Genomic DNA, 53264 nt, shown 5'->3' on the forward strand with positions numbered 1-53264 from the left:
TATGGTTTCGTGGATTAAATGTGAAATGCGAACCCATTCCCTTGCCCTCGTGTGATTGGCCAGAATCGCGCTTGCCTCAGCAAAAAAGCGGTTCGGACCAATCGAATGAGGGCAAGCGACCGGTTCGCTTTCCAAACCGCTGCAGGATGGCGCAACGGTTCGGAACCATCGTTTATCGCAACGCAAGTAAGCAATGTGGTTGCAGTCTTGACGAGTTTTGTTGAGTCTACCCCATTCTAGTACACTAGTTGAGTCTATGGCAATGATGATGGTCAACGGTCGGCGTAGGAAGATGTAAAAACGTCAATATCAAACATCGCCGCATTTTAGACCGTACAGATTAACGCGCCATCTGTTGCATAAACAAACAGGCGTTTTTAGAAAATGTTTGTGAGTTTAAGCCAGTCAGCTTTCATTATAAGGCGAGCATAGTTAGCGCAAAAATCGGTGATCTCATAACGATGAATATTAACCATGCTAGTTTCTGAGACTGCCAAGTGGTGTGTTACAACTGTGTTTAAACCGCGCTGGCGTTCGTGCGCCGTGCGCTCGCGGATTTCGGCGGTGGGGTTGTGTAGGTTTCGTGATCGGCTTTCGCTTGCGCCGTCAGCGCTGCTGGGGGTGGACTCGGCGCACCGCGCCTGCTGTTTGCATATCTTCGGTGCAGAGGGACCCTGTACTAAGTAGCTGCGACGTCGAGTTTCGCGTCGAGCGTGTATATCAGTTGACACACAGGAATCTCCGCGCGCCGCAGCGGCAGATCACAGCGATCTTGTGTGAATGCGTACGACGTCACCACCAGCAGTAGAGGCGGCGGAAACAGCGAACTGCAGAGGCGCTCACCACCTAATTTAGGCTTAAATTACTCGTATCGCCTCGTTATTTGACGGTGAACGTTCTTTATTGTGTCGTTTGCCCCACGTCTCGTCGAACCAGCGCGAGTCCGTGACCCTGCCCAGACACAACCGACGGCAGGAAAAATGCGCAGGAAAAGTGACCTCGTGAATCACAGCGCGTTCCGCTGCTGTTTCTGCTGTCATGTTCGCACTGGCACGGTGATTCTGGGCATCTGGCATTTGGTGAGTGCTTGCAACCACCCGCGATTGCAAATGTGTCGCTTGCATCAGCTTTTGGAAGGTTGTACTACTCTCCAATAGCGCTGCCGCGCGACCATGTTGTGACGAACGGGGAAATTTTGTGCGCCCGGTTGTGTAGAGGCGCAGGTCGATATTCGTGGGTTGAGACGAGCTATTGCTTTTTTGTCGTTGTTAATGGCTGCCTTTTGTTTTGCTTGGCTGGCAGTTCGGCTGTCGTGTGTTCCTTTGTACTTCAGTACCCCAAAGTGACGCACGCTTGTGTGACGTAAATAGAAAGCGCAGCGCGAAACCACTTCACGCTCCGCAGTCGCTAGTTTAAATGGCACCTGCTGCCTGTACGCGCGCGCCAGGTGCTGTGTCACCAGCGGAAGCACTTTTTTTGTGCGTTCTTGAAAGCCGTGAAAGTTCATTTAATACCGCATGTCTGTGTGCACGCAGAGCAGATGTAACGTAATAACGGATGTTAGTTTGAGCTTGCGATGGGAAATGGCGCTAGACGCTTATCGAAAGGAAATTGGTCGTTCAATCGCTACCGGTTAGCGATAACGCAAACAGCGCTATGTATCCAGGCCTCCAGGAAAAAGAATTTAAAAAAAAAAGAGAAAAAGAACCGCCAGTTCAGTCACACTTGATTATTGATTACAACTGAAAAAGAGCGAAAGCCGGGGAAACAGCTGTAGATTAGTTTTTGTGCGTGTTACGGAAGGGGTTGATAACTTTTATACAGCGTGATATTTAAGGGGGAAAACTTAAGTGCTTAGTTCAGAGGTATTCACGGAAAACTTTTGAAGAATGTCTTTCCTCCTTCATGGATCAGCTTTTGTAGTTGTAACATATATCAACACATGCTTTTAAAGTTCACAAGTAAGCCATGTATATATTCCAGTGCACATTTAATTTTGCTCTTATGCAGGCGTCATATTGTTATTATGCAGCATGTAAATATGTCTTACTGGTCAAATTGGGCATGTATACATTTATAGTATATGGCATAGAATAGTGAAGTTGTAATCGAAAAAAAAAAAACAGCACGGACCAAGGTAAACGAATTTTTTCTTGGACGTTTCAGCTCCCATGGAGGTGGTAGCTATGTCCCCGAGCCTCCTGTGTGGGAACTGAAATGGCCTTTAAATGAAAATTTTGTTTTACCTTAGTTTTGGCTGTGTCTTTTTCGTTTGTATCTTGGTATTTTGTCCAGCTCTTGATTTTAACAGTGAAGTTCCGCACATCAGCCGATTGCAAGAGCAAGATTGTGATTTATTTGGCACAAGCATTCCGTCTCGCCTGACCTAATGAGTTATCACGTGACAGCAAGTGGAGGTTATGTATGTTGCAATCGCAGCGCATCTAGTGAATGCAACACGGAGCATGGATATCAAGCCTGACGTAGTGCGCTCCCCCACGATTGATTGAATATGAATGCTGATTGTGAATAAGTGTCAAATTCAAATACCTACAGACTGGCTGGAATAAATTATACATTATTAAAGCTATGTTAGGAGTGCCAGGCAAATCTGCTTGTAAGAAAACTGGACGCTTCCCACATGCAGGACAGCACCGATCAAGTAAAAACGTTGGGTCTGGTGCCATCAACATTGTCGTAAAAACATAACACTGCAAAAATTGCTGATATTTCAGTGTAATAGTAAATAATCGTACATACGTAAATAGTATGTTAATATTAAATGTTAATTAATAATGGTCTAAATAATCAAAGTATTAAATTTTAATCAATAGCATTAAATACTGTGGTGTTGCTCAATGCTGGGTACATGTTTTCTGGCTACATTCGCATGTGGCTGCAGCAGCAATTACAGGAACAGAACAAGCCAATGTACCGTAATGTTATGACGAATCCACTGCCTTAGTACCAGGGTCAAGGCCAATTACGTAAATATCTAACACAGTATATTAGAAGGGTTTGCATCTGGGCCAGTTGGTGATCTTGCATGTTATATGTATGTATATATATTACAGTATATTATTAAGGCAACAAAATGGTATCCTTTCTAGGAGCAATGTGTGAGAGCGGGCTAGTTGGTATTTCATACTTAAACAGCAACACAGGCGAGACAAGGACACCTGTATTGCATTTGTAGGGATCTGAGGGCTGCGGCCTTGATTTATCACGAAAAAAAATGCCACGTCTGTACGTAATGTAAAAACACACTTGTACAGTGTACGTATATAACAGAGGAACGTTCGTACCATGTCCGTACGTAACAGAAAAAAAAAGTTCGTACAGTGTCCCTACGTAACAGGAAAATGTCCGTACGTAACAAAAAATGTGTCCGTACATCACAGAAAAATGTTTTCGTAAAGAATATCATGCCCATACTCTCCCAAGACTGTGAGGCTTGTATGGTGAATTACCATTGCGTCCATACCCTGCTGCATCTCGTGACCACTTTTGGAACACTCGTACACCATCACAGATTCTCCATGTCCTCGCCTTGGCAATTCTCGTCAGCATGATGCTGCGGCCGGAGCTGGTTGAAAAGCTGTACGGAAACAACGGATCAGCGACACAGCTTTCGGGCAGCTTCATCACCCGCTTTCGTCCCTCCGTCTACAACCACGAACTCTCAGACATGGCCAGTGACCCCAAGCTGGCAAGCATTCGGAACGGTAAGTTGTGTGTTTCAAGGGCATACCCATCCTGAGCTGTGTTTGCAACAGTGTTTTTATAACTTTCTTTTTTTTAACACATTCGTAACCTCACTGGATAAGATTAAGCGAAAATCTGTTCGTTTTATTTTCCATAACTCCAGCTGCAGCTTCTCACTGACATCAGCCCTACAATCATTGAACATTAAACCACTACTCACAGTCTCAAATTGAAGCAACTATTAACTCCTCCCTCTGGCCCATCTGATGTAACCTCGTCACATTTACTTAACGAAAGTTGTACCCGTAGCTCCCAAGCCTTGAACGTGGCATCTTTCTTTGGTGGTATTAATACATTTAAATACAATTTTGTAATTCTGTCCCCATAATATTCGGTCTTTACCACTAAGAGATTTTTTAGTTGCAATTGAAGAGCATCTGACTAACGCGTAAACTACTTCATTTTTTATTATTGTTCTCTTGTGTCTGTATTTGTTTTACCATTAGTAGTATTGTCTTCCATTTTTTGTTTGTCTTACTAGCATTATATAAAGTTTTCATTCCTGCTATACCCCTAAATAGGGCTCCATTAATATGTAAATAAATAAATAAATAACTCACCTGAATCACCTCAACGTTTAGTGAAAAATTGCTAAGTCAGGATCATTATCGTGTCTTGGTCAGAATTGTTTCTGGGCACCTTCCATATTCTAAATTACCTCCTGCGGTGGCTGTAGGCAATGGTGAGGGTTTGCAACTGTTAACTAGCCTCTTGAATCTTATATCAAGCACAAGATTGTGATTTGCCCAACCCTTCCTTAAAAGTAGCAGCAAGTGATGTGTCATTTAACCACTTTAGAATGAAATAGGGTTATATAGGCAAGAAAGGTACGAATTAAGCTGGAACATACTCAATAAACATTTTGTCGTATTTTTCATTGAGGTTTTCATTGTCGTAGTGTTCGACTGTGTAAAATTTAATTTTCTATAATCATGCTAGTTATCCATTTTATTTCTCCATCGTGTCATTGCAGTACTTCTAGAGTGCACTACATTTTTTTTCCTATTTATGTCATTTGAAGCGCAACTTCCACATATCTATAAATGTGCTGCACGTGTAGTAGTTGCTTAAGTTTTTCTATCAGACACGTCATCTTCTGGAGGCAATAGAGAATCATTGTACATAATTATTTCACGATAGCATCTACCTCTCATCATATACTGGATAGTGTAAGGCTTCTCTTGCGGTATCACTTCGAAGCACTGCCTTGTGTCAACTGCAGAGGCTCTAGATGTTTGTTTTTTTCTTTTCTCTCTCTTTCTCTCCTCACTTTTCTTGACATACAGGACAGCAGCAAGGTACTCATTTCACTTTTGCATCTCTCTGCATGACTGCATAGTTGTTTGTTGTGCTAATGCATATTATGTTGTGTCAGACTACGTTTGGCCGCGCTTGTCCAGTGACGGATCTACTATGTACCATTTTATGTTACAAACTCGTAACTTGTGCATGTGCGAAGCTGGGGCATCATTCTAGGGCACTCACCATGGGAGATGCCATCACTTTCACGGGATTCTGTATGGCTAGCACTGAACATCTCGGTACCCTTGGACGACAGTGTTTGTGGTGGCGTTACGTTGAGATGTAATGCTTTCCTTTGTTGGCTGACACCACTTGTGGCAGTGCATGGAGTTGTTGATATGGAGTGTAGCTGTGTGGGCTTTCATTTTGTATCTTGTATTTTCTTTCGTTCCCATTGTTCAGAGGACCTTCACGTGGCTCTAGCCATCACCGTCTGCACAGGAGTCGTGACCCTGTTGCTACTGTATGGAACTATATGGGTGAGGATGCGCACAGGAGTGCATTTGCTACTTCTCAAGACTTTGCTTTTAACTTCGGGTAGCACCAGTAACAAGGCCCTGCCAACTGCTGCTTTTTTTTTCTTCTTCTTTATGCGGTGTATGTATCATGACCTGGGTGTCAGGTTGATCGAGAGCAACAAAGGAGCGGTGGCAGGACTCGCAAGACATGTCATTCTGGTGACAATAACGCACAGCAATTGTAGAAAAAAGGGCTCAGTACTGGCAGCACGTGTAGGCACTCGCACCACATTTTCCCCCTGGTCATTTTGGTATGAAACTAGGGTGTGATGGAGGTAGGCACCGTTCCAGGACTTGCCATGCTTGCTACATCCAGCCAATGTCACTGGCTTGCTATAACTAAATCTAATTGCACTAGGTTAGTTCGTCGTTCCAGTTTACTATTGTCTAAAGTTCGCTTTCATTAAGGTAAAATAATAGCCCTCGTAAGTGCCATAAAAGGTTGGAATAGTCTGCCATATTCTCTCAAAAGTTGTTTGTTTTTGTATTCACGTAAACTTGAGCTTGAGCACAACTACCTGCACAACTATATACATGCACTTAGCTTTTTGTGTTTTTTAACACGAAAGTGTTTTATGCAGGGGTCCACCACGGCTCCACTGCCGCATTTCCGTCACGGATATGACGTCGTAAAATATAAAGACTAACATATGGCAAAGAAAAAACTATAAGAAAGAGTTCCATCACTGGGAGTCGAACTTACGACCTCTCAATCGCCAGCGCGTAGCGCGAAACGACTCCGCCACAGACGGCATGTTCTCTGCAATGCTAACGGCGAGCTATTAGAGTCTTTTAGCAAGTTACGGAAATACGGTACACAGATACGGTAAGGCAGTACGGTACCGCTCCTCCTTTCCCGGTCGTTGAGCGGCCAAAGCACAACCAGCGGGAAAGGAAGAACGATACCGTACTGCCTTACCGTATCTGCGTACCGTATTTCCGTAACTTGATAAAAGACTCTATTTATGTACACCATTTGCCAGTGGCGGTACTCAGAGATCGGCGGTACAGCGTGTTTTTGTTATCACTAGTGAGATGGCGCGAAGGGCTCGAAGAGCGCGCTTTAAAAGTCGTCCCCCACGCAGATTAGCGCGCGCCTCGACAGGGCGCGGTCGCTCGTGCGGGCACTTATCTCGTGATCTCGGTGGTTTGTACGTCTCGCTCACTGCAGCGGCCGCTTTTGCAAAAGGAGCGTGCTGCTCACACAGAAATAAGTTACAACTGTGGCAGTTCGCACTCATCCCGTGTATGTTTGTTCCGCACGTCCTTTCTGCTTGAGCAGCGCATTGCAAGTTTCGAGCGGCTTGCCGTTCTTCGCGTAACATTACAATTTGATGCTGTAGCATTCATTCCTTCGCGCTTGGGGCGAAAGAATGCACAACAAACGCTCAACTACGTCTGTGAAGACACTTTTCACTTTCGTGTTATGCCGATTCCTATGACAGAGGGATCAGCAATGTTTTTTACTTATGTAGGCACTAATTATTTTGTTAGCTTTGTATTGCAGCATTGAGTTGCATTGCACATATTGTTGCTGCTTTTAGCTTCAGCATGATTGCATAAAAAAGAAGTAAAGTAAAATAAGTTTAAGAAAAAGATGGACGACACAGAAAAAGACTCATCTAGCGCAAATGCACTGGGTGTGTGTTTTTCTCTGTTGTCTACTTCTTTCTTTTTTTTTCTTTTTCTTGTTATGCACAATTGTATTGAAGTAATGGATTACCAACTTGCCCAGAATGCTGCTCTCATTAAGTTCACAGCTTTTTACATTTTGTGCATGTTCTTTTTTTCTTGCTCAGTATGCCCGTTTCAGTCCATAAATTTTGGACCCTCGTCTGCATATTTTGGGCAATTTACTGACTGTTGTTTGAATAATAAACTGAAACTGATACGCACGAACTCTTGCTTCCCCCCAACAACTGTTGCCATGCAGGGTCAGCCCACGTACCTGATGCCGTTCTTCTGCCTGCAAGTGTTCGACTTTGTGCTGTCGGCACTGACGGTGGTGGGCTACTTCTCGTACATGCCGGATGTGCGCCGCCTGGTGGCATCGTCGCGAGAGCTGCCACTGCAAAAGGAACTGCTGCGTCTTGACCCCCAGTGGCTCTGCACCGTCGTCATGGTCGGCTTCGTCGCCTGCATGATGATCAAGGTCGGTTGTGTTGCCGGCCCTTCATTGAGCTTCTTTGATTGACATGTCCTGGACGCCAGCGCTGCATTAGTTCTTCTTAGCGACCACCCGGAAGCTCTGCCCACTGGTCCATCACCGCTCAGATGCATGTTTCTTTTTCACGCACCTGGCAGCCCGTGGAAGGCCCGGGACTGTCCGAACGATTTCGCTCTTGCAGCTAGCAGGTGACGGTGCAGTGTGTGACGCTTGCGGCCATGTTAAGCTAGACACGGCAAATTTTCGACGTGCTCTTGCTCTCTCGTTGCTTTTCTGTCCACATCTCGTGCGTTTCTGGATTTCGCGTTGTTTGCTTCCCACGTCGAGCATGTGCGTATTTCTGAAGGCCGGGGAAACGTACGGTGCTCACTGGAAAAAAACAGCAATGGAACGCCCACGCGCATCTTCGATGCATGTGTGCACCAGTAGTTGACTTATAGTAAGTTGTATCGCAATGGAAATAGATATTTGGCGATCTAACCACAGTTGGGGTCAGGATTGGGTCAGTGTTGTAGCCGGTGTTGCAGCCATAGACGGAGCAGATGATTGGGCAGATGCCATAGCAGACGCGGCCAGTTTCAAGCTTACAGACGGTCCAAGACCGCTCGGGACTTTTGGATCACGTGGTAATGGCGTCGTGTGACATCGTTAAGTATGAGCCAAGGCGTCCACGGGCCACCGGCGACTGGTTAGGGACTTAGGACGCTTATTGACACAGCTGTCAAATATCCCGTCACGTCACCATTGTGTCACAAAAGCACACAGCAGATGTGACTAAGCGGTGCTCGCATAGGTGACGGCACTGCTTCAAGTGATGATTTCAACAGCAGCGCGCTTTTGTACTCTGCTGACTAAGCGGTCATGTGTTTGCCTAAAGCCAGAGAAATATAATTTGCATTTTTTATTCTTTTTCTTTTTGGTTCGGTGATTTCTCTCGGTGTGACATTTGCATGAGTTAAGAACAAATCATGGAGTTGTACAGCACTCACGAATTGAAAGGTAGCACTGTCTTATGTTTTTTTTTTTTTTTAATAGCAACTGTTATGAGCAATGGCTCGTGATAACCGCATCATGTCGCTGCAAATCTGACTGCTAAAAGTAATGTTGGCTCTGATGTTAGAGTCAAAATTATGCCAATATGACATGAAATGTAGATGCTGGAAACAAAAGTATGTGCATTACTTACTTTTAGTTATCGCCTTTCAACCCGTGAGTACTGTGCATTACTGACACAACACCTACAGAATTGTGATGCAACAACAAATTGACTACTCCATATTTAACATGCCACATGTAAAACACAGATGTAAAGAAAGTGGTGGATTTGGATATGACTGTGACGCTTGATAGGCTGATGCTGATGCTACTGAGGCTGTGCTCTTTTTAATGGGTTTCCAAAGGGTTTTCCATGGTTGCCAGCTCCTGCTTTGTAAAATGACCGTGTTTAGAGATGGATTCTTGATTTCGGATTGGTACATATAGTAGGGAAAAATTTAACTCGTTTACTTGTAGGAATTGGAGCAATTTTGATTCTAGCTGTCTGTATCTCTTACAGGCCTACGTGATGGGCATTGTCTGGTCCTGCTACAAATATCTGCGGCTCAGGCAAGAAGCCAGCCTTCCTGATGTTGAATCCGATTCTGAGGTAAGAGCTCCATCCTTAAACCAAAAATGTTGCTTCTTGTGCGGTCGTTTTCTAGGAGAGTCCATTGTTGGTTATCAAGCAACCGCCATCCATTCCATTAAAAAGGGGGCTTAGGGGGTATTTTGGTACAATAAGTTTGAAGGGTGTCTTTACAAATACATAAGGCAAGAACCTTAGTTGGTTCTACGTGAAGCTCATGAAAACGACGCTGAAACATTAATATAAAAATAATTACCTAAACAACTACTGCTAGGTTCAGAACACCATGTTGTGTACTTTTGACTTGCATGTACGGATGACTCTAGTTTCTCGCGAGCGTTAGGAGTTGTACGGATTGCCGTGACTCAGAATGGTGTGAATTCTCTGCTTTCAGGTGTTGCCGTACGGCCAGGTAGGCGTTGGTTTTTATTTTGTTTTGCTTTGCTTTCTCCTCCACGCAACCGTAGCTCATTTGTAGTGATACGTAGCATAGTTTTTTAGTGCTAAAGGCATGCTGGGGTACTGATGGCATGACTTATTGTAGTGCACAGTCTCTAGAATTAGTCGTACAAACAGTGTCTTGCACTCGCAGTGTAAACCACTGCGATGGTGTTGGAGCTACGATGTCGCGCTGCTATGCACGAGACCATGCGTCCGATCCCAGGCCACGCTGGCCACAGTTTGATGGGGCCAAAGTTAGATTTATGCACTTGTTAAACACTTCAGGTTGTCAATATTGACGTGGCGTTCCCCCATTATGAATTGCCTCGTAATCATACTGTTATGTGGCGTGCGAAGAAAGTATAGCTCTAGTGGCACATGTCAATAACGGCATCTGGGGAGAAACGGAAGACGATTCACTTGTTTGGATACGCCGAGGCTTCCTTCTTGGCTGGTGCAATGTATATCAAACGTAAAGAGTTTCTTTTTGTATTATTTTGCCCGAAAGAATATCATGCTTTTGGCATGTAAACCATGAGAATTTAAGTATACCTTTGCGGTACAAAAAATGTCATTTAACCTCAAAGATGAATACTCACTTAGTGGCATCTGTACGATAGTTAGAAAGAAAAATGGAAAGTTTCCTAGTGTCTCTGCAAATATGGTACTGCTGTTTTGTTTGTCTTATTAGACGACAAGAGTTGTTAATGGTGAGATACCAGAAAGGGAGCTAAATATGCTTCGAAAAATTCATTGAAATATTAACTCTCTACCACGCCTTAGAAATTATATTTCGTTTTTTCCACTGTGTTATGTACAGTGAAAGTGAATGTTATCTACTTCTTGGTAGATGAAGCGATTTCCAGCCGAGGTTGGCGAGCTAAACCCAAGCCAACGAAATCACCAATCCCGCTTCGTTATCCTAAACACTGACTTACACTAAAGCTAATTAAGTGATGAAATCACTGCAAAAATACTCTGCAGAAATGTAGAACTCCTTTACTATTAATATGATAAGAATAAAATGGTTTATTGAGATTACTTTACGGGTGCATTTAAGTGCCACTGCAAGTGGCCAAAGTGGCAGTGCCCATGAATAAAAAATAGTCTTCTTAAAAAGCTTGGGACTACAGAGCGAGCAATGAAACGGAATGCAATAAATAGGCGTAACATTAAAGGGGCCCTATAACAACACTTTTCAAGCCCCCCCCCCTCCTAAGAACATAATTTGCACATTATCACTGCCGCGAAATCTGGCTTGAAATTTATTTTTGTTTTGTGCGCTGTGGTTTCTATATTGACGCATACAGATACGGTCATAAAAAAATAGAACCTCTGCAACTACAAAACATGACAGGGGTGGGGCGCTGGCTGTTTTTTAGCCTGTGGCCTCCAAGCATAGAGAAATGCGCAAGCAAAGTTTGTTTCTATGCAAAAGCTTCTGATACCACTTGTGTACCCCCGTAAACATCCTCGTCTCGTACATGTTGTGCACTCACAAGTGTTATTCAAGCGGTGAATGTTTCTCGCCTTGGCGCATCATTCTCGTCTTGCCTTTTTTCTTGTGGTGTGGGGCCACATTGCCTATTACTATAGCAACAGCGCAGTTGTGCTCTGGATGGAACAAGCAACCATGTAATGCCAACTTCGCCACACTGCACGGTGGGCAAGAGAAGCAAGGGCACATAACCCCATGAAACTTGAGTTGAGGGCAGTCATATTTTTTTCTTGTTTTGAATTTTCAATGCTCAATAACATCGGACTGCCCGGCCCTATTGGTGCCGTTCTTGCTGTATGTATCCATCATACCTTCAGTCGACGCAATCCGCAAATAAATAATGGGGGTTTGAAAAGTGTTAAAGGGCTCCTTTAAGAGGTCAGAAGATGGCAGGACTGGTCAGACAACAAGCAAAAGTAGCTGATGTTAGTCGATATTAAGCGAAAATAAATGGACCTGGGCTGGCCATGTAACACTCAGGACAGACAACTTGTGGTCAGCTAAAGCAACGGAATGGATACGAAGGGAAGGGAAAAGAAGATGGCAGTGAGTTAGATGGAGGGACGAAATTAAGAATTTCGCGGGTATGGAATGGAATCTGCTCGCACCAGGTAGGGTAAATTGGAGATCATTGAAAGAGGTCTTCGTCTTGCAGTGGTCTCCTCCTTATTCATAAGATGGTGAGTGGTAGACAGATAACAGACTGATAACAGTTCACCGCCTTTCGATTTCAGGCTCTGTTGCCACCCGACTACGAGACAGCGACCAAGATGCCCGCATTTGTGCCCGTCTACGCACCTCCGCCGTACCCAAGCCACAGCACCTGAATTTTGGGTGATGCGGCAGACGGCGCGGGGATGTAGGTCGCCGCCAGCCACCCGAAGCAGCTTCCAGCTGTTGAATGGCGCTTGTGGTCTCTAAAACGGCCCGTTTCTGTGCAAATCTTGACGTCCCGCGTTACATTTTGATGTATTTTCTTCCTTGTTTGCCCGTCATTTCAGGAATGCACCCCCCCTCCCCCCTACGACATAGTCCAAATTGAGGATTGCATGTCACTGACATGAAGATGGTGATGCCTTTTCTTTCAGTTCTTTGTTTTTCTCACAATGGCAAAGGAAGTCACAACAAGCCACTTCTGTGCCGGCTGTATCCAGGGTTCACAGAGTGCTGTGCTTTGTGACAACACTTTGGCACATGGCAAAAAAAAAGGAAAATGAAATTTGACAATGTTGTGAAGATGTGAGGATTATGGATTGCTGTAAAAATGCGCAGCTCAGCTTGTAGGTGAGGTATGTTTCACTCGTTCTGGTACTTGCAGAACAAGCTTCAGAATTTGCCTATTATGCGAGCTAGTTGCTAAACAAAACACTAAAAGCTCAATGCCGGAGTATCGCCACAATGCGGGCAGACGTTATACGTTAGTTTCGGCATTTGCTTCTTTGCAGACTTTCTCAATTGTCATCCTTCAATTAGGGAAACTGCAACCCAGTATGTCAACTGACGTTAATGAATGTGACTATGCGTGTTAGTGTCACTTGTTATGAAAAAAAATTACAACCTCAGCTTTTAGTGTGCGGCCCACGTATTATATGCTGAAGGCAGCGATGCGTCTGCAGCGCTCCAAGTGATCCCTCATTCCAGCGACTATGGAGCTAAATGGCACACGTGTGTCGCTTGTTTCTCAATGAATATATGTGCTTTGTCAAAAATGTACAGGCCGCATTATAAACAGCCAGGGTCAACTGCTCTGCATCCATCGAGGAGAATTCACCAGCTTCCAAGCTTGAAATCCCATGGCGATGCAAGATCATCGGGCCTAGTAACCGCCGTTAGCTTAGCGTGCAACACCCCACATTCTTTCGGGAGAGGCTGAATGGAAGTTTTTCCAAGCCGATTCTTCGTCATTTTTCTATCTCAGCCTACTCGTTCCTCTTGCATGCTTTACAACCTCGTGCGTTCCGTTATGACGGTGGTCTGCAAAAGAAAACACCGTTCTTTTATGCTGTCTACTTGTCTGTGGGAACACCCTCGTCCTAGTCACATGTTTTGTTTTTTGTGCTCACACAAGCACCGAGAGTGTGTTTTTCATCGCGTCGTATAATTTTTGCGGCCAGTTCTGTGGAATCCGAGGCTGGCGTTGCTCTTGGCACTTGTGTGACGGGCACTCGATAACGCTGCTGAAAAGTCTTTTATTTGGTGCCTGTCCAGTCGTAGTGATGAGCGTCAGCAGCAAACCTGACACGTTGTGGGAAAAGGGAGATGACTTTAGGAGATTTAGGGTTATACATTTGCGTTGTACATAGGTGGCAGCCGACACGGCGTGCATGTTGTCTGTTGCGAGTGCAGTGTTCTAGAGTTTGCCTGCTTGTTTCGGATTATCGTGGGTGCTACTCGATTTAGTGCAGTCTTCTTTTACGTCGTTCCTTGTTTTGTGGCTAAGTTGCACAGATTTCTAGTAGTATTCCCACTTCCCCTCCGTGTGTGTAATGAAAAAAAAAAAAACTTGTTTTCTTGCCAGGGAGGGAAAAGTATCTTTGCAATGTAGCGTGCAATCAAATAAAACTTGAAAAATGGACTTTCTGGCAGCCTTCATCTAGCGAAGCAGTTTGAAAGCCTTGGTACATACGAGTCTACCTGCTAAAAACATTTTGTCAAGTTCACCAAAAGCGATGTGCCAAAATCATGTTTTTTTTTGCTGATATCTGCCGTTGTGTTCTCAAGAGAATGCAGTAGTCTGCTTTTCTTTTTTTTTTCTCTTTAAAACTGAACAAAAGAACGCTGAACAGTTTGCACAGCGAGAAAAATGAATATTGTTCCTGGTGCTTGAATGCAGGTTTACTGGTAAAAAAAAATTTATTTATTCATCACTACATGAAAATTTCAGTGAAAGACACTCTAGCTACAAGACTAGCCCCTAGTGTAGGAATACATGCACAGAGTACTGCATGGTTAAAAAAAGAACTTCGCTGTACTATGCTTGGACTTGGTTTTATGACTTTGCAGCAAAATGCAGTTGTCACTCTTCAAATTGAAACGCTGCCGAAGCAGGAAAGGGGAGTTGCCACTATTTCTACACTCGGGATTTTGTACAAGAATTTCCCAGGGACCTGACTCTACAATCAGTCGCGTAATATAGGAATGAGGCGCAATTCTGCACGGATTTTTCTAATTGCGCTTGCAGCTTCAAAAGCCTTTCGTGGCATTGTCTCGTGCTTTGTTGGATTTTTAATGAAACTTCTTTCTCTGAGCACGCAAAGGCAACAAGTCTGTCTCCAAACATAATCATTGCCCAGTATTGCATGTATAATGCAATGCATTTTATCGAAAATGATATGCAAAGCCACAAAGTCGAATGAAGCCAGAAGGACAAAACCAATTCTATCTGCTGGTGTCTGTGATTCCTGTGCCGGCTTAATAGTCATGCTGGCAACTTCTGCAAGGCCAGTGTTTTCTGATACTTTAGAGTGTAGTGTGGCATCTGTACACTACAGTGAAACCTCGGTGATACGATCACAGCTCATACGAATTTCGGAGTGATACGTATTTTTCGTTGGTCCCAGCCAAGGCCCATTGGCCTGCAATGTAGTGGAGTACGGATGTTACGAACCGATTTTCACCCAGTGACGTTTGATACGAACGTTCGCTACCATACATGTACGAAGAGGTGCTGTCGCGGAAGACTCGCCAAGCACGTGCGAGCGCGGGAACGCAAGCGTGGGCATGCGCGCCGCACCGCCAAATCATCAGAATCGCGGTGTAAGAAAAACACTTTTCTTACGGTCTTCTCTTACCTTCAGAAAGAGAAGACCGAATGGAAGTTTTTCCAAGCCGATTCTTCGTCATTTTTCTATCTCAGCCTACTCGTTCCTCTTGCATGCTTTACAACCTCGTGCGTTCCGTTATGACGGTGGTCTGCAAAAGAAAACACCGTTCTTTTATGCTGTCTACTTGTCTGTGGGAACACCCTCGTCCTAGTCACGTGTTTTGTTTTTTGTGCTCACACAAGCACCGAGAGTGTGTTTTTCATCGCGTCGTATAATTTTTGCGGCCAGTTCTGTGGAATCCGAGGCTGGCGTTGCTTTTGGCACTTGTGTGACGGGCACTCGATAACGCTGCTGAAAAGTCTTTTATTTGGTGCCTGTCCAGTCGTAGTGATGAGCGTCAGCAGCAAACATGACACGTTGTGGGAAAAGGGAGATGACTTTAGGAGATTTAGGGTTATACATTTGCGTTGTACATAGGTGGCAGCCGACACGGCGTGCATGTTGTCTGTTGCGAGTGCAGTGTTCTAGAGTTTGCCTGCTTGTTTCGGATTATCGTGGGTGCTACTCGATTTAGTGCAGTCTTCTTTTACGTCGTTCCTTGTTTTGTGGCTAAGTTGCACAGATTTCTAGTAGTATTCCCACTTCCCCTCCGTAAGAAAAACACTTTTCTTACGGTCTTCTCTTACCTTCAGAAACGCGTCACGGCCTCCGAGTGTCGTGGGTCGCAACGCACCTGGTTCATTAATTAAATGCGCGCGTACGGGCCGTATATTTATGAGTGCTGGTATGATTACCGACATCTAAAAACTTAGCTGACAATCATTCAGGATTCTTCCTGACGCTACCGCAGCCCTGACAAACAATATATGAAAATGTACGCCAGCTTTTTTGTTTTGTCGCATGCTAATTTTCCATGCTTTCTAGTGATACGAATTTCGGGTGATACGAATAATTTTGGTGGCCCCGTGATATTCGTATCACCGAGGTTTCACTGTATTTGTCGTGCAGCATTTGCCAATTGCTAGCGCAGTCAGGGCCTCAAAACGATGTCCACCTGGAAGAAGGCTGAAAACGTTGATGTGCACCACCCGTTAATCTTCTTGTTTATCTTCTACTGCATTCACACGACACGTGCCGATTTGTCCGGCATGGGATACAGTAACTCTGATGGGCGCGAGAACAAGTACAGAGAGAGAGAAACAGAAGAAAGACAAAAAAATAGAAAGACTAAGGACTACACAGAGAGAGAGATAGAAACAGACTCAGAAAAGAGAGAGAAGAAACGTAGAGCAAGACTCAAAGAAAAAGGGAGAGAAAGCACATTGCAGCCTCATATAGCATAGTATAGCAAGGAGGTGCGAAAGGAAAGCGAGTGAGGAGGAGGGGAATGCCACCAGCACCACTGATTCCTCAGTCTTCGCGCCACTAGTGTGTAGCTACCCCGATTATTTTTTGAAGTTGAAACACCTAAGTTGGATAAACAAAACGTGCATTTATTAAGTTATAGATACACCAAAGTTAGATCAATAAAACATGCATTTATAAGTTAAAGATGTCTAACAGTCGGCAACAGTCGTAACCACAGGCACACTCACAACAGTGACTGCAGGATTGTCTCACTGCCAATGGCTGGTGACAAATGTTCGAGGCAGAAGGCGAGAAAATGGGCAGGGCTGTCGCAACTTTGGCGAGCATTCGACAGAGGGTACGAAATGTCGTGCCACACAAGAAACGGAAGTGCGGCTGCAGGCACATTGGGCCCGTTCTTCACGTACGTCTGCACAGCCGCGCACAGCACCTCCTTGGGGAGGACGTCGTCGACAGCGGCCGCAATGCGTGCCCGCAGGGTGAGGGCAAAAGACTTGTCGATGAGTTGTTGCTTCGGACCTCTGCAGTGGTCGTAGTAGGCCAGCACGATCCTGGCCTGCCACAGCGGTAACGTAGATTGCATGAAGTCGTGCCTGGCAGTCTGGAACAGATCGAAGAGCGTAGAAAGCATGTCTACCCTCTCGCGCATGGTGCACTCCAAAAGTATGGTGCCAAAGGCATGCTGCAAAGCCTGCTCTGAATCGCCAAATGCACGCACTCTGAGGAAGAACTCTGTGAACTTCGAAATCACGGTGTTCTCGGAGAAGCAGGCAGACACCTTGGGCCTCAGTGACCATCCGCGTAGTAGGTCCTTTATGGCACTTTGCTCAAAAGCCGTCTTGCAACCCGTAGGATCCACGGCATATGGCAGGCAACCAGCCTTGTGCTTGACGCACAGCCGGCCCCGGTTCGAGAGCACAGATTTGAGGAGGTCCCAGTTTTTGTCGCGCCGGAAGGTGATTGGCCAGTAGCGGGGGTCGTTCAAGCCGATGCTGTCCAAGAGGTCAAGTTCGGGAAGGTGACAAGGTGCCTTCAGCACATACTCGCAGGGGCCATAGGCATTCGTTGGCCTGAAGGAGATGGTTATGTGGCTGTAGACAACGTTCCCGGTTATGGAGTCTACCGGCAGTAAGTGGCGAGGTTCCACGGCAAGAACATAGAGATGCCTGAAGGCCTGCAAGTGGTAGCGGTTGTCACTGCTGTGGATGGGAAAACATGGGAAGAGGGAACACAGCAAAGCCGCAACGGCCATGGGACGTGTGCTTAGGGTAAGTTCCGTACCGCCGAGGAATAAAAAGCCCAACGCCATGTGCGTTGCCAGGTAAGAACCGTACAGGACGTGGCTCGAAGCGTGAGTGGAGCGCAGCCGGAGGTGGCGGCAGATGCGCATGACTTCAAGGTCGCCAGTGCCAGCCATGACGAGGGACAGGCTCAACACCGTGACGAGAAGGCAGGTCTCCAGCGTGTTTCGTCCAGCTTGCTCGGCCACAGCCTGCTTCTGCAGGTCCAGAAAGTACATGGTGTAATGACGGAGGATATCGAATGCCTCATAGTTTGCAGAGCCTGCAAATTTGAGACCAACGCAGAGGCAAGCTCCGGCCAATATGTTGCAGTATGCTTGGCTCATGGTCTCGTGGTCAATATCCACGTCTTCGGATGTCCTCTGAAATGCATAGGTGGCCACCACTTCAGGTATGTGACTCTGAATCCAAGCTTTTGTGGGACAGACGTCGGACCATAGAATGAGCCCTGAGGCCAGCGTCCGGAGAAGAAGAAAGTCCGGCCGGACCATGTCCAGGAGATACTGTGTTTCCGGAGCAGCCATCCAGCCAGCAACTGCCTTATCGCCGCTGTTGAAGAACATCATGCCAAGGGCAAGGGTAGCTGCTGGGCTGGTGACGTGAACATTGACAGCGTTGCCTTCTCTAATTTGGTAGCTGGGAGAACGGAATCTCTCCCGCTGGCTCCCCGCCGACCGCACGCGTCCACCGACCATGTAATGGTGAAGCTGCTCGGCCATGCGCAAGTCGGAATGGTGGGAATGAGAGCCACCCTTTCCAAGCATGATCAAGCCCAAGGCAAGCCCGGCTGCCAGCGCATAACTTTCCCTGTCGATGCAGTGATCCATCTCTGGACCTGGAGGCCGACCGATCTCTCCAAGGAGTATGTCTGCCATCTGGCTATGACCAGACTCTGCGTAGAGCAGTCCCAGGCCCATGACAGATGCCACGCATACTAGCGGGTGCACGTCCAATTCCGTAGAGGTAGGCGGCAGAAGGGTTTCAACATGAATGCTCATCAGTTTCGTGCCCGCAAGATCCATGCTCCCCAGCTTCGAGGCAGCCAAGCCAAGCAGCAGCCCGACGCTAGTCAGCTCATGGTTCTTTAGCATGTAATCGTGGATGGCTGTGGTAGTGAGAGCAGACAGGTGGCCGTTGAGACCTAGCCCGAGGAGGAAGCCAGCATGCTCAATGGTGGCATCTGTCGCAGTGCTGGCTCGGGGCTTGTTGAAGGTAATCCAACTCGAGTCTACATCACTCGCGTCGGGTGCAACACGCAGCCCAGCTGCAACGCCGTTGTGAAATAAGGGCCACGTGTTCATATTTGGAGGCACTTCAATGTGAGACATGTCAACCGTGGCATTTCTCAGGGGAACCCGACCCGTAAGGCAGAGCTTTGGAATTGGCAGCGGGTCAGCAAGTACAGGCTGGCAGCTGCGCAGTGTCATCATACCTCTGCCTACAGGAAGGGCCATGGTGCGAATGCACAAGCCATAGAGATGGCGCTCCTGTTCCTCCACAAATTCGTGGTCGCTCACTTCTGGCCTCTGCTGGATGGCTATGCACACTGGCATTGACGATTGCAGCATGCGGCATGCCTCGCTAATGCGCTGGTCTTTGCTGAACTTTAGCTTGCACATTTCTTTGTTGAGGAGCTCAAAGCCGTTGTCCTTCTCAATAAGGCTCGATCCCTGCTTTGGGTTTTCGTGCACAGATGGCACGGGCATCTTTGCAAGACACTTTCTTTGCTTCTGCGCTGTCAGCTCGGCAAGATCTTCCCTTCCCACCAAGCGACACGCTGCTGGACCCCAACCAAGAGCAGGGCTGTCCTGACACTCGACCATGGCATCCTGAAGAGGTGCGACAACTCCCGAGGGCCAACGAGAAAGCTGATCCAAACTGATGCCAAGCTTGACAAGGAGAGAGACTATCCTCTCACCTACACCACTCTGCTTGTGAAAAGAAAATTTATGGCTTTCATGTTTTCCTAGTGATGCTGCAGAAATGTCCTGCAGGAGCTCAGTGGAAAATGAACACTCCAATGGGCGAGAGAGCACAGAGTAGAGAAGCACAACCGCTTTGAGAGACCTCGTCGTTCCGGGGATGTAAAGAAACCTCGACGACTTGTCACTCAGATGTGCCATCGTATTTGCGATCCAGGAAAATATGTTAGGTGGGGACAAAGGAAACCAAGACGGAGTCCTTGGCTCACCCTCAGGAATCGATGCAGTAGACGAAACGTCGACGATTCTGATTTTCTCTGGGAAGTCTTTCCTGTAGAGGTCTTGATAGGACTTCAAGCCCAAATGGACGGACAGCCTATAGAGGAACTCGGCAAATCGAGGCAACGAGGGCCACTCGAGCACGTCCAACTTGGCGTCTTCATAGACAAGGTGGAGTGCAATCAGCACACTGTAGGCATGATCTTGGAGGGGTGCAACATTGCTAGCCGATGTCTCGCAGCTAGGGACAAACAGCGGCATCTTCGGGCCCACTTTTGGTACACTTCTCGAAGCCGGGCCGAGAGAACCTCCCGATCGCTCTAACAAATACTCCCAGTCTCCGTTAGAGCCTCCTTCGCTTGATTTAGATTTTTTCACTGCCACGGGAGTTACAACATCGAGGTCCATGCCTCCAACTTGTTGCAAGCCATTACTGGCAGCGACGCAACCAACCGTACCCAGAATGAACACGAGAAAGGAATGCATTTCAGTCGATGCTGTCAAGTCTGTGGGTCCGGGTGCATTTCGCGACATGTACCACCTCGTGAGCACTTGGACGCCCAGTTCCTGGGGCAGGACGGTAGACAGAGCTTTCAGACATCGTTTAACGATCCTGTCCTTGGACATTGCTGGGAGGCTGAGTCGATAGTACGTTCCAGACGACGACTCCAAGGTCACACGATTTCTGACGCCGTCCTGCAGGGAGACGTGGTGTGGCAGGGGCAAGGGTCCCGAATCTTCACCTGCTTTATGCGAGTGGCCGGCACTCGCAGGCATGGAGGAAACGCCGACATCTGAAAATGAGCTGTTGGCTCCGCTGTTGCGACGCGGGAGCGAGCACTCGAGTTCTCTCGTGGGCGCAAACACAAATGAAGGCACGTGAACTTTACACAGTCTACTGGGGCCGGCATAGAGCGTAAGGCTGTGGTTCAGATCAAGCACGAGTAGCATGTTCAGAGACGGCAGGTACTGGACATCTAGGGCCGATATGGTGTCGCACTCCTTGAGCGTAGGTCGCGCGCTGCTTTTGCTGAGGCTGACGAGCTTGAGCGTCTTCCGCGAGCTCAGGTGGAAGCAGAGGTAGGCGTTCCCGACCATGTCGCGGATCACGAAGGCCTTGGAGGCTCTCTCGCCCGAGGGCTGCGGTTCGCACCACAACTGGTCGAGGCAGATGTCCGGTACGAGGGGGGAAGCCTGCGGCTCACACTGGTCGTACGTCAAGTTGGTGTTAAACGTGTTCTCGTGGCTCGGAGTGAAGACGGGCAACGGGGACTGCGATCTGCTCAGGTACGCCATGTGCGCGAGTGGAGAGTGGTTATGGTGGCCCGAGTTGGAGGCCCGCTCCAGAGCTGAACGACCGTTGGCGGAAGCGCTGTGGGAACGTCGCGGCGAGCAACTGAAAGACGAATTAGTTGCCGGCGAAGACGAAAGGGCGGCGGCGCGGAAGGAGGCCGGGGTCCGGTCGAGACCGTAAGCGGCGGCGGAGGTGTCCACATACTGGTCTTCCTCGTCCGTGGTGCGACGAACTTCCCACACGCTGTGCGTCCCCTGCGACCCGTGGAACGTGACGAGCAGCGAAGGCTCTTCGCACACGTATACCACTTCGACGCCGGAGCCGCACTGCGTGTAGCCGAACTTGGGAATGCGGCCGTGCATCGCATTTCGACTTACTACGGGTGCCACTTCGTCCAGGGGGTGAAGGAGACTGAACATCATGGCGCCAGCAGCTGAGTGTTCGTTCGGAGTCGCGAGAGGGAAGTGCGACGTCACTTGAGCGGCGACGTCTCGCAGTCGGCGTTCGATCAGTAGTCCGTACCTCATAGGCCACAGCCGCGACACCACGAAAGGCACGGAGCGCGTGTAATCCTCACCGGAGCGCGAGAAACAGTGTAAGGTACCAGCGCTCTCTTCAAAGATACACACGCAGGGCACTCTCGTCTCAGTCTCTGACGCGCTTCCGACCAGGTGCCTCGCCTGGTAATCGGCCACGAGAAAGTCGCACCAAAGGGCGTCCTGAATCTTTCCGCTTATGTTGAAAGTCCTCAAAACCGTGCGCACGTCACCGCCATTGGACTTGCTCCAGACTACGGTGTTGGACGAGGCGTAGATTTCCTCTTCCCCGTCGGAGTCGTCGTCTTCCAGGCAAGGGCTCTCCCGCAGTTTCCAGAAGGATGGTCTGGGCTGAGGGCCATCGTCGCTGCGCCTGTTGATGCGCAGAGAGACGCCCCGCAGGGCTTCCGAGAGCTCGGCAGCGCTTGTTGGGCCAGTTGGGACTCTATCGCCGGAGCTCCCATCGCTGCAGTGGCGCACGTTTCCAGGGTGGTGCGTCAAGTATTCGGTGCCGTACGGCACGAACTCCAGGGGCTCCCCTGCAGCTATCATTGCCGCTGGATCATCCAGACTTGCGCTTACTGAATTCCACGCACACCTTCACATAAATTGTCGACACCCAAGAGTGCCGGAGCGACCCGTTTAAAGTCGGGCGCTTCGCATTCATGGACGCCGCCGGTTGTTGACGATTGTTGATGATGATAGCCAACGACAGCAACTAAGACAAAGCCAAGCTAAGGCGAAAAGAAATAAAATGCCCTAAGTAACAAATAGATTAACTATAATAAATTATTTTCAAGCTTAATTTGCACATTTCATTCAGTCGGGTTTGGTGCTTGTGTCCTTGTGTTAAATGTCACACTGCCCCATTTCAATCGTAATTGCTCTCGGCTCATAAGGGAGTCAATCACGGTAGAGAAAATCGATCCTCGGTGCTCAATCGCGAAAAGTGATCGCAAGGTCGATCGTGATCGTGTGACAACCTGGCCACCACACAAGTCGAATTAATCCAAGCTGCTACTAGCTGCTATTCTCTGCTGCTACTGACTGTGTTCTGCGTCTAAATGAAACGTGAAACCTTTTATAATCAGAAAAGAAGTCACTAGGCTTTCTAACGCTTGTACACACACATTCGCAAGAATGAAAAGCATACTCGTCAACTGCAGGACCGATTAGTGCGGACAGCTGTATCTTCGAACCAGAGAGGCAACCGTCATGAGTGCGGGTCTTAAGCCGAGCAAAAGCACCGTGTATGTGAGCAATTTGCCGTTCAAGCTCACAAACAATGACCTGCACCAGATCTTCGAAAAGTACGGCAAGGTTGCCAAGTAAGTGTACGCGAATATTCGTCGCGAAATCACGTGCAGTGCCGTTCGCGATCGACACTCAAAATAGTGAGAACGGCGTGGCTGTAGCGTGGCTAAGCTCTCGCAAGATCATCAACGCTGTCAGTCGCGTTACCTACGTGCAACCCAAGCGTGTAGCACGGCGTCAACATGTTCATGTACGTTGTAGCGATTCAGTAATAGAGATTGCAGAAAAAAATGGGTTTCACTGTAGAGGGCACTTAGTGGGACAACTTTGACCACACTATAATTATGTGGCTTCTGCATCGTTACCTCTCGAGTACAAAATTGAACATAAGACCGGCTCGAACTATGGTTGAATGTCAGTTAATGTATCATATATGCTTAGCTTTATTCCGAGGTATTTGATACTCCATTGCAAGAAAGGTGAGATGGTTTGAAGTGCATTTTCTAATGAGTGATCATATATGGGAAGTGATCAAGTTATCTATTGCGCACTCCGTAATTCTTTTTTCGATAGAGTGGATTTTTCACAGGCTTGAGGTACATCAGGCACATTTTAACTGTTGCCTGTAAGACTGTCTTCATTCTATCACACTCCAGTGATATAGTTTCGTCTTTTTTATTTTTTTCAAGTGAAGCTTTCATTGACTGACCTGTGTAGCTGGTGATGGTGATGTTCCAAAAAACCCTCCTCACCCTCAGCTGGCACGCTCCAAAGAAATAATGAATAACACAAAATAAGTTTCCTTTCCGAGGCTGGGGTTTTAGCAGGGGTCCCCGTAGTCGGAAAGCAAGTGCCTTGAACACTAGGCCATGTGCCCATGCTTGCCCAATGTGAACTGAAGCATACAAATGCCTCCTACCGATGATGCAAGAAACAATTGGGAAGCAGTACACTTGCTATGGGCACTTTATTGAATTATTTCGTGTTGGTGGACTAAAAGCGATCTGCTGGACAACACGTAAGGTCGATGTCAGGAATTGCGCATTTCGGAAAAATTCCGACTTCAAGAAAATTGAATTCCTAACCCGCGTTTCCATGATCGCGTGATGTTCCTTTGGGCCATTCTACAGGCTGACGAATGCTGTAAAGAACATGAAAGACACCATGCCGATTCAGCCCGAAAACAGCGTTCCGGGGACGGCCGCTACGTACAAAAAAGAAAGAAAGAAAAGCAGCATGTCAAGCACGCCAAACTTTGCTTGCCCCCATTTTCCTGATTGGGGAAGGGATCCTGAAGTTCCTTCTTTTTTTCCATCACTTGACGGAACTGTAAAAAGCAAGTGGTGGTTACAAATGTTGACACAATGTTGACACTAATATACCATAACGTTATTCGTGTGTGCAGGGTGACCGTCATGAAAGACAAGCAAACGTGGAAGAGCAAGGGAGTAGCGTTTGTGCTCTTTGTGGATCCCGAATCGGCCAGCAAATGTGCGTCTGCTCTAAACAACCAGCCGCTAATGGGACGCACGCTGCGGGCAAGCATCGCAAAGTACAACGGCCGAGCTCCCGAGTTCATCCGCCGTAAAGAATACAAGGACAAATCGAGGTGCTTCGAGTGTGGTGTAAGTAAAAACCAGTTTGGTTGTATCAGTAATCATATCGTTTGCCACAAATTTGAATCTGCTGCAATAGATCTGAGCTTAGGCGTTCTGCTGCTTAGTGGCACGATGTTGCGTGCTTGGTTCCTGGTTGCCGCCGCCAGGTGTGGGTGTAAAGAAAATGCAAAACTTATCGTGCACTTGTATTTGGCCAAACTTTGAAAACCCCACGGGGTGAAAATTTATCCGAAGCTCTCCCCGGTGAATTTATTATAATCCCAGTGTTGCTTTGGAAAATTAAACCTTGCGAATCACTCGTGAACAAAATTACCACTGAATTTTTCCAAGAAACTGGCAAGTAAATTTAAGCGACAGAAATCATATGCAACTCTCACATTGCCATCGTCTTAGACACCGGAAATCAACTCTTCAGCGCAGCAGTTAAGAAAGAATGAAAAATGTAGTAGTGGAAAGGAAATTTGAAAACAAGCAAAAAGATAGAATTAAAAATAGAAAGAATTAACGTTACAAAATGTGAGTTGTATGTAGTTTTAGCAATCATTCTGAGATGACCAAGATTCCGAATATTTTATCCTTTTACATTTACTGTATCGTTCTGTAGTTGTCATAGGGAAGAATAGCCAAGCCAGTAAAGATTAGGTTCATTATTTGGCGAACGTGTGCCCAGCAAAATAAAATGTTCACAGTACAAGGATAGCGGTGAGCATCGTTTGCGATCATCGAAAAACCGATCTACAGATCTAACGGAATGGCCTTTTTTGCTCGAGTCACGGTGCATTCCTGCACAATCACTGACGGTCGCTTGCATTTCAGTATGCAACTTCAACCTTTGCGCCATGCACGCGAATTGATTAGAACATATGAAAAACATTCAAGAAGGTTTCGACATGTTCATGTGTGGCTTGCCCCAAGCAATAACATGTTCAGCAGTTTTCGCCGATGAATCCTGGTTATGTGAAACAGAAAAATCAAGTGCATGTGTGTATATGTTTTGAAAGAAACTACGACTGTGTCCTTGGGGCAAGAAAACATGACTTCTTGTCACACTTTTATGAGGTCTCAGTTCAACCTGGAGTGTACAGCTTTGCCATTGTTTTTCTAAAACAGCAGGCACAGTTTGAAATGAGGAGATAACCCAAATGCTCACATACTTCAAGATTCCTACACCTATAATTGTTCTGGGTCATTTTACTTCCAGCATGAGTAGATTACCCAATGAAAGAGCACGCATCTGTTGCATTTTTCTTCCAGGAGGAAGGTCATCTCAGTTACCGCTGTCCACGGAATTCATTTGGCGAGCGAGAGGCCCCGGAAAAGAAAAGGAAGAGAAGAAAGGGACAGCCGTAAGAGTTCTTGAATTATTATATTTAAATAATTCCCCGCTTTTCAGGAATATCTTCCATTACCATGTACCCGCTGCAGTAGCTCCGTAGCTATGGGCTTTGCACTGCTTGCCTCGAGGCCACAGCTTCTATCGCAGCTGCAGTTTGATGGAAGTGAAAAGGAAGGATGGTCATGGGTTCAGACTCAAGTGTACGTTACAGAAAACCAAGGGGCCGGATTTTCATCTGGAGCCTCCCTCTACTATGTTCCTTGTAAAGCTGTATTCCCATGACGGACGTGATTGCGGACGGACCAGTCACGTGACATGTGACGTGTTTGGGATCTCTCCGCGGCTTGCATTCACACGACAGGGGAGAACGGCGCGGACAGATCGGCCCTACCCTCACTCCAAGGAGCATAGGTACGGCGCAGGCGCGTGCGGGAGCTCTGCTGCAGATGTTATATTGCGCAAAATAGACGTCGAGCACAAGCGCCGCTTTGCCGCGATGGCTGTTGCTCTCGAAGTTGCAGCAGACGACGAAGAGGAGAGCGGTTTTCTTCAGCGCAAGCGATCGGTCTGGCTCAAGCTGGGGCTCACCAAAAAATCTGTTGGGATGCTTATAGATAATAAACAAAACATACCGGGGATGTATGGCCCACAATCCGGGTACTGCTCTTGCATCTCGTCGGAAATTTGTTGCCACAGCGTAGAGCGAAAGATACTGTTCGAGTAGTCGTCGCAGCTCGGGTCCCACAGAGCAGGAAGCTGCTCCACCAACGACAAAAAGAAATACGTTGCATCATCGGCGAATCTGGAGCCGTACGACGCCGGCCCTGCGACACTCTCCATGAGTTCGTCCATTTTCAGTCGCCCTGAAACGAAGTTGCTGAGAAGACCGACAGCTGCGTACAGTTCCCTTTAGAGTAGCGTCACCTTCGTATTGCGCGCGCTTTTCAGCAAAAGCGACTTGGATTGGATTGAAAAAATTCGTTGTTGCCGCCGAACGCGTTTCGCCGCCAGGATCTTTGTATTTTTCGCCGAAGATCCCCACTGATCCCAACTGTGATTTCGGTCTGCGCCGTTTCGTGAATCGGTCTGCACGGACCGAAGAAGGAGCACGGGAACGGGTGATGTATGATGACGTAGTACGCGATCCGCAGGGCCGAATCGCGATTTCGTTCATCGTGGGAATACAGCTTAAGCAGTTAGACACAGTCACATCAAGACGACAGCTAATGAAGTAAAAAAAGAACAGGGGGCACTATTTTTAGTTTTCAGTTGAAGTGCAGTACTATTTATGGATTAATTAAAGTGGATGAAATAGAACTTGCCACAAATGGGTACTGAAACCACAACTTTCGCGTTGCATGTGCGTCCGCTTCCAGTTGTGCTACTGCGAGAACCATTTCCTTGTTCACTTTCTTCAGTGTTTCTGCATATGTAACCCTAGGAGTGTACTATGATAGTGGTGACAAATGTTGAACGTCCTTTGTAGGCAGCTGACCAGTAAACGCTAGCATGTTATTTAAAGGTATATAAAACCTGTTGGAGTTGAGGCCCTTGCCATAAAGCAAATGGAATGAGGGGAATCGATCGAGCAACCCGTTTTTGTTATTTAAATTAAGAACTACAGGTAATGCCCTCGACGCCTCCATCATCTAATAGAATTGGATGAACTTGTTGGCTAGTTGGTTGAACATCTTGTATCGGGAAACAGCGCGGTAAAAACGAAGACGAAGCATAGGAACAAACAAACACACCACAAGCAACGCTTTATGTGGTGTGTTGTTCGTTCCTATGCTTCGTCTTCATTTTTACCACATTGTTTCCTGATACAATAAAATTGTATATTAGAGTTATGAAATGGGAACCAAGGGAATGGGGATGCGGTTGAGGCTGACGTAAGGAAATTAGGAGATGGGCAGAGAAAGGACGCTGTCAACCGCTGCGAGACAAGAATAATTGGAAATCAATCGCAGGGGCTTTCATCCTGCAGTGGACATAAGATATGGTTGATGGTGTTTCATTACTGTGTAATGCTGACCCTGCTTGTATCTATAGTACTTACGGTATTGCATAAAGTAAGTAATAACTTTTCAGGCCCAAAGAGCAGGAAGCGGAGGCTACCGAAAGTGAAAATGAGGAAGACCCGGCCTTGGAGTCGCTTCACGCAGCAATCAAGTACGAGGTACGTGGAGAGTAGCAAAAGGCCAAGCAGCCAGCCTAGTTGCAGTGGCGTGTGGATTTTTGCGTGGACACATGGCTCTTTTAGGCGAAACTTTTATGCTTCGCAAATTGGCGTTGTAGGTGGGACCGCGAAAAAAACCCGGTGCCCACGCGTGTACAGAAATGCAGGAGTACACATATATAAGGCCCTCGAAGGTGCGCCAGTCACAACGTAGTTGCGTGTGCTGTTTTCCAATAATTGATGCTGTCTCACTCGTGGGCTTGCCGGCAATCTGATCTTTCATCAAGATAGTCGAGGTGCATTGTCATTTCACGTTGCCACATTTCATTGTTGCCTGGATATGACGAATGACTGTCATTGTTGCCTGTAGCAACTGAAGTGTTGTGCTGCTAATCACATGGGTGAAGGTCTAATTCCTGGCATGGAGGAAGGAGATAGTTAGGAGGGAGCATTGCACGATGTGATAGAAAGAAAGAAATAAAAGTAGTACGTCAGGCACGCACAAGTCAAGCTTCGCTTGCCTCCATTTTCCCAACAGGGCAAGGGCTCCTGGATTTCTTTTTTTCACCTGACTGTTACAGCTTCGTATGTTACCATTGAAAGACCAGTACGAGATGGTGGGTTACAGTGCGCACAACAGGCAGCGTTTTACACGTTGCACGTACGTGGACTTGACCCGGGTTGTCATCTTGAGAATACTAGTCATGTATCGTATTTACCGTATCCTGAAGTCATGTAAAGTACTCTCTCCCACCCTCATTTTTTTTTCTGCTTGCCTTTAGCAACAACAAAGAGAGCGCGAGTCTGGAAGCGGTCAACAGTCTGGCGCACAGTCATCCTCTGGAAGCCGACGTCGAATCCGCAAGAGTGCTTACTTCAGCGATGAAGAGGAGTCGGATGAGGGCAACGGGTGACACCGTTGCTTGGCCCGTCCAGGACGTTGTTTCATGTACTGCATCACATGTTTTGTACAAACTTGATCTCATTTACATTTCATTTTAATGACACTTGCTGATGTTTGACCTTCGTCTTGAGAAGACTGAAGTGCATAAAATAATAGTTGCACACGCATACGTTTACATCAACAGGGTGTCTACCGACCGGGAAAACCGGGAATTCTCAGGGATTTTGGGTAGTCTGGAAATTCTCAGGGAAAACTCAGGGAAATTGTGCTCCCATCAGGGAAAATCCACAGTATCTTTATTGAAAGGTGACGAAAGTCGCGGTAGCGCTTGCTCGATATTTTGTGAACGCATTTTTCAAATCAAACGGCCGCTGTGGCTGCGGGGAAGTGGCGCACTTTGATGCTGTCATCGCCTTCGGAGCGGTGAAGTGGGAGAGAATCTGGCTAATGCGTGGCATGCGGGAACCGCGAACCACGACACATCGTATCGCGTAATGTTGTAATGTTGTCAGGATGTTCTGGGAGTACGCGGTGTAGTTCTGTAATCTTTCTCGCGCGTGCTGTGCGTTAGCGCCCGATATGGTGTTTTTGTTATCGCCGCGTGTCAAGTAACAACCATGATTAGTTGTAGAAGCGGTAGTAGTAGATGTAACGAGCTTGAGTTATCTTGCAAGCGATCGCGATCGCGCAGGAAGCGGATGTCTTCGACAAGGCTCGTATCTGGCAAGCCATCCCGATCGGCGAGAAAAAAGACGCTTGTTGGCTGTTATCGGAGAGCTCACTCGCTCTGATCCCGAGCTTCAAAGATGCTATTTAGGACTCCGTGAAGAATATAATAAATTTCCAGGCGAGAGCTAGCGTAACTAACGGGCCCATTCACAGCAAGTGAAAGCTTTTTTATTTCTTTTTTCCCGATGAGGGCACTGCTGAAACAAGTTTTAGGCAGTCGACTGAAATTTTTTGGGGCTGCAGCTGGCAATTACCAGCCACACCACGTGGGTGTTTGCTACAAAGCCGAATTACAAAACTTTTTAGAGCCATGGCATAGCGGCGACCGAAATTCGCGACACCGGCACGGGTCCCACATGCTCGATTCGGCGCGCGATGTCGGAAAGCAGTAACGTTTCCACCATAATCGGATGTGCCGTAATTCAGGCTGTTGCCGTGCTTTCATGCGATCTTAGCCCGCAGCTATATTGCTTTTTTTTTTTGTGCGATAGTAATTATATAGACACTCCGACGCGAATTTTTTGCCTTCGCCATGATCATCCCTATCAAGTCCAAATCGCGATTACATCACCCCGCGCGTCGCATGCTCCATGTGCGAGTGAAAGTGCGCGAGCGCTGCCGACGAACGGGGCTTAAGCAGAGATGAAACGACCGTCTCATTCGCGCGATGGGCACCTGGATAGGAGCCGGCGCGTTGGGGGGGTGGGGGTGGGGGGGTGCTGCGTGAGTCCGACAGGAAGTGCGTACTTTGTACCAGCGGGCGTGGTCGCGTGCGCCGCGGTATCTTTAGTGGGGATCAGCAGACGGCTCATACCTTTGTAGGTGTTGTGCTCTAATTGCAAAACTTTCGTTGAAGCCATAGCAGTGGCAGATCCCGGGGGGGGGGGGGTAGCGGCGATCGCCCCCCCCCCCCAAGCCAGCCCCCGCCCCCTCCCTTCAGTGCCTGTCGTCCACCTCCTTTGTCAGGCTTGCTTGTCGAGTTTGCCCCCTTTGTCAGGTTGCTTTGCCTGCCACTGTCCAAAAGGGGTAAAGAGAATCTTGTCCCTGCTCTCTACCTCTCATTGCTCTACCCTTTCCTGCTTCCCTATGCACATTTCCAATGAAGGCTTCTTAGGCACCGCCATAATCCCCTCTGGGCTGTTGTAAATATGCGTGACCCACCAAAATGCACTGCTGAGCGTTGGCTGCAGCCTTTGTACCCCCCCCCCCCCATTATGTACCTGAATCCGTCCCTGAGCCATAGATCATAGATAGGGCACTTTTCTTAGTGCAGCGGCTGCGTTTCCTGAAGGAACGAGCTGCTAGCCTATATTCATATAAAATTCCTCTTTGTTGCTATCGGATTTACTATTTTGCTCTCGCGGTGAAACTGACTCTTTTTTTCTAACGTGGGATGGTTTTCAGTGTTGTGCGTTCGTGGAGAGCAAATAGTTCGGTTGGGCAACATGATAGCAAAGGCGTTGCATTGCTCTGGGCAACGCGCGAGGATTTGACAACAACCCGCAGCAGCAGAACAAGCGCAATTCCACAGTGCATTAAACCCGCACTTGTTTCGTCTTTACATGTGACACTCTGGCAAGGCATCTAACTGTGATTGCTGCATCTCAGGCTCAACAAAATTGATTTTTTTTCACGCAAAAAATTTTAAAAAATGTTTTTTCATGTTGCCATATTAGTCGAGCATTCTTGTGGCCTTTTCAGCTTAAGATTAATCCTTCAGTAACTATGCCTTGCATGACAGGTCGAATTTCAGTTTAACGAAGTTTCGATATAACGAAGTGAGTTGCCGCTTTTACCAACTTCGCTATATTGAGGTTTATATGTTCTATGTACTATTCAAATGGGAGTAAGTCGTTTTCATTTTCTAAAATGCGTATTAGAAAGTGACATCACCGAGCAACATGGTCTCTACCCATCTTGACATGAAACAAACTTCTGTTCCACTCAGGGAATTTCAGCAAAAACACTCAGGGAAAACCTGGAAAACTCAGGGAATTTAGAAATGTCAACTCGGTAGACACCCTGATCAACCAACATTCGATTTACGCGAAAAATGTGAGTCCTGAAATGTGAATCAGGAACTTGAAATTGGTTGTAACTGTGGCACTGCTGCTCCCTTTTGTTGCTTTAGGAAAGTGGCCCTCAAAGTTTGGCAAAAACATTTCATTACACCTTATAAAAAATTTGGTGCAGTTTGTTTGTTACTTTACGTTGCCTTTCTGTTAATGTATATATTCCATTTTCTTGTGCAGTTTCTGATCTGAATCAAAACCTTGCAGCAACATCACATTGCTTTACCCATGCATCATTTTTTTACTCCTCACTAATAAAGATGCTTACTCTTTAGAATGCGTTGTTCTATATTGTTGCCACTGTGTAAATATTGTTTTTAGTTATGCACAATTTACTATTGTGCATCAACCTCAGGAGGCATATATGCATGCATGATTTTCATAATGCTCGCTAATAAAGTTGTTTGCTGCAGCCAATGCCTCCGACTTGTTTTTTGCCACAAATTGTTCTTTTCAATGTGGTGCTTCACACCTATCGAAAATACAATCTGTAATTTCATCTGTGGAGTGGGTCAGTTTCCCATTTGACTAAATTAAAGAGTTACTGAAAAGCCTTGTACAACTGCATGTTTGTTCACATGTGAAAGGCATTCAACCTCAAGAAAACAAATTGTCAGGTGACAGTCTTATTTTTCTTTTACACACCTTTATAAACTGTCTGGCAAATGTCTAATGTCTGCTTATATTGCATTGTAGTTTTGCAGTAATTCTTGGAATCCCTTTGCTTTTGGTTTCGAGGTAACATTGGTCTTTAATGCTCTATGTTCACATATGTGATTACTTTCGAGCCACCGTGCTGACTTCTATTCCTTGCCGATACCTCAGTAACACAGATACTTGTAAACCCTCGCCAGCCATTGCATTTCTTTTCTCTTTTTCTTTTGTTATCACCTGGAGCCTACTTGAATGACTTCATTTATCCATTTGTTATGCTGCCCTGCTTTTGCAGACACACAGTACAGCATTTATAATTGCAAACTAGTGCATTTATAAATGCAAGGACACCAGTGTCGTTTCACCTGCCCAATCACTGCGAATAATACTACATTTTAATGACCTCGAAGTGCTCTGTGCTTCATGGTTGCATAGGGTTCAATTTTCCTTTGCTTCATGTACCTTGGTATCTTAAGCACACTTCTTTGACACACATGAAAAGGTCTTCCGATTCTGACATATCAAATTCTATAGGAGGCGTTGGACCAACGCATTGGTTGGACATACGGAGCGGCCCGAATTGTGCAGTTTCGGTTTCGCTTTTAGCCCGCGTTACCAATGGCGTCACGAATTTCCATGACGCAACAACTGAGGGGGCCACGTGACAGCTGCTTTGCTGGAAAAGCGACCCTCCGCTGCTGCTGCTTCGGCTCGTCTGTGCGGTACCAACATCCTGTCGTCGCCGCGCACGACAGATGTAGATGGGTGCTAATAGCATCGTTGTGCCGTGACGAAAAACATCGACGAACGACAGGCTTCCGATGACAGCTAACGGCGCCAGCGTTGGCGCTCGCTGAAGCCCCCGGCGACTGAAGATCGACAGCCGCTCAGCTGTGGGCATCGCAATCGGCGTCGCGGTAGGCCTACTTCGAACCTGTGTCTGGCTGGTTGTTTTTGCTTTGTCGTCGCAAGCAACGCGCCGTGATTCACCCCTCGTGACCACACTACCCGAGTCCCGTGGAAACCAGATCACGATCGCGTAATCCCGCAGCGAAGGCGAGGTAGACCGTGCTCTCTGTATGCTCGGCACGCCTCCGGTACTGTGACATTCGAAACGCCCATTTACAATCTAGTCTGATGATGTCGCGCCGTGTCTTATTTTTGATGTTTGTTCCTCGTACGGAGGGACATGGGCGGGTGCGTGACGAATTCCTTTCTCATGGTCGTAGCGTCCTTGATGGTGGCTACTCGTCACTCTGGTCTCGAATGCAATTCCAGGTTTTGAGTACGGCACAAGATTTTGCGGATGAAGGTATCTGGCTGCGCTGCAATTTCTCCCGGATTTGGTTTCAGGAAGCGCGCCAAGTGACATAGCGTCGGAATGAATCCCGATTGTGGGTCAATCGGACCATTAGGAGACTAAAATCGGACTGTCCTAGCGTACGCGATATGCATAAGCGCAGTGCAATGTACCCTGTGGGTGACTCATACAGATCGCCGTCCGAATACATTAGCGATGGAAACTGGGTTTTGGAGCGTGGTGCCGCGGCCTTCGAAATGTTCCTTTGTTGAACGAGCAGTCGTGTTTAGTACGCCCCAAAATGCATATGCTCTGCGAAAGGAATATCTCGCCGTGCAAGTTGTATCGCAGCACAATTGCCTATTCAAAGCTTTCCGGAACACACGTTTAATTGTCTGACAACGAAGGCATTCTTATCCAGCCAGTTTGCCTGGCTGGATAAGACAAAAGCTAAAAACATTCGGCACTTCTGAATAGCTGCTTTATGCCTGATAACTGGTATAACAACAGGCCTGACAGGTATATCGGGCATAAGCTGTTATCAGGTATTGCACTGTATTTCATATCTGCACTGAATATGATAGACATGGTCGCTTTGAGCATCCACGATAATGAAACTTCATGTTAAAGAGACAGGGCATGCGAACACGGACACAAGAGTTCGTGGTGTCTTGACTTCTGCTTGTGTCCATGTTTACATGCCCTGTCTCTTTAATATGAATACGTACCAACTAGCTCAGCTCTCTGTTGTTATAGGGAAACTTGATGCAGTGGTATGCGACTCAATATCTTTTAATTTGCAGTTGTGTGTGCTTCCTGTTGTTCTGCTATTCATAATATTGTGCTTTCTGCATTTGTCTCTCCCATTCTTTTAGGAATACATCCAGGAACATCCGAGAGGTTCTTTAAAATTGTAGTTGGCCGACTACGCCCATCACCAACATGGCAACGAAATATGCGAATTTCAGCTCTGGGTCCGGAGGTGGCGTACCTGCATTTCTTTTTCTGCATGTTGAGGTTTCTTCACCTCGGTACTTGTTTCATTTTTTCTTTTAAGCTCACTGATCAATGGCCTTTACCTTGCAGGATCCTCGCACGGAGAATTTCAGAGTCTTTCACAGACGATAGGAACAAATGTCCAAAAAATCAGTCAGAATGGTGAGAGAAGTCTTACTTTGCGTTTTTTTATGCGAAGTTCAGAAGCCTCTTTTTCAGCCAGTTTCTTTAATTTCTTGTCTGTGTTATTTTGAAGATGTCACAAAGAGGATACATGACTGTGTAACTTAGCGATCTCTTTAATTTTTTTTTTTTCACTCCACCTTTCAGTGGGGTCTATGAAAAAGATGGTGCAGCAGCTGGGGACTTCACAAGACTCTGAGTCGTTGCGGTCACAGCTGTAAGTGTTTCATACCCATTTATACAATTTTGTTTTAGTGATGATACCCATTCATACAATTTGATTTTAGTGATGCAACAGTTGTTTTTTTGTTCTGGTCCCAAGAACATTTTTTTGCAACCAAACCCAATTGCGTAGATCAAATTTCATTATCACGATTGGTCCGCTCCTACAGTTTGTGTAGCGTAACCGGTTTTGATAAAGAAATTCAATGTTTGGCTTGGTTGCACAAGAAGTGCCTTTGCGACATCAGTACACTTACCTGCCCACTCTCCCGATTTCTCACCAGTCCTCCCGATTTACGAACACGGCTGTAACTGTTCCAATAAAGAGCCACCCAAAATGAAAATAGTTCTAAAATTTTGCTGGCCTTGAGGAACCAGAACAGCTTGCCGCAGGACCATCACTTCTACCCACTGATGTAAGGGAAGGGGGCGGCCGTCGCATTCGTGTTTGTGGCCTTAGTTAATTACGGTTTGGCATGTTATCTTCATCACGATGAGGAACTCGCGATCGTACATTGTTGTGTGGTGAAGCTTCGGTGTTGTGCAGTGTTGTGTGGTGAAGCGTGCTGAGTGTGGGAAAAGGGTACTGTATTTTGCGGGTCATAGCAGACTTTGTTCTGTGCGCATGTGTAATTAAACATGCACGCTATAATTATGAGCACCAGTATGATCACTGGGATGTAAAAGCTTTAATGCAAACGTTCAGAGCGGTGTATGACGTTACTGCGGCCCTGGAAACCAAGAAATGAAAAAAATTAGCGCAGCTTGACTAGTGGCGCAAGGCTGGAACTAACAGCAGAGCTGGGAAGTCTTCCTGGTTTCTCTATTTTTCTCTCTCTTTCTTCCTCTCTTTCTGTTTTTTGTCCGTTTCTTTCTATTTTGTTTCTGGCTCTTTTTGTTCTCTCTATTTTGCTCCTTCTTTTTTTCTCTCTTTCTTCCCTTTCTTTCTGTATTCCTCACTTCCTCTTTCTTTCTATCTCTTTCTGTAGTTTCTATCTCTTTTTTTGTCTGTTTCTTTCTATCTCTTTCTCTCTCTGTCTGTTTGTTTGTTTCTCTGTCTTTGTATCTTTATTCTTTCTTCCCTTTCACTCTTTCTGTCCTCTCTCTCTCTTTCATTCTCTTGCCCATCCAAGTTATTGCATCCCACGCAGGACAAATTGGCGCACCAGCTGCACATGCTCATGGAGCGAAGCAGAAGATAAAAAAGAGGATGAAGAGAGTGTGCGCGGTTCATGATGATGATAGCTCCTTGTCGAAGCAAACAGGTGGTTTGCAATGTTTAAACAGCTCTGCTGTTTTTTTCTTTTCTTGGTCTTTCTCGTCACCGTCCTTTCTCGTCAGCTCCCAACTCCTCTTCACATTGCAAGTCCTCTCAGTGCGGTGTGGCTTGACATTTTGCAGGCACCAGATCCAGCAGTACACCAATCAGCTGGCCAAGGACACCAATGGGCAGCTCAAGGCCCTGGCGGCCATGCCCTACGGGGAGCAGGGCGCCGGCCGCCTGCTGCGCGAGAAACTCACCAACGACTTCTCCGAGGCCCTGCACCACTTCCAGCTGGTGCAGCGTGCCGAGGCTGACAAGGAGAAGGACTCGGTCAAGCGCGCCCGCGCCGCCTCGGGCATCGGGGTGCGTACACTTGCTATTTTACACCCTTCGTCACTGCAGGTTCCTTTACCAAGACTATTGAATCAGATACAAAAAGAACATAACCTAAATATATCTCTTTGCCTTTAAAGGGGTACCGGCACAAAAATTTTCTGTTGTCGTTTTTTTGCATCAAATTAAAGGCCAAGTCCTCAAAAGCCTACAAAACGTACTGGAAAGCGTAAGTGCGCTCTGGAAAATTAATTGCGGTATGTTGTTAAAAGCAAGTTTCTCTTCATACTGTACCGTGATATCGCGACACAGTATGAGCGTCTCGTCACGTGCTCACACAAGATATCGCGGCCAAATTGCTGTGCTTAAAAGATGAGTATGGCAGAGTAAACTCAGCTGCGAAAATCCGTGTAAGTACCCCTTTAAAGGATCTAGGCCATATATTTGTACGATTCCAAATACTCATGCAAGAGGTTCATGTTCGTTTCATTAACCTTTTTTGTTATGCTTATTACAAAGCGTTCCTCTTTGTAATATCGTTTATTGTTTGAACCATAACTGCTTGTGCATACTATATTAAGATGCGTTAGTCTGTTTTATTTGCCTGCTGTGAAGTTGCCCTGTGTATGAGGTGGCCAGGTTCACCTCAAGCTGCTAATTGCAGCCTGGTCAGCCTCGCAACCCAGCTGCAAATAAATTCAGTTACCTATTGTGCTGCTAGGACTGAAGGGAAGTGCAAACGGGCGTGAACAATGTAGAAAATGTGTAACTGACTTGTGTCGCAGTGCCTGTTAAATTTTTTAAGAAAATCTTTAAAATTCTGGCGAGTTATAAGTTCTTATGTTTCAAAACAGCTCACTTAAAACAAGGTTCTTGGTTATCCATATTGCACATGCATAACATGCACTTCAAATGAAATTAACCCTTTCAGCCCTGGATCTTTTATTTTGGCCGGAGACATTTTTTTGTGCGTGTTTTCGTAATAGATAGGACCTCAGAAGACCAAAAATGAAAAATCGAGCCAGTGGAGCAAGTATTTACGGATTAATTAGCATGAAATCAAATTAGGTCATCAGGGCTCAGTGGCTGTGAAATTAGAAAAATGGCTTGTTTTTTTCTGCTACTCACTAGAGTACACAAAATGTGAACCACATCTCATTTTTCAGTGTGATACTCCTTGAAACACCTTCTGTACAACGTCCCGAAAACGGCGCTTAGCCGCCTCACCTGACGCGCCTCGGCATCACCCATGACTTCGGTCAACCTTTTTCTTGTTCGTGGCTCTCAGCTCTGCATATATGTCACAACTTTGATGTCAATCACAGTGGGGATCATTGAAGAAGTATTTGCCCTAGATTGAGCAGTTTTGGCTTCATCTCAGAGGTGCTAGGGGAAATTTTGTGCGGTGTCGTCAATTGACGACGCCAGGGCCGAAAGGGTTAATGTTCAGTGCACGCTGACAAGTTCTTGTGGATCAAGGATGGCTGTCACGTTTGCACATGTAATGTAATTGTAAAGTAGTGTGCAGACCCAAGTGCTTTGTGGAACAAAAGGCACAGTACACTGTAGCATTAACATAAAGAGGGCGTCATTTATTGCTCCTACTAATCAATGATACCAGCTGGCTCATACATCAATTTGAAGACGAGTGCTTATAAGAGCCACAAATTATCGCAGTCACTCGGTGCTGTTATTGAAACTTTCACGCCATCAGCCGTCTCAGCCGCATAACAGCAACACCGACTCTCGCCACTGCAAATGTGTTATGCGAGGATGTGAGTGTTGTGTACGGAAAATGGGGGGCTTGGAAACTTCATCCTAGCATGCAAGCAGTTTTTTCTGTCAATTCAAAACATGTAAACCTGTGTGTATGTTGAAAAAACATTGTTTGAGTTGATGTTCATTGTCTTTTTTTCAAAGAGTAGCTATGTATTACAAGAATAAATGTATATAGGTGTATATGCATGTATGTATATGTTTTTCTTTCTTGTTTTCTTTCATCTCTGTACATACTTTGTTGCATATTGTACTGGACTGGCCACTAGCCACTTTAGGCCATCGGTCCAAATAATCCTTGTGTCAAATTTTTCTTTCTGAAAATGAAGTTACATTGATTGATTGAGTGATTGATTGAAAAGCCAAGTACCTCCACAATAATCACTGCCCCACACCGCTCCCTTCCTCGCCGCTGTGCTTACAGTTTGAGTCATCGAGCAGCCGGGGTGGCGCAGGCAACCTGATTGAGTTGGCTTCGCCGGTGCAAGCGCAGCAGCCGCAGCAGCAGCAGGCACAGAGCTTTGCCCAAATGGACGAGCAGGTGAACATCGAGATGCTCCGGGAACGGGAACAAGCCATCCGCAAACTTGAGGTGAGAGGCACGCACCTAGAAACGAATGTCATGCTAGGGTGTCTGGATAGAGAAATCTCACCATGAGCGTCAGTATGCTGCTGCTAGGGATTACTGGTTGTTGTGCTCTGTAGCAGGGTGAAGAACAAATATGGTCTTCACGGGACACTAAAGAGAAAAACGATCTTTCTCGTAATTAGTAAATTACTCTTTCGCAATACCAAAATCGCCATGCTTGCGGCGAGAAGACGTTTGATAAACGAAAAAATGCGGGTGCCGATGCCGTTTGTTGCACCAACCGCTGTGGCGTCATAGATTTCTTCAGCATCTACTAGGGCCTACGTAGTTCCTAATAGGTAAAAATTACTAAGTACATTGTTCACTGAGGGGGCCAGAGACTTAAACATACCAAGTTTCAGTGAAATTTCGTTGAGCCAATGTCGCCAAAATACAAAAGATTCTGTAATAGATTGAGCGCAAACGGACGAGACACAAGAAGACAAGACGACTACGCGAGCGCTCTTGTCTTGTCTTCTTGTGTCTCATCCGTTTGCGCTCGATCTGTTACAGAATGAACCAATTCGCCCAACAAAGCATTTTATTAATTTACAAAAGATTCTATTTGAAATCTGTGATGTCACGTGCGGAGATTTCGGTGTGAAATTTAAAAATGAAACCTTTTCCTTGGTTTTCTCCTCTGATATTATGCCTATAAAGGTTAATATAATGACATCAGTGTTTTCAGAGTACGATGTACCAGTCCCAACTGATCCATCATTTCACTTTAGTGTCCCGTCAAGGGGTACTGACACGAAAATTTTCAGCCGTTATTTCTTGCGTCAAGTGAAAGGCCAAATGTTCAAGAGCCTAAAAAATGTACTGGTAAGCATGAGGGCACCCTGAAAAGTTAACCACAATATATATTTAAAAGATAGTTTCGGTTTATACCGTACCCTGACGTATCAACACAGTATGACCTTGTCACATGGTCACGCAAGATACAGTGGAACTTCGATTATACGACTTTCAGGGGACCGCGCAAAATCGTCGTATAATCCGGGCGTCGTATAATCGAAAAACCGAGAATATAGGCAGTGACGGTCATTTTTGCCCCACAACAGCGGGCACATAATGCCTAAGAAAGTCCGCGGCACAAACGTACGCTGCTCCGAGGAACGTAGATTAAATTAATTGAAAAAATGACAACCACGCATTTCATCGGAGGTGTGAACGAACCTTTATTTCTCACCTTTTAAAAAAATCTGTGATTTTCTTCTGAGAGTTTGCCCAGCCACGACGCATCAGCTTTCTTTCGATAGCTGCAACATCTGGCAGCAAGTCGCCGATCTCATCGCGTGCGCAAGCAAACCGCCGAATGTGGTCGACGTAGCACAACACGTCCGCGTAAGTCCGAACGGACACGCTAGCCTCTGCAGCGTCGTCCATCTCTTCCTCGTCGGAAGTTCCCGCAGTGTCGGGACGCACAGTTTCGATAATGTCATCCAGCGACACTTCACTGCACACTGCAACGTCGTCGTCGGCACCAACATAGTCCGCGAAAGATCCAGGCAGCTCCAGGCTGCCGAACTCTGGTTCATCGTCAACAGGCAGTGCAGCTTCACTGGTAGAACAAGCACCACTTCTATTAAAGCCGCAGTGCCTGAAGGAGTTGGCGATAGTTTCTGGCGTGACTGCGTCCCATGCACTAGCAATGTAGTGCATTGCGTCAAGCACAGAAAGTTTCTTATCCAACTGCTTGCGTTCCATGCCCGCCAGCCGACGCTGCACCAGAAACTTCCGATATTTCTGTTTCATGCACTTGATGACGCCAGCGTCAAGTGGCTGCAGCTGGCTAGTGCAATTGGGGGGCAGAAATACAACTTTCACATTTCTCAAATGCGACATATCTGATGGATGGCATGGCGCATTGTCAAGCAGAAGAAGAATCTTTCTGTTCTTAGCCCCCATTTTGGAGTCCAGCTGCTGCAGATATGTAGAAAACATAGCAGCCGTCATCCAGGCTTTCCGGTTGAACGTGTACTGGCACGGCAGCCTTTTCAAATTCTTGAAGCATCGCGGCTTCTCAAACTTGCCGATCACGAGGGCAGGAAGCTTTTCAGAGCCGTCTTCATTAGCGCAAAGCAATACGGTAAGACGCTCTTTGCTTCGCTTACCCCCGTGACAGCTCTCTCCTTTGAATGCCAATGTCTGTTCTGGCTGCATATTATAAAATAATCCAGTTTCGTCTGCGTTGAACACGTCGGACGGTTTGTATTCCCGTATCAATTCCGGCAGCAATGCAGTCCACTTTTCTACAGTGTCGGAGCTGACTGACGCGCTCTCTCCACAGCAGCGGCTGTACACAACTCCACTGCGTTTTTTAAAGCGATCCAACCAGCCATTGGAGGCTTTAAAGTCGTCAATGCCGCAGCGCAATGCAACTGTCTCAGCCTTCTCCTTCAAAATTGCGCCATCCACGGCGATTCCTGAACTGCGGGCCTGACGCAACCACTCAACGAGGGCCTTCTCCATGGCAGCATATTTGCCATCTTTCGCGGCCTTCCTGTTCAGGCCGAACTTTGCCGCATTTAGTAGGATGCTGTCCTTCTTCGCGAGGATCGTTTTCAGCGACGACTCGGGAATGTTCAGGTCGCGGGCAATGCTGGCCTTTGTTGCTCCGTTCCGCTTCTCTGCCTCCTCGATTATGCGAAGCTTTTCTCCGAGCGTCAGCGGTTTTCGGTTCCGCGACATTGCGAGACGCAGCACTCGCAACCAAAAGTTCGAAAGCTTCCTCGCACACCAATGACCGAACACAGAAAATTTTGCACGTGGACACAGCAGCTGCGGCGCAGCACAACCAACCGATGAGGCAAACACGTGAAGGAATGGCTGAATGGCAGCAGCACGGCAGTAGGCCTATTCGATTTGCAAGCTTCGACCAATCGCGAGCGGCTAAAACGCCCCAGCCCTCTGGTAGCTAGACAGCGGCGAGTTCCGGTTCCCGCGGCTGTCGCAAACATTGGCTCAACAATCGCCGTTCAACACGTCCGGTATAACGACACGAAATGTAGTGAAAGTTATCGTATACTAGAAAGCGAGCTCGAGATTATCTGCCATGTTATCTGCTCACAACGGTCACTGCGGTCACAACGGTCACGGTCACTACAAAACCACCCAAAAGAAGAGAGAGAGAGAAAAAAAAAGCGACAACGGAAGTGCGCAGTGCAATGCGACAAAACGAATGCGCTCCGGCTGGCTCCGGCCAACGTTGGCTCTGGCTAGCTATGGCCGACCGCGTGTCGAAAAATTGAAGAGGCCCTGTGGTGGCAGCGCGGATACGAACTCGGTTCCTCGGTTTCCCGACTTTTTTCGCCCGGCCGCAGTGTGTTTGCGTGCCAGCCCGCGTCATCGTAGGTCTTTTTTTTTCTCGGACAGTCCAGCAAAGCGTCGTACGAGGCGGGGCCGGCGTAAAATTGCGTCGTACAATTGAGGTTTTTAATACATTATTTCTATGGGGGTTTTGCCGGGACCAAGCCAATTCGTCGTAAAACGCGGGTCGTCGCAGGACCGGGGGACGTATAATCGAAGTTCCACTGTACCGCAATTTTTCCACAATTTCTCTGCTCTGTGGCTGCATTGGTGACCTACTAGCATCCATTTTTAATGTTTTGGTACCTGACGTCATCGCAACTAGCAATACCGGTGCGTGAAGTCACCAGAATTGATATTGTATCCTGACGTCATGATAGTGTCGATGTCAGTAGGTACATTGTGTGAAAATGGATTTTAATGTGGAAGTAAAATATCTTATTATCGTTTTTCTGAGGTTCACGCTTGCTCAGAGCCATCTGCATATTTAAGCGATTTGTATGACAGATTTAAACTCTACTTCAAAAGTTAGTGTCAGTGCCCCTTAAGAAGCTAAATTTCTATTTTTTTTCTTTTGACATGACAGACTGGCAGGTGAGAAGCGCCACTGCGATGACAGGCATATAAAATTTATCTTTTTATATCTTGTAGTTGGAGCGTTTATGTCAACGCTCAGTTATGACTAGAAATGTCTGTATGCAAAACTTTAGACTGGAGTTGTGTGTTGCCTTCTTCAATTTTGGCATCAACATCTTGCTTTCTTTACTGTTACACAGAACGACATTGTGGATGTGAATGCAATATTCAAGGACCTTGCGACGTTGGTTCACGATCAAGGAGACATGATAGGTAAGGAGTGTGAAGCATGTTTATATGGCCCGCTATTGCCGGTCTATACGTGGTATATTTGCGATACTTGGCACCACTGTAACATGGTTATTGGGTGTTTTGCAAATTGCAGCTGTGTTCTACGTAATCAGAAATCATGGCAAACAAATTTTGGCGTTGGTCTGTGTATGTCGGGATGATACTTTGTATGGCAAACAAATTTTGTGGAAATCTCCGATGTGGAGAAATGTCCGTGGAAAAAAAAAAAAAGTCATCCACCCAACTGTAACACGAAGCTGCAAAAACAATTTTTTGGGTTTGTGAGGAGAGATCCTTGTCCTGGTATTGAACTTGAGACCAACGCTTTTTCTTGGAAAGTTGCCCTGTCAACTGACATAACAAGGAGACTAACCTGATGGTAACACAAGATTGTATAAACCAATTTCAAGCCCTGGGACCCTGAATATACCTATACTTGCAGACAACTTTTCTTGGCAATGAAGGAGAGGCTATGTGGGAGGAGCTACTGCACATGTACTGCTCCGCAAAGTAGTCCGGTTCGGCACGCGTTTCAAATTTAGTTTCGGTTTGTGAACCTTCCCTATCTGCTGTGACGGCCGTTCGATTATTCAAGCGGCCGTGCTTGCATAGTAACATTGTGTACCATTTGCTTCGTCTGCTTAGACAGCCATTTGTTAGTGAAATTCGTCACGAGCTCCTTCGGCGAGTCTTCAGAAAAGCTGGAGGGTGACGAAAGCTCACCTGAAGACGAAGACTCCATTTTGACTGGGAGGTGCATGTAAAAGGTGTGATGTTTTCACACGTGTAAAAACGCGAAATGAAACAGCATAAAGTAAAACAGATATAAGTAATCTCCTTGGTGCGTGCTGCAACTCTCTTCAAACAGCGTCCCGTAGAAAATAAAGCAATGTTGTTGTTTTTAATTCTCATGCAGAAAACACGGGCGCAATAGCGGGACTATATTCTTCAGCGGTAGCAACTGCTTGTTTTGGCTCTGTAGCCTTCCCTTCATTGCCAAGAAAAGGTGTCCGCGAGTATAGTAGATTACAGCAAGATGGCAAGTTGGGCCAGTTGGTTAAAGTTCATGTTTGAAAATTTGGTTGAAGCGCACCGAAAAACACAGACTAGAAGAAGCAGACAGGACAGGAAATTAGTTGTGCTGAAATCTGTACGGTAGAGCTGTGCGAATAGCAAAATTTTGGGTGCGAAGCGAATTCGAATAATAAAGATTGAGTGCGAATCGAATTGAATAATTTCGAATAATTTTCGAATATTTCTCAAACATTTTTCGAATAATTCGAAGTGAAATTACAGAAAAAGTTGCAGAGAATCCCTAAGTATGTTCTTGTGAGATAGCAACATGAAAGTGTTTCTTTTTGCTAGGTTGATGAAGCGCTGGTGGGGTCATATTTCATAGTTGTCTTTCTTATCAAGAATGAGGCAATGTAGAGGCCGAATTGTATTTATGTACATGATTTGGTGCAACCAAAGTGTTGCCGACAACACCTTACAGTTGATAGGCAGAGATGCCATTTCCTCAGCCTCTCCTCCTCTTTCAACTGCTGTGGAAGGCCAACTGATGTGGCGGACAAGGGTGTGCTCCCTTCAAGTCCGGAGTTCCAAATCTGCCTCGTAGACGTCGATATATAAGAACATCTGAAATTTTGGATGCTAAAAAGCTTCGGCGTCCGATTTTTCGGACTTCCTGCCCAAATTTCAGGTCCAAAACAGCATTAATTGAGCCCCCAACTCTGCCCAGTGATGTGATAGCTGCGCCAATTGTGCCAAACTGCGCCAAGACATGAAACCTGCTACATCCTGCTACATCACCGCTGTTCTGCGCTAAAACTGCGCCAAACTATAAGCACACTAGTGGAAAAACGTGCGCAGCGCGCCGCCGGCGTCAAAACGCGACACTCCAAAGCTGCCGCATGGAAAATTTTTCGTGCCACGAGAGGAATGGGTTCGTGCATCATTTTTCGCGACACGCTGCCCGGCGCTTTCTGGGGGACCTGACCAGGCGCAGATTGATGGGTAGGCTAGTTAAGCGCTGGTTTGGCTTGCTCAGGCTTTTGGGGGCCGACATAACCCTCTTCAGACTGCTGTAAATTGGCGTGACCCCATAAAAATGCACCTTGGAAGGAGCGGCTCGCCGCGAGCTGGTGTGACCGCACCGCCGCAGCAACACAGAAGTAAAGTTTCAGCTGTTAGTACAGCGGCGTCCATGACTGTCTTATTTTTGCCCCCTTTTTTAAGTTCCGCTACTCGAACCAGTGTTATACCCCTATCACACGGACAACCTTAACCGTGGTTAGGGGTAGCTACACAGAAGAAATAACAGCACTTAGTCGCCTAACCGCGGTTATCGCGGACCAAGAAGCTGGGAGGATGGCGGACAAGCATCGCACCAGCCGTGAACTGGAGCTTCGTGTTGTTTGAGGATTTTCACTGAACGCGACTCCAGTCGGGGAGCAAAACTCGTGGAAAAATAGGTTCGCCGTGGAACGGCTTCGAACAAAGACTATTCCGTCCTCGGCGGGATTAGCAAAAAGCGTATCGCGCTACCCGTTTCTCGGGGGAATTGCTTATAGCATTGTTCGTGTCTCGCTGTCTCAAAGCCTCAGGTCGTTCCACCAAGTCCATAACAAGATGGACGAAAATGGTGACACTATATCATCTTGGAGTCGCCAAGGCAGCGATGGCAGTGGATTTTGCATTGTCTGCAGTCAGACTATTAACCGCGAACAGCATGGTTTTGCAGCGATAAAGCGACATGCTACAAGCAAGAGGCCATTGAGGCCACGAAGCAGCACCGGAATTCAGCAGGTGTACTGAAAACTCCGAAGACCTGCACATCAGACGTATTTGGACTTGACAAAAATTGCAACCCAATCTGATCCAGGCTTTTTGCGAACCCATAGTAAACCAATTTAGGAGGCGTTGATGTAAACGTAACCTGCTGATGCGGATTCGTGAAATTCCCCAGCCGTCGAGCGACGGTCGAGAGCAGAATGCCGTAGCTTCGGAAGTACGCGCGCGGCCAGCGCGCACACTGTCAGAACTGTGGTTATTGTTTGCCACAACCGCTGTGGGCGAAACCGCGGTCGCTCTTGACACTATCATGTATGGCGACGGCGAAACTGACGGAACTCCGAAACTGCACGCGCGTTCAACGCCCACCCAGTCCAAGTGACGCTGCTTCCCGCAAACGCCGCGGACAAAACCGCGGCAGATGCGATTATAGATAGCAACAACCGACGTAGTTTTGAAGGCACGTGCGCGGCCAGCGCAGGCGGATTGAAAACGGAACTACCATTTGCCGCAACCGCCGCGCACGAAACCACGGTCGCTATCAACGCAATCATCGATAGTGACTGCGAGCTCCGAAGGTACGCGGCTAACGCAGCGGTAGATTTAAAGGCGTAAAAAAATGCACGAAGCAGTGGCGTAGCCAGCCCCCCCCCCCCCCGGAATTTGTTTTTGCTACGGCATACAGAGCCGGAAACGACACTTGACCACATCTGCCTGCCCGGCTCCCACTTCAAATCATGAAGGTTCCCCCCACCCTCCGAAAAAAATGTCTGCCTACGCCCCTGGCACGAAGCCTTTCGGCGTTCTTGTAGATCTTCACTTGTCACTATGGTGGAGCGGACTTCACTTAGTTTTCAGTTCGCCTCATGTGAAGCTTTGATGCGCGCTTTCGCAGCAGCCAGCTGCGCCGTCCCTTATTGGTCCGTTCACATGTGTCCCAGAAAGGCATACGCGAGTTCTTTTGATGGAAATAAATGTTTTGTGCGTACATCGTTGTTTGAAAACAGGTTTTGCTAGTTTTTTGATGATACGAAATTTTGCCCAATACGAATATTGTCACTCCCCCTTCAGATTCGTATCACCGAGATTCTACTGTAGCTGGGAAACCTTACCTGCGTTGTTTGTTTGGCCACCCTAAGCCATTATAAGACCGCAACGCCACTGTTTACGCTTGCGAGGCTGTTCTGTGATCCAATGGTGTTATGCAAACACCCATTACTGGACAGAACTTTTCATTTGAAAAGAGTTCCTCCTTATTTGACTGTTTTGTTTCACACGGTTCATTTTTCCACTTGGCAGTGAGCTTTTAGCTGCTCCAGAATCTGTTTTCTCTGCTCCCAAACCCGTTTTTGACTGCTCCAAAAGCCGTTTTACCTGCTCCAAAACGCACTTTTTGCTGCTCCAAAAACGTGCTCCAAAACAGCTTCAGTCAATCACATCACTGTCTGCCACATCTTTCATCTCCATATTGGAACCAGCGTTTTCTTGAGTTAATACATTTGCGACCGTAGCGGAGCTTGAAAGGCAGCTTTGCAGCAATACGGGGGTGTGATGAGGTGAAGCATATTGAAAAATCTAGGGGCCACTTTTAATCGGACGTTGACTGTCTCTTGCCTTAGTTCGACCGTAACGGAGCTTGAAAGGCAGCTTTGCCGCAATACGGGGGTGTGATGAGGTGAAGTATATTGAAAATCTAGGGACCACTTCCAACCGGACTTTGTCTCTTGGCTAAGTTCGACCGTAACGGAGCTTGAAAGGCAGCTTTGCCGCAATACGAGAGTGTAATGAGGTGAAGCATATTGAAAATCTCAAGGGGTCACTTTCAACCGGACGTTGACTGCATTTGTCTTTGGGAAGTTCGAATAGTTCGAATAGTAAAATTTCAGTGCGAATCGAATAGCAAACACTATTCGAAAAATATTCGAAATTTCGAATATTCGCACACCCCTACTGTACGGTCACGAAAGTGTTATGACGTTTTCGTGAAGTTTGATGGTTGTCATGTGTGTACATAACTCTTAAAAAAAAAGCTCGAATGCAGGCACTTCTATCACAGCATGCTTCTTGGGTGTTCATTATAAACTTTGGTCATAGACTAATGTGCTCATGCCCTTATTAAGGAGACCATTGAAACTAGTTTATATGCAACAGACTTTTTTTCTATGCTATATGGCCACACCTGCAGTGCCATTTGTGTACAAAAAATAAAAAAATCGGACCCTAGTTTTTGTTTCTTTTTCTTGTTTTCAGCAAACAACAGGCATGGGCGAGAGAGAAGCATCTCTTTATTGAATCGCAACTTGTGTAACTAGCCAACATTCAGCTTTGTAAGGCAGGAAAAAATAAAGGTTTAAAGACTACTGCATGGTGCACAAGCCCTTATGATCTGGTTGAGTTTGTAACTTCACCGGTCCGTAAAAGCCACTTATTAGAGGAAAGTATTCAATCTAGACATTTAGCATGAGGACAGTGGTGGGGGGGTACACGTCTATTCAGTTTACAAATGTGAGATACAGTCGCATTTGTAGACTTATAGCGTCTAAGTATGAAAACAAGGAGCCGATGTGTTCGTGCTGTTTTGACAAGCAGGGCAGGATAATCGGCATCTGCTTTAAGTTCGAGGGACATCGCTTGACCTTTTTCTTTCCACGTCTGTGACGCAGAGTGACATCCGAGCGCTAGGGAGATTGGCGGACGCGAAACTGGTTCTAATTTTTTTTTGTGCTTTCTCGAGATGGTCGGCTATCTCGTCACCCGAGCTGCCTCCAGAGCGAGCAGCAGATGAGAATGGGCAGATAGCACCGAAGTTGACACCGTTGCATCAAACTATTTGTGCTGCAAGGAAAGACCATACTCCTCGCTCCGACAGCTTCCAGTGACACCTGACGCACCAGCTCGTTGTGACATAATTTACTTCTTAAGTTTTACAGGGGCTTAACTATGCTATTACTGGTAAAGATAGACTATGCTCTATTCTAAAGGTGCCATAAATCTATCTTGGCAAGGTCAAATGAACATCACAACTGTGCTTTGCGTCTTTGACGTGACTTATAGTTCTGGTGCTGTTATTATAATGCGAAATTTAAGAAATGGTAGTGTAGCTTTCATAGTTTCATCTACTCACTTTTTTATCAGCAATTAGACAAAAACAGAGCCTTTAAAGAATACATTGTCAATCTAAACTGATTTAATGACTTCCTCAATGCATCCTTTTCACTGGTTCTTGACGTACATTTTCTGAAAGCTTGTCAATGGCCTAATTCTCTAACACATTCTTAGTTATTATTTTTTTTATCTGTCCTAATTGCAGACAGCATTGAAGCAAATGTGGAGAGTGCCGCGGTGCATGTTGAAGAAGGGGTCCAGCAAGTTGCAAAGGCGAGGCAGCATCAGGTTTGTGTTCTTTCACTCAAACCACTTTTAGGCTTAGTTGATGTGATTTTTATCGCTGGAGATATTTCTGTGCTATGTGGAAGTGCTCGATATTGCTGATATTTTCTAAGTTCTGCATTTCTACTCCCTGGCATTGTCTGCACCCTCACTTTCGCAGAGACTACACTTTAGATTTCTTCGAGACGGTTTTTGTGTCTACAGTTCTAAAGGGCTTCCAGTGTGAGATTTGCAGTTCATGTTCCATTTGCGAAGTTATTCAGTGTTGAACTTGATTTTATATTCTTCATTCTATTATTGCTCGTTCTCTATATGTATCTTCTTTTTTCTTTTTTTCTTTTGCCCACCACCTCGTCCAAACAGGAGAAGGCTCGGAAGAAGATGTTTTGTCTGTTTATCATCGGCGTTATCGTTCTGGCCACACTGATAACGATAATTGTAGTGTCCGTCAAGAGCTAACCTGAACGAGGCAACATTGCAGGGAGCCTGCCTGTTCGTCTGGCTGTGTGTCCGAGGCCGTGGAAAAACAACAGGGGGAATTGAAGAAAGAAAGAAAAGAAAAAAAAAACTCCACCACCTTTGCACGTCTGCTTGGAAGATGACCTTGTCGACGACATCTCGAACTGTGCTCGCGGCTCACTATTTACCGGCAAACGAAGTGCCGCCGGCTCCGTAACATTCCACGCAGAGATTTAGTTGTCCAAAGAGGTCTGAGCTTGTTGGGTGTTTTTGCGGCTAGAAGGGACATGGCGTGAGTTTGTTTGCTTAGTTGGCACGCTAATTCCTACTGTTGTTATGGAGCCGAGTCACTTTGGACGCAGAGACAAAAGCTAACCATGCACGAGTCTTACCCTTCCATCGACCATGTTTGTTTCTTTTTTCTTTTTTGTTTGCCCTTCCCCCCTCCTCTTGTCTGTTGGCCTAAATAGCCAGTGATGTACATACACTAATATATTCTGGTTGCTCAGACAAGGGTACACCATTGTCCTGTTTGAAGTGACAAATAAAACAGTATGCAAAGAAGCTCGCTTTGTCTCTTGTCTAGTTTTTACAGCAGGGCTGTCTTAATTTGCCCAGTCTCATGTCGTACTAGTAATAGGTCATGTGACCAGAGGGCGAGAGAACAAAGAAATAAAAATGAAATGATGATGACAAGCGTTATGGCTTGCAAGCAGGGGATAATCGACAACAATTTGCTGCGTTTGTAAATCAGTGCCAGGTATTGTCAAGCCGGCTTTACGCAGGCACATTATTAGCTGGAAATGGTTGTTAGAAACAAAAGCTAATGAAGTATCCACATGCAATAAGTGTTCCAGGTGAAGCCAGCTTTTGTTGCTTGTCTGCTTCAGGACAAAGGCCTCGAGAGCACGCTTACCGTGCTTTCGTTGCTGATTGCATAATCTACTGTACAGTAACCAACACATGATCAAACATGTTCAGCACGACCTTAACAACGTGCAAACATGGTGTAATCATTGGCTAATGAACCTAAGTCATAACTAGTATAAACTTCTCTTTGTCTCGCTGTAACCCTCTCATGTTTACCTACTTGATTGCTAATGTTAAAGTAGAATCGGTCTATTCTTTCAAATAGTGCGGTGTCACTGTCCTGGCATCGTCTCACTACTAACATCATTTCAGCTACTAATAGATCACTAGGATCTTTTGGACTATGTGCATTTCATCCTACTCTGCCACACGTCACCATGCTGGTGTATAAATCGTTTGTCAGATCAAAGCTCGAATATGCAAATTCCAACCGGAACCACCATCAAACATATACCATAAATGGCCTGTAATTGGTTCAAAATCTGTCTTCTGGGTTCATTCATTCTGCATATTCGTATACTATCAGCATTTCATTTGTGGAAGCAGATTTGGGTTTGGCAATGGGGAAATAACAGTGAAGTAGTCTACTGACATTGTAAAAAGGTAGCTGACCATTTGAAACTGAGTACATTGAGAAGTTGGTGCGAGAGCAATTCATCGAAGCATGTAGAGAGTGTTGCATGTACACTGTGACCCCACGGCAGCAGTTTTTGAGCACTGTTTTATAACCTTCAACTACTCCATGCATTGATAGCAAAAATAATTATGGCACTTACTTACTACAGGGGATTGGTTAAGAAGCTGGTATTTAAGATGAGTTGAGCAAGGTGAGACAGCAGTTTATATCGCAACTATAACGAACACTTCTTTAAAGGCAAAGGCCGTAGATGCCTCACCAAACATGAAAACTGACTGTTGGCGTCAGCACGAGTGATGCAAAAAAATCATGTGATGGCGTTTTTTTTTATTCATTTATTTATTTGACAATACATGATTGTCGTGGTGCAGGAGACTAAAGGCGACATTATGAGTTGCCTGACTAGGCCTCAAGCAGCACCCTGTACATTCGTCACACAACGCAACTGCATTGGAAAAAAATTAGTCGTAGGTCACGTGCTGGGTTAGCTTTTGAAGAAAAGGGGATGGAGGTAAAAAAATTCACAGCATATCCATGGGTGAATGATGAAGAGCTTGGGCGAAGCTCCTGAAGCAATCATGGTTACACCGTGAAATCTTCAGTGGTTTCGCCCAGCAGTAATCAAAACGATAGCCCAGTACATCATCAAAGACGTGACAAACACTGTATATATTTATACAAGAAATTTTATTAATCGTAAGTGGTAGCTAGACGTGGCTTCCGTTCCCCCTTCATTATAACGGCTTTATGGTCGGTGAAGTGATGGACCGGTGATGGGTCGTAGTTGGATGTTTGCAAAGACAAAGTAGTGGGCAGTTTGCAAAGGTGGCTTCCGTTCCCCCTTCATTATAACGGCTTTATGGTCGGTGAAGTAATGGATCGGTGATGGATCGTAGTGGGATGTTTGCAAAGACGAAGTAGTGGGCAGTTTGCAAAGGATCGGTGATGGGTCGTAGTGGGATGTTTGCAAAGACGGAAGTAGTGGGCAGTTTGCAAAGGATCAGTGATGGGTCGTAGTGGGATGTTTGCAAAGACGAAGTAGTGGGCAGTTTGCAAAGGTGGTTACACCGGACGACGGACGTGACAAGGTTCGACTAAGAGGAGCTTCGCCCCTAAAAAAGAAGTGCATGAGTACAACATTTTGATTAACGGGGAAAGAAAAACTTATAGAAACATAGTGTAACAAGACAAGGAAAATGGATAACAGAATCACTTGTATGACTACAAAGCACATGTAAATAAAAGAGAGCAGTAGTTATACAAATATAAATATAAATACCGGCATTCTAATGGGAACATATATGCAGACATTCATACATGAAAAAACCAGGCATATAATACTATTATACAATATAAATTACCCACGTAAATTGAAGGGTTCAAGTTATGTGGAATATAAAGCAACTAATTATGTCCAAGGAAGTACATCTTCGATTTCTTTCTGAAAGTGGACACGGAAGAAGAATCTGTTACTAAGGTTAGTACTTGCGGATGGATGTCTAACAGATGAGGGATTTGCCATTTCAACAGGTGCTGACCATAGGCAGTCCTCGTCCTTGGTTTTAAAAAAGCAGAATGCCTGGAGTTGTAGTTTTGGATGCTGTTTGTATAGGTTGCAAAAAAACGCTGAGTGTCATTTTTGTACTCCATAAATATAAGCTCAGCGAGACGCTGGCTGTGTATCTCACGAATGCCAAGAATGTGGTCT

General features: G+C 46.3%; 4 protein-coding genes across 5 annotated transcripts; 3 read left to right on the forward strand and 1 right to left on the reverse strand.

Moving 5' to 3' along the window:
* The first annotated feature begins 550 nt into the window (after positions 1-550).
* LOC119407099 (lysosomal-associated transmembrane protein 4A) lies at positions 551-13890 on the forward strand. 2 transcript variants are annotated; one of them, XM_037673944.2, is made up of 7 exons: positions 551-1079; positions 3533-3725; positions 5470-5546; positions 7519-7737; positions 9308-9397; positions 9771-9788; positions 12050-13890. In XM_037673944.2, exons 1-7 carry the CDS (start codon positions 981-983, stop codon positions 12140-12142), a joined length of 789 nt encoding a protein of 262 aa, XP_037529872.1. In that variant the 5' UTR covers positions 551-980; the 3' UTR covers positions 12143-13890. The 2 variants fall into 2 exon arrangements, with proteins under 2 accessions (XP_037529872.1, XP_037529874.1); XM_037673946.2 differs by lacking the exon at positions 9771-9788.
* A 2756-nt stretch (positions 13891-16646) lies between these two features.
* LOC119407100 (anaphase-promoting complex subunit 1) lies at positions 16647-22478 on the reverse strand. Its single transcript, XM_037673947.2, has one exon. It carries the CDS (start codon positions 22329-22331, stop codon positions 16671-16673), a length of 5661 nt encoding a protein of 1886 aa, XP_037529875.1. The 5' UTR covers positions 22332-22478; the 3' UTR covers positions 16647-16670.
* A 341-nt stretch (positions 22479-22819) lies between these two features.
* Positions 22820-29247, forward strand: LOC119407102 (zinc finger CCHC-type and RNA-binding motif-containing protein 1). The gene is made up of 5 exons (XM_037673950.2): positions 22820-23107; positions 24439-24658; positions 25907-25998; positions 28080-28167; positions 28950-29247. The coding sequence occupies exons 1-5, from the start codon at positions 22995-22997 to the stop codon at positions 29079-29081; spliced, it is 645 nt and encodes a 214-aa protein (XP_037529878.1). The 5' UTR covers positions 22820-22994; the 3' UTR covers positions 29082-29247.
* A 3943-nt stretch (positions 29248-33190) lies between these two features.
* LOC119407101 (syntaxin-12) lies at positions 33191-50613 on the forward strand. The gene is made up of 9 exons (XM_037673948.2): positions 33191-33443; positions 34702-34808; positions 34913-34984; positions 35153-35222; positions 36629-36854; positions 39025-39192; positions 43317-43389; positions 49511-49593; positions 49954-50613. Exons 2-9 carry the CDS (start codon positions 34769-34771, stop codon positions 50047-50049), a joined length of 828 nt encoding a protein of 275 aa, XP_037529876.1. The 5' UTR covers positions 33191-33443; positions 34702-34768; the 3' UTR covers positions 50050-50613.
* Positions 50614-53264: the final 2651 nt, after the last annotated feature.

Source organism: Rhipicephalus sanguineus, chromosome 10, assembly GCF_013339695.2.
Source record: "Rhipicephalus sanguineus isolate Rsan-2018 chromosome 10, BIME_Rsan_1.4, whole genome shotgun sequence".
Classification (NCBI taxonomy): domain Eukaryota; kingdom Metazoa; phylum Arthropoda; class Arachnida; order Ixodida; family Ixodidae; genus Rhipicephalus; species Rhipicephalus sanguineus.

Excerpts from the sequence above, each read along its gene's own strand:
- LOC119407099 (XM_037673944.2), top strand. The coding sequence starts at position 981 with ATGCGCAGGAAAAGTGACCTCGTGAATCACAGCGCGTTCCGCTGCTGT. Across the intron at positions 1,080-3,532 it reads TTCTGGGCATCTGGCATTTG|ATTCTCCATGTCCTCGCCTT; the intron begins GTGAGTGCTTGC and ends ACACCATCACAG. Across the intron at positions 3,726-5,469 it reads GCTGGCAAGCATTCGGAACG|AGGACCTTCACGTGGCTCTA; the intron begins GTAAGTTGTGTG and ends CCCATTGTTCAG.
- LOC119407100 (XM_037673947.2), bottom strand. The coding sequence starts at position 22,331 with ATGATAGCTGCAGGGGAGCCCCTGGAGTTCGTGCCGTACGGCACCGAA.
- LOC119407102 (XM_037673950.2), top strand. The coding sequence starts at position 22,995 with ATGAGTGCGGGTCTTAAGCCGAGCAAAAGCACCGTGTATGTGAGCAAT. Across the intron at positions 23,108-24,438 it reads AAGTACGGCAAGGTTGCCAA|GGTGACCGTCATGAAAGACA; the intron begins GTAAGTGTACGC and ends TCGTGTGTGCAG. Across the intron at positions 25,999-28,079 it reads AAGAGAAGAAAGGGACAGCC|GCCCAAAGAGCAGGAAGCGG; the intron begins GTAAGAGTTCTT and ends ATAACTTTTCAG.
- LOC119407101 (XM_037673948.2), top strand. The coding sequence starts at position 34,769 with ATGGCAACGAAATATGCGAATTTCAGCTCTGGGTCCGGAG. Across the intron at positions 34,985-35,152 it reads CCAAAAAATCAGTCAGAATG|TGGGGTCTATGAAAAAGATG; the intron begins GTGAGAGAAGTC and ends TCCACCTTTCAG. Across the intron at positions 39,193-43,316 it reads AAGCCATCCGCAAACTTGAG|AACGACATTGTGGATGTGAA; the intron begins GTGAGAGGCACG and ends ACTGTTACACAG.